The sequence below is a fragment of the Polypterus senegalus genome, chromosome 9 (assembly GCF_016835505.1).
Source record: "Polypterus senegalus isolate Bchr_013 chromosome 9, ASM1683550v1, whole genome shotgun sequence".
NCBI lineage: Eukaryota > Metazoa > Chordata > Cladistia > Polypteriformes > Polypteridae > Polypterus > Polypterus senegalus.
Genome location: NC_053162.1, coordinates 181,868,397 through 181,940,485, shown reverse-complemented (window position 1 = coordinate 181,940,485; position 72,089 = coordinate 181,868,397). Strand labels below are relative to the sequence as shown.

The following is a 72,089-nucleotide window of genomic DNA, read 5'->3' as shown; positions in this document are numbered from 1 at the left end:
GAAAATGACTTAATTAGCAACAAAAACTGGCCACTAATTAAGAAAAGGGTTGGAGTGAAAACCTGCAGCCACAGCAGTGCTCCAGGACTGGAGCTGGCGAGCCCTGGTCCAGATGGATGGATGCCTAAGGGTCCCGTCTCACCTTATCTGGATGATGACTGAAGATCGTGGGTAGCCGTTTGTTTCCTCCACACTTCTGAAAAAAAGCACAAGCTGGCAAGTTTGGACTTTGACTCAGCGCTTATCTGTCACTGTGCTTATGAAATATACATTGCATTTTATTAAATTGTCTGCTGTCAAAATGGGCCCAAAGTTTATTGCTTTTACTCTCCTGGAGAAGACCGAGCCCGCAGCCGGGTAATTTCATTACATCTGCAAGTGCAATAAATCTAATTTTGTTATACAGAGGATCGATCGAGGGAGACGTGAAAAATACACACGCTGGTGTACAGAGCGCACACACAGGGACTTGGGGGTGTGGTGGTGGGGAGGGGGGGCACAGTGGGGGTGTTTTAGAATCACAGAGACTGACATGAGAAATAAACAAACAAGGCATACGACAGGACGAGATGACAACGCCGACACGTGACCACCGGCCACTCCACCATTCAGTAAAACGGACAAAAACAAAAGGAGAAGCGAGCAGATTTAGCAGGGGGATCATGGAAAAGGGCACAAGGGGAAGAGGCTGGCCAACAGGGTCCGGGGACAAGGGGGGCATTCAAAGGGGATTGGAAGGAACGTCTTGGAAGGATGGTCATCCCATTCTTGGTGTTTGATGCTAAGGTGTGACATCTGTTATATTTGATGAGAACATATATACTGACATTGAGTGACCAGAGACGGCTGTTAATCGGGGTCCCTGTAGGTGGAATTTAAGTTTCTGGTCCCGGTTCCATTGGTCGCGATATTCTTATCATCATTTTTAGAAGGAACTACTAAGAGTATTATTAGGGGCATTGGTACTAGCAGATGAGGGAGTCTCATTGGTGTCCATGACTTCTGGCAGACACTAATCCAATTGACAAGAGAAGGTCAACACCCAAAAAATGCAATGTGTGTATTTTGGGAAAAAAGAGACCTGTTAGGATCGAGTGCACTCGGAAAAGCCTCCAAAACACCCACAAAAACAGCCCAGAGTCTTCAATGGCCTCACCAATGACACACCTCACCCCAGGTAGCCTGACCCCAATCGTGTTATGAATGAAGTTTTATTTAAATTTAAATCCTGGAGATTGTCTTGTGATCACTTACACACCTACCAGTGACCAAATCAATCTGGTTTTACACCTAAGATGTCTACCATCAACTGTATTCTGGCACTGAGGGTTCTCTTGTTGTGCAAACACACTTTGCAGCCTTTGTTGATTTTCATAAGGTGTTTGATGCAGTTGATCGAGCTGCCCTGTGGGACATCCTGAGACTTTGTGGGATAGATAGATAGATAGATAGATAGATAGATAGATAGATAGATAGATAGATAGATAGATAGATAGATAGAGTGAAAGGCACTATATAATAGATAGATAGATAGATAAAAGGCACTATATAATAATAGATAGATAGATAGATAGATCGAAAGGCACTATATAATAGATAGATAGATAGATAGAGTGAAAGGCACTATATAATAGATAGATAGATAGATAGATAGATAGATAGAGTGAAAGGCACTATATGATAGATAGATAGATAGATAGATAGATAGATAGATAGATAGATAGATAGATAGATAGATCGAAAGGCACTATATAATAGATAGATAGATAGATAGATAGATAGATAGATAGATAGATAGATATTGAAAGGTGCTATATGATAGATAGATAGATAGATAGATAGATAGATAGATAGATAGATAGATAGATAGATAGATAGTGAAAGCACTATATGATAGATAGATAGATAGATAGATAGATAGATAGATAGATAGATAGATAGATAGATAGATACTTTATTAATCCCAAGGGGAAATTCACAAGGTTGCTGGATATCATGGCCGGCCTGTACACTGGGACTGTGAGTGCTGTGCAGATGGAGGCAGGACCTCTGTGTTTTTCCCAGTTGATTCAGGGGTCCTTCAGGGGTCTGTTCTGCTCCTAATCTGGTCAATGCTTGAATGGACTGGGTGTTGTAACCTCCAATTCCTGACCTTCCTTTTCTTTCTCCAAGCAACCAATCACCACACAATCAGCTCTGTAATAGACGTTAAGCCATCTGTAAGCTGAGAACAACGATTCTTCAAAACTTTTAAGGAACATTGAAAAATCTTCATAGAATGTGTTTAATTATTCTGTCCATCTGTCCTTCCAGTGTCGTGCCAGTCCCATCAAGAATACAGCGCGAGGCAGGAACAATCCGTGAACGGTGCGCCAGCATGTCCTCACATGTTTAATTATTAACAATATAGATTATTTAAATGAAGTTGAAGTTTTATTTGTATAATATAATAAACATATTTTGCTGCATTTCATCTTAAAATGATATTGTCGTCATATTTAAATATGCGCTTTATAAAGTGGCTCAGGTTGTGTAATATTATAGCTGTAGTGTAAGTTTACAGTGAGGTTATTCTACTTATAAGTCCTAACAGGTCTACGAGGAGCAATTGATGGACTGATGGAGTGCGTTTAGAGTTCTGTTTGTTAACCGCGAGGTCCGTACAGGAGATCCTTTGAAGCGTTTGCCGTATGGGAGCAGTTCAAATAGACAGCATGGCTGAGGCAGCGTGTGCTTGATGCTGTATCCTGATAATCCTCTTTCTGATCAGCTGCTGTAGAGCTGTGATTCACACTCAGATACAGTGATTTAAATACTCCGAATGGCGCCGTGAGAGTAATATGGAAAAAGATGATCCGCTGTGGCAACCTCTAATGGGAGCAGCAGAAAGAAGAAGAAGAAGATGGTGCAGTGAGAGTAACAACGTTAAAGCAGCTATGGTATTTGGAACCCTATGGCTATTCTGTGGACCATTATATTGTTACAAGTTAATTACAATCAGATGCATCACACTAATAAACAATATGCAGTTAATTTCAGTGTTTTTATAAAGCCACGGCAGGGATGTGGATCTAAAAAAGAAAAGGTAACCACACAGGAACAGCAGCACTGCTTTGACGCTGTGTGCCGCCAGTCTGCAAAACCGAGCAGAGAACTTGCGTACGCCAGGCTATGAGCTACCATGAAAATGTGCGTGGCTTTACAGCAAGTTTAGATTTTATACATCGCGATTTGAACGTGGAAGCAGGAGTACGCAACATTTTTGTGCGTACGCACCGTTTATACTTGAGGCTCCTGGTCAGGTTCAGGGTCACCCATTTTTCTTCATACTTCTGGCCTGCAGGATGCTTGAATCAAAGCAGTTCTCCAGGCTGTGTGTGAGGGTCATTTTCTTGCGATGATTTTTGATTCACATTTTGGTATTGCTTTGGTAATTCAGTTTGTTAGTTTCCCAATCTTTTACCTACAGCTTGTTTATAACGGATTTTTACTTTGACCTTTCACCTCCTTGTCTTACCAAATCATTTTTGCTGTCTGACCACCTCATGGCAGTTCACCCCAGCAGAGGGGACGCCTCTCTAAACAGTGGAAGTTCATGATGTCCACTACCTCTAAAAAGGAGATGGCAGTTGACCATAAGTGAGAGCAGCGTGTCACTAGGGGGCACCGCCTGACCACACTTCATCTCAAATGAGCCGGCAGACTCCGCTTTCACACAGAGCTCATCTCTAACTGTGGTCATCCATTAGACATAAACCAGCCAGTGCTGACGGTGGCACTGCATGCCTGAAGCCCGCAAAGATTCAGAGCAGATGCCTGCCATCTGTGTTGGAATTTCCCAGACCCAGGCCTGGAGATCCCCTCCGGCTGATGATTTCTATCCCACCCAGTTTTCTAATCAGTCATTCACTTTGTCCATTTTGTTGATTTCTTTGATTCATTAGTGATTTTTTTTTAATTCTTCTCTTATTCTGCATAAGTGAAAACTTGTGAGATTTACATTCAACATTTAAAAACCGCCCCATTTTAGCTACTTCACTCTGTTTGTCGTTTTCCTGTTAATCACCTTCTTCTAAGGAGTTTTCTTTCTTAATTGTATCCTAACAATGACAATTCAATTACTAGTGGAAGTGACATGGATTGCTGAAATGCTCAGTGCCGAGCCTTTAGAGCTGGGGGTCTGCAAAGTCAGCCCTGGAAGGCCGAAAAGGCTGCAAGGTCTTTATATCAACCCAGTTATTGGTGTCTGAGGGGACGATGATGGTGTGGATCAGCTCCATGCTCCCTCTTCGATCTTGGGAGCGTCTTGAACCCCCACACCGTTGATAGTCATGACTGGGTTTTGCTGAGCAGATGAAGACAAACCCACCAAGTAAGGGGATGGTGTGATACAGTGCGTTTATTAAAACAATCCAACAAATAAAAATCCAAAAAAACGCAGTATACAATAGTCGATAAATCTTTCTCTAACTATCTACACACACACACACACAGCCATTATCTAACCTGCTATATCCTAACACAGGGTCACGGGGTCTGCTGGAGCCAATCCCAGAGCACAAAGCAGGAAACAAACCCCGGGCAGGGCATGCGCACACACACACACGCACCCCCCAAGCACACACTAGGGACAATTTAGAATCACCAATGCACCCAACCTGCATGTCTTTGGACTGTGGGAGGAAACCCACGCAGACACGGGGAGAACATGCAAACTCCACACTGGGAAGACCCAGGAAGCGAACCCGGGTCTCCTAACTGCGAGGCAGCGGCGCTACTCATTGTGCCTATATAAAATAAATCATGGGACGAGACGGGACTTTTTCCAAAGAGATCATTTTCAAGTGGAGACGAGACTTTGTGCCAAAGCAGGAAATAGACAAAGTGGAACATCGTAAAAAGTTCAAAAACGTTGGCGCGATACACATGCAGAGCAGGTTAGAGATAATGGAAGAACGAACATCTCAAAAAAGTGATAATAAAGATTACATTAGCTCAAACAACCGGAAATTACTCGGGGAAATAACAGAACAGCAAAAAGAGATCGGATATATTGTTCAGATATAAACTTTAAGTCGGAGACTTGTAGATCTAATTTGTGTTGCAATCAGGAAAAAGTAGTGTTCCTTCCCAATGAAGAGGCGTATCCGCGAGAATTAAAAGATTTGCTGTTTAGTGAAAGTGAAATCCACATACGCCAGCGATAGAGACGTGAAGTGGCTGGTGCACAGCGCCCGCCCAGGGATTGGCAAACGAAACGAGCACGGGGCAGAGCCATCTATAATATATGTATAAAATCCAACGTCTGTCTGTCTGCTTCTCACGAGAGAATTACTTAAGGATTTAGATTGGTTCCCCCCGCCCTCTATAATTTGCTTGAACATTCCGGTTCTCTCATCGCGCGAAGTATCTTTGTTCGCTTGAGGCACCAATTTATTTGCGCAAATCTGCCCTCCTCACTCAGATACCCGTTTATTCAGCAGACATTATCTTAAGGAGTAACGTTTGACGTTTTTGAGAGAGAGAGAGAGAGCGCTCTATGTGCGTTTTAGTGGGCATCTGCTGATTGGCAGAGATATCAGAGCCACGTGCTTTTCTCCCACACTGGTGACGCTCTCCCGCCAGAACTGAACACGATCAAATACCGTACCAAAGTTTAATGTTGGCGTATTCTTACGTTCTGCTTGACCAGAGGTACTTTGCCAAAAATGTAAAAAGCTGGCAAAGAGATCACAGCTACATTCTCGCCCCTGATAGCAAAACCAAAAATATTGTAGTTGACGAGGCCCTTGGATACGAAAACTATCAATATAAATTATTACTTAAAAAAAAAATGTGGTGGGCTGGCGTCCTGCCCAGGATTTGTTCCTGCCTCGCAGTTAGTAGACCTGGGTCGAGTTTGCATGTTCTCCCCGTGTCTGCGTGGGTTTCCTCGCACAGTCCAAAGACATGCAGGTTAGGTGCATTGGCGATCCTAAATGGACCCTAGTGTGTGCTTGGTGTGTGTGTGTGCCCTGCGGTGGGCTGGCGCCCTGCCCGGGGTTTGTTTCCTGCCTTGCGCTCTGTGCTGGCTGGGACTGGCTCCAGCAGACCCCCGTGACCCTGTGTTAGGCTATAGCGGGTTGGACAATGATTGACTGAAAAACAAAAAATATATATTATATACGTTTTTAAAAAGTTTGTCCTGTTTCACCACTACATAGGCGGAGCCGCGGGGGGCAGCTAGTAAAAGAAGTCTCTGTGGAGGTTAAAATGAAAATAAATATTCCTTTAAAAACGAGGTTAAAGCACAGGAAGTGATCTTGCGGTGTAGTCCTTTTATCCCTGGCCGTCTCCTTGACTTAACCCAGAGAGGGTCCTTGTAACCGAGGAAGCACCTCAGCTCACCCCCAGTGCTGCTCTAAGCTCTGGCACCAGGCAAGGCATCCAGTCTATCCTCCGACTCCTGCTGCCAGGTTTGTATCCCAGTGGTCCATGGTACCACCCGCTAAATGCCTCTCTGCGGAGAGCTACTACAACCGAGCGGCGGCGAGTGGCCATCAGCCCCCAAGCGCCGTTCACGCACACTCCAAGGTACTTCCTCACGCCTCTCTGCCTTCTCCACCTTCCCTCTCTCCATCTTTTAACCTCCTTTCGTTTTCTCTCGATTGGACTTTTTTTTGTTTCCCCTTCTCTCCTGATTCTTGAGCCGGCTCCTTCTTATCAAGCCTCCGTGGGCGCAGCGTCTCAATCGCCGATGCAGCAATTGAGAAAGACCGCACCTTGACGTGCAGCTGCGTCTCACCCCAATTATTCTACCAACTCCCGGCGCCCCCGCGGAGAATGAGCCGGCCAGTTCGACTTATTAAAATGGCCACTTTCTCCTGAGCCGCGGACCTGGGGTGGGCAAATGCAGTGGCTGCAGGTTTTTGTTTCAACCCATTTGCTTAATAAGAAGCCATTGTTGCTCAAGTTAACACTCCTGCTTCATTTTCATGCTCTCCCTTGTTAAGGTTTTGAACCCTTATTGCTTATTTTAGTGTTAAACAGCTGCACTCTCGCTTTTTAATGGCTCCTTATTAGCAATAAGATGCAAATGACAAAAGAAACCAACATTTCTCCATTTTGCTTGTTTCCATTTACACCAGTGTGTGTTGACCATGCACTAACTGGTTTAATTAAATACTTGGAAGGAAAGTGAAGAGAAAAGAAGTGCAGTTTGAACACATCAGAGTGGTTATTCCTCCCTGACAGACATCACCATCCCACTGTGCCAGCTGACTGGGTCAGACCTCCAATCTTTGGAGTTCACAGAGTGTAACCCCCGCCAGTCGTCCCAGTTGTCCAGCTGTGTCTCCATCATGTCACTGCTGTGAAGTGAGTGATCTGACCAGTTCAGGCTCAGCACTGTACTTTGTTTTTTTTTTTTTTTTTCTTGTCGTTTCTTATATCAACGTAAACCTCTGAGACCGCCGATGGCTTTCTCGTAGTGAGGTGTCCTTTTCAAATCTCCTCTTCCTAATCCCCTCTCGTCCGCACTGGTCACCTGTGCCCGGCCCACTCCCACTAATGCTCAGTGGAATGGCCTTGGTGACAGAGGACACAGGTGTTTCACTTTGGCAGCCTTCGATCCCCGGGTCTCTGTAAGAAGAATGCAGCTGACCTGGCGCAGGTGTGCAGCAGCACTAAGCCCGTCTGAACCGTTATCAGGTTACTGCCAGCGAGACACAAACACTTGCAGGGCCGAGAAAACCCCGACTGCGTAACCAGCGAGGAGGAGATGATTAACTCTCAGCCATCTTTGCCAGATTCCTTTGCTGAGTGGCATCAATGTCTATGGGTTACCCAAGAGAGAGTAGGTGGGCCCTGGGCAACTCACAATGGCAAGTTTTAATGTCTGAAATGAGTGTACAGATGAACCGGAGGAGAACAAGCAACGCAAGAAAGAGCAGAGAAACTCATTGTGACCCCACCGCAGCTTCGGTCCCAACGTTCCATTGACATTTATTCAATTAGCAGACACTTTTATCCAAAGTGAATTACAAAACAAGTCAATGTCAGTCTGGAGGACAGTTTGAGAACAAGTGTGACAGGATAAGGTGACAAAATTTGAGTGAAGAGCTCAGAACCAAACAGAACACCCCCAGACAGGTTACGAGTCTGTGAAGGCCGTTGTCAGCTAGAAGAGAGAAGAATCCACCTTAATACAAGGATTAGTGTCTGTGTTTGTCTGAGTGTCCGTCTGGTTTCTACATCTCTGTTATTGCGACATGTGGCACATCACAAGCATTTGATTTATTAAATTGTATTGCATTTGTCATTCCAACAGATGGCACATCACAAACATTAACACTGATTTCACAAATCCCATACCAAACGGCATATAAACAACATCTACATTGCATGGTGCACTGCAAACATTAATGCTGAGGTAGGTCTATGTTGATTAGTCAGAATTCAACCCATCTTAGACCAGTAGAGCAGCAAGTCCACCTTAATACAAGGATTAGTGTCTGTTTTTGTCCGAGTGTCCGTCTGGTTTCTACATCTCTGTTAAATTACAAGCATTTGTAGTAATAAAGCTCATTGGATTTTTCATTCCAACAGATGGCACATCACAAACATTAACATTGTTTTCACGAATCCCATACCAAATGGCATATAGCAGAGGTCTCTGCATTGCATCTTGCACTGTAAATGGTAAAGCTGAAGTCTGCGTTGATTTTGATTTCAACTCATGTTAAATGTGAAGCACAGCCAGTCCACCTTAATGCAAGTATGAATACAATAATAATAAATACAAAATGTAGTCTGTGTGTCTGCCTGATCTTGTTAGGTGCCTAATAGCTGCCATGCTATCACCCTGGAAGTCCTGACTTTGTCCCTCTGTGATATCAGGTGCTCAGACCCCTCTCTAGCCTAATCACGTACAGTTTTGACCCCTGGCTTTACTTTCTCGTACCCTCTTTTTGTCGGATGTCTCATAGCTGTAATTTGATCACCTTTGGGGGTCTCCCTCTCTGCTCTTCTGTGATATCAAGTGGTCTAACCTCTTTGTACCCTGACCTTGTCAGACACAGCATTGCTGCCCTGTACTTTCATATCATTAGATTACAGTTTTGACCCCCAGCTTTTCTTTCGTGTACCCCGACTGTGTCAGATGTCTCCCTAGGGGCCTGACTCTGTTCCTCTGTAATAGTTCGCAGACCCCCTTTTTATTCTTATTTTGCCTGATCTTGTTAAACCCCGTGAAGCAGCATCCCCAGTGCCCGGTAGTTTTTTATTGCCAGATCACAATTTTGGTCAGTTTTATTTTCTTGTGTCACGCACGTGTGCCTTGGTGGCAACTTGAAAGCCCTGGCGGTGGTAATTCCTCGCCAATCCACAGGGTGGCGCTATTTTCTAATGGCTCTTCTCTTCCTCCCTCTGCAGACCTAATGACTGACAGCTTCACTACCCCTGATGTAACTTGCGGTGCATACCCCCCCCCGCCCCGGACCCACCTCTTCTTCCCTGGCTGGCATTTAACCAGAGGTGTCACCATCTTGAACAATCTGATCAGAAAACTTGTGACCTTAGTGACGTTTCTTCTTGCTGAAGAGCTGCATTCCTTTTGCTTTACAAAATACGGGGTCACTGCGTCACCCCAACTCTTTAACTTTGTCTTGTCCTCTTTGACACTTGTACCCTGTCCTAGCCAGACCTGTCGTCATAGAGGTGACTTTGTCACCTTGGAGATCTGACTCTGTCCCTCGGTGATGCCGAGTGTTCCTAACTGTTTTATCACCTGATCTTTTGATAATCGTACGGTTTTGCTTCTGCGAAGACCTCCTCCTTGTCACTCAGACTCCTCACAGCTGCAGCTCTACGCCACCCCCGGACCCTGACTCAGGCCCACTTATGATATTGAGCTGTCTGTAACACCCCCCCCTCCCCCATAGTTTGCTCAGGTGGGGGTCCGCAAAGCTGCAGCTGGAGCCCCCCAGAGTCTGATCACGTCAGATTTCATCCTGCATCCTGTTCTTCTTTTTTACAATCAGGTCTTGTCAGATTTCACCGCGCTGAGGCTCTCGCCTTCTTGAACTGAGCTCAGCAAAAGGCCGACATGGCGGTCCAAAGCCCCTAATGAACAATACAGATGCTTCTGGAGTGAGGCTGACTCTGCACATTCAACTCCCTGCACAGGAGTTTATGGCTGCCTTCACTCGGAAGGGTGGGAGACGCACAGCGCAGAGGTCACAGTGAATGAGAAAAGGAAGCAGGCGAGACCCCGGTGGACTGGCCATCAGGGATATGCCAAAGCAATCAGCTGGCACGTGCAACCCTTTTGTTCTCCACCGAGGCATTCTGAGCAGTTAAATGCGTTGTAATATAAAAGCCAGCAGCTCGTCTCCAAGCCGGCCATTAAAACACGCAGCAGAATCACCAGGATGAAGTCATTTTATTTGATTCCCCTCAGCGAGTCACAACGAGTGGGCACAGGTGAGTGACTTCTTGAAGCCTTCCTAACGATTTGACGTAAGGACTGACAATTTCCCAGAATGCACTGGGGGTCCTTCTCACTCACTCATGCCACAGGCCGGGAGTTGTTTCTTGGTTCCCATGGTAACACATACATGTGTCCTTTGATTATTAAAGATGTGGGTAGAAGCCAGTGAACCCATTGGGCAACAGGAGCTCACAGATTACCCACCCAGGTGCCAGGGGCAATCTGTGGGGGGTGTAACTCCCCTTGTGCCCCCTTCTCTAATCTATGTTATAATGACCACATATGACTGTTGTCAGAAATCTGTGAGGGTCCTGCATCTTGTGCCCACCCATGGACACCAAATAAATGTAGGAAAATGAGGGAGAGATACTTCTTTTGTGCTTAATTACTTCTCTAAATTTACCGCAGTTATGAATCTGTAAATGGTGTTCAGTACAGTAAGGAGCTATATATAAAGATGACCATAAACAAGTTGTGTCCCAATTACTCCAAATATTAAACAGTGAGACCAGCAGGGGGCGCTGCAGCACCTCAAACTTCAAACACAGACACAAGGTTTAAAGAACTGATTCATTCTCAACAATCCTCTTCAAGCACACACAATTCCTCTTTAATTTCTATTCCCGTCCTCCTTCCTCCCGACTCCAACTCACCTGGATGTGGACGGGCAGTTCCTTTTATCTTGGACCCGGGCGTACTTTTGGTGGCAGGGCATAGCCTGATGGAAGAACTTCCAGGTCCATCAGAAGTCCTCAAATCCACAGAACACAGCTCTTTTGGTGGAATGGAGAGAACCCAACAGGGCTGTTCTATGGCACTACAATTCCCAGCATGCCCTGTGGGTGTCCACTGGTGTTCCACCTAGCAGTTTGGGGAGCACCTAATTTAAATAATTCCCTGCCCCTTCTTTCACTCAAGCTGGCCTTCATGTAATGGATCAGAATCCACCCTGACCGGGACGCCTGCACATGTTAGCTGTCCATCACATCAGATATAAATCTCTAAGGTACCTTGAGATGGTATTTACTACAGAAAGGCACTATATAATGATCGTTATGGAATGACTATTGCTAGGTTGTTTAATTATTTCTATGAACGCATATGAATCTTTAAAATGTTTCAGGATGGCATTCATTGCAGAAAGACGCTATTTAAAAGAGATGACTCTATGATAGGCGACACAGTGGCGCAGTGGGTAGGAGACCTGGGTTTGCTTCCTGGGTCCTCCCTGCGTGTAGTTTGCATGTTCTCCCCATGTCTGCATGGGTTTCCTCCGGGTGCTCTGGTTTTCTCCCACAGTCCAAAAACATGCAGGTTAGGTGCATTGGCGATTCTAAATTGTGCTTGGTGTGTGTGTGCCCTGCGGTGGACTGGCGCTCTACCCGGGGTTGGTTTGTTTCCTGCCTTGCACCCTATGTTGGCTGGGATTGGCTCCGGCAGACCCCCCCACCCCCGACCCTGTAGTTAGCATATAGCGGGTTGGATAATGGATGGATGGATGGATGACTCTATGACTGTAAACCAATGACCTTACCATTACTCTAAGATGTGCAATACATGTGCCACGCATGCGTGGGCTCAAACGAGATGTGTGATAACCCACCAGGGCGAGAAGGGGCGCCGTCACTTATGTTCTCTTCTCTTTTTCTTCCCGCAGCACTTAGGAACCGCCCAGTAAGGTCGCTTAGCCCCGCCCCTTCTGGTTTGTTGCAGTATAAGAAGCTCGGCTGCCCAGAAGCAGTGAGGTCACTTAGCTCCACCCCTTCTGGTTTGTGCAGTATAAGAAGCCCGGCTGCCCAGAAGCAGTGAGGTCACTTAGCTCCACCCCTTCTGGTTTGTGCAGTATAAGAAGCCCGGCTGCCCAGAAGCAGTGCGGTCACTTAGCTATGGCGTTATTTCAGTGCCACTATTCTGAGCACACGTAAAAAAATATTGAGTGCACGTAAAAAAAGATTGCAAGTGCAAGTGTTGCATTTTGAAGAGAAATTTATTTTGAGCGTACAAAAGCTGAATTTGAGTGAACAAAATTCATTGCTGCGTGCAAAAAATTTATTTCAGTGTTTGCACTTATCCATATACACACACACAATAGCACCCCCTCTCGCTCAGTTTTTTCATTTGCGCTTGCTCGCAATGTGTTGCTTGCGCTCACAACATTCTCTGCTGCAAGCGCTCAACTCTCTGTACACCGTTATAAGTGTGCCACAAAACCAACCAATCACAGACTTGGTTTCAAAAATTCTGATTGGCTCTTACGGTCTCCAATCAGCTCGCTAGCTGCTGCATTCCGGAAACAGTCCGAAATGTAGCTAAATCCAGCTAAACTCAATTAAACCCCAATTTTAAAATAAAATAATTAAAGATATTATCCGCAAATTGGGGTAGAGTCTCTGAAGGTCTTCCTGATATCTTAACTTGGATGAGGGACCACCACCTATGGCTAAACCTGGTGAAGCTCCTTGTGATCCCGGCCTGCCAGTCTGTTCGACTCCTCATCGCTATACAGCTTGGCTCACTGTCTCCAACACCTGCCAGGTCAGTACGGCACCTCAAGGTGGTGACTGATAAGCAGTTCCCTTTTTCTGGCCACATTTCTACTGTTTCTCGTTCATGCTGGTTCACGCTGAATGACATCCGCAAGATCAGACCTTATCTGACAGAGTATGCAGCACAGTGTCTGGTCCAGGCTTTGCTTTTTGTGACATCCAGACTACTGCAACTCACTTCTGGCAGGAGTACCCGAATGTGCTGTCAAGCCGCTGCAGGTGGTCCAGAAAGGCAGGGGACCCATCTTGTATTTAACCAGCCGAGACGGGCACACATCACTCCTCTCTTCCAGTAGCAGCACACATTAAGTTCAAATCCCTGATGCCGGCCTACAGAGTAATCAGTGGGTCAACAGCTGAGTGTATGGCGACCCAGTTGAGGAGCTGTGCTCTTTCTTGCCCACTCAGGTCTGCCAGGGAGCAGCATCTGGTGATGCCACCTCTGTGTGGCATCAAGTCTCAGTCTAGACTCGCTCAGAATAGTGGCACTGAAATAACGCCATACTTAGCTCCACCCCTTCTGGTTTGTGCAGTATAAGAAGCCCGGCTGCCCATCTCATTTCCATTAAGAGTGGCCTGCCAGATGGAGCTTCAGTGAATGACCCTTATTTTGAATGCCAACAGCCTGTCACTTTATTTTTGTGTCCGAGTGGCTATTTACTTTATCGCCAAGACGTGTGATTTTCTTTTGGACTGGATGATCCGGCTGGTGTCCTAGCTTTTCCTTTGTGCCATGACTGCCCATTCCTGCAGCCAGTGCTTTGGGGTGGCATTCGCTACAAAAAGGCGCTATATACAAAGGGTCAGTGGCTGACCGTAACAAGCTGCTTCACTACTGAATCTGGGAGGAGCCTTAGTTTGTTATTCCCTATGGACGGGCGCTATAACAAATGAAATTTACTTTGTGACCCTCGATCAAGTTACTTCACTTCTGCTCTAAATGGGCATCCATATATGAGGGGATTTAAGATGGCAATCGCCACGCAGAGACAATCTTTGAAATAAAAGCAGCTTGTTGTGATGGCTGACCAGATGAGTAAGCCACTTCATTCCTTGGCTGGCACCCAGACAGGTGCTCGAGTCCCGGACAGTTTAAGGCAGCCAGCTGAAAAGATGGCCGCACATTAAACAAACATGAGAGGACCCTCAGACTGAGGCGTTGTTCTTTTGTGAGCGCAGGTTATGACGGTGGACTGCATTCCAGGAATCCCAGAAAGTTCAGGCTTTGTGAAGACACGGGCCCGGGGAGAGGGGCTGCCCACCACATTCTTCTGCCTGCCAATGTGTCTGCGACTCAAACAAATGCATCCCTTGTGTGTTTTTTTTTTTTTGAAAATGTTTGCAGGTGCAACCATCTGAAAGGGGCAATCGGCTGAGAATGAGTGACTTGAATGGCTGACACACAGCTGGCCAAGGTTTATTGTGGCACAAGGAGTGGCCTGATTGACAAGAGGTGGCACTGGGAGGGCAGCGACATGGGCCACTAAGGGGCACTAATGCATGCACTTGAAGGGCATTAGGCAGGAGATGACCTTACAGCCGGGGTTGAAGAGCACAATGCCCTCCTGGGACATTAGAGGGCGGCACCCTGACACAGAGAGAAACCGGGGAGGACACACCATAGTTAGCAAGACATCCAGACTGCTGGTGGGCACACTGTCCCTGATGTCTGGGTTGTAATGAAGGCGGGCAGGGGGCTTGGTGGGGGGATAAGATGAAAAGCTGCTTTGGAAGCTCTGTCCTTTAAGGGGCAGGGGTACCAGGACACTGAAGGATATTAGGAGGAGGTCAAGCTAAGAGCAGGTCACCTCACCACAAGCCATTTGAGTGAAGGGATAGGAAAGCTCAGTGTCTGAGAGAAAAAGGACAGAGAGAGAGAAAGAGAGAAAGAAAGAGAGAGAGAGAGATGGAGGATGAGAAGGAAGGGGGCTGTATCTGGTCCTCTGGTGGCAAGACCCTACTAGTGTAACAGGGGTTCAAAAGTCATTAAGAGGGGCTCAGATGTTGTTTTCTATTTATTTTGTCCCGTGGTTGTGTTTTTTTTTTCTTTCATAAATATAAACTTCTTGTGGCCTGTAGGGGGCGTCTCACATGCCAAAGCAGACACACAACTGACCAGTGCACTGGTTTTTGTTCTTAAAAGAAAAAGACCCTTTTGTTGGCACTGACCTATTGTGCACATTAAAGTATTTTATAGAAGATGCCCACTCATACCCCAGCAATGCCCAATTATGCTTCCTTCTAATGTCCTCCACACCCGACTCTGACTCCCCTGGCTCTTTTTCAACCTTTGCTTTGCGCAGATCAGTGCTACCTGCACCCCTGTCTCAGTGCTGTGTCCAAAAAAGCAAATCCGGGTCAGGCGGCACCTCCACATGACAATGGGCTCATATGGTTTGTGCCAGTCTTCTTGCCCTTTTGCGTATTTTTGTTCTCCTGTGTTCCTGGTATTTTATGTTTGGCCACCCAGGGGGCGGAGTCACTAATACATCACTGTTTGAGGACCGCCCCCAGCCGTATAAAATCAGACTGAGGAGTTTGGTCCCTCAGAAGGTCTTTGTAGTGCTGTGGAGTCGAGATCGTCATAGTGAGTACTGCTTGGATTTTCCGTTTTTTGTTTGCCAACAGTCTTTGCCTTGAATTGCGGATTGGATTTGTTTGCTTTGGGTTGCCTTTTCAGGAACATTCTTTATGTGTCAGTTTTGCATTTTTGCCTTGCCTTGCCTTTTTTGCGGATGGTATTTTGTGCTTTTTAATCTATTTGTTTAATATTTAAATAAATTGTTTTGTTTTTGACTTTCACCCCAGGGGGTTTACGGTAATCCTCTTCCTTTTTAAAAATATTTTTGAGCATCTTCAGCCTTTAAAAGCCTGAGCCCCGTTCTCGGCTTGTACAGGCCTTGTGTTATGATCTGTGCTTGGTTTTAATAATTTACATTTGCATTTATTTGCTTAGCAGACACTTTTATCCAATGCAACTTACAAAAGAGGTAAACAATCGAGTAACATCAGGCGAGGGCCTCTTTGCTCAGCAAGTGTAATGGGACGGGTAACAGAAATTGATTGCCATAAGTGAAAAGATGTAATAACTCATACTGTTACAATTATAGATTATAATCAATAAAGCAATTAAACTTAAACAAAGTAACTAAGAATGTAAAAATATCAACGAGCAAAGTTATTTTTCATCAATTCGACAGATAGTCACACAACAGATGGGTCTTCAATTGCTTCTTGAATATAAGGAGGGAGTCCGCAGTACAGATGGAGGTGGGCACCTCGTTCCACTAACTAGGAGATGTACAGGAAAAGAGTCTAGACTGAGACTTGATGCCACACAGAGGTGGCATCACCAGATGCTGCTCCCTGGCAGACCTGAGTGGGCAAGAAAGAGCACAGCTCCTCAACTGGGTCGCCATACACTCAGCTGTTGACCCACTGATTACTCTGTAGGCCGGCATCAGGGATTTGAACTTAATGTGTGCTGCTACTGGAAGAGAGGAGTGATGTGTGCCCGTCTCGGCTGGTTAAATACAAGATGGGTCCCCTGCCTTTCTGGACCACCTGCAGTGGCTTGACAGCACATTCGGGTACTCCTGCCAGAAGTGAGTTGCAGTAGTCTGGATGTCACAAAAAGCAAAGCCTGGACCAGACACTGTGCTGCATACTCTGTCAGATAAGGTCTGATCTTTCGGATGTCGTTCAGCGTGAACCAGCATGAACGAGAAACAGTAGAAATGTGGCCAGAAAAAGGGAACTGCTTATCAGTCACCACCTTCAGGTACCGTACTGACTTGGCAGGTGTTGGAGACAGTGAGCCAAGCTGTATAGCGATGAGGAGTCGAACAGACTGGCAGGCCGGGATCACAAGGAGCTTCACCAGGTTTAGCCATAGGTGGTGGTCCCTCATCCAAGTTGAGATATCAGGAAGACCTTCAGAGACTCTAGCAATTACTGTATTGTCCTCCGGAGGAAACAACGGGTACAGCTGTGTATCGTTGGCATAGCAGTCATAAGAGAACCAGTGGGATTGGTTGATGGAGCCCAGTGAGGTGTTGTAGAGAGAGAAGAGTAAAGGACCCAGCACCAGTCCTTGGGGTACACCTGTGCATGTCTGGTGGGCCGTTGACAACTCTCCTCGCTAGGACACGCTGTAGGATGTGCCTGAGATGTTGGATGTGCATGCAGGGCAAATGGAACATCTCTCTATATATATAAACTCCAACATCTGTCTGTCTGTCTACTTTTCATGAGAGAACTACGTAACGGATTTAGATCGGGCTTTTTTCTCGAATTTGCTTGAACATTCTGGTTAATTTTGCGACTTCTCTCATCGCACTAAGTATCAGAGTTCGCCTGTGGTACTGATTTATTTGCACGAATCCGAGAGACACGCAGCAGGCCGAGGGGAAGGGGCCGGGGCCCTCCTCACTCCACTGCCAGCCTCAGGGCGTATCTTACCTCTGTTTAGCTAGCGAACGAGAGAACTACTTAACGGATTTAGAATCCGTTCTGATCTAGAATTTGCTTGAACATTCCGGTTGATTTTGCGACTTCTCTCATCGCGTTAAGTATCAGAGTTCGCTTGCAGGAGTGATCTTTTTGCGCTAATCTGAGACATAGGCTGTGGGCCGAGGGGAAGGGGAAGCGTGACATCAGGAGTGGGGACCCCTGTGGGGCCTCAGGAGCAGGGAGGACGGGACTTCGGGAGTGGGGAGCCGGGCAGGGCCTCAGGAGTGGGGAGGCGTGACCTCAGGAGTGGGGAGCCGGGCAGGGCCGGGCCTGAACCACCCCACTAATGTGACAGTCTCCATTCAAGTCAGTCTACCTCTGCATTTTGGAGTGTATCTTGCCTCCGCTTAGCAAGCCATACCTGTTTGTTTATTGATTTTTAAAGTTTGTCCTGTTTCAATTCTACACAGGTGGAGCCATGGGGGACGGCTAGTTAATCATAATTACAAGATGGGAGATGCTGAGCTACAGGGGGCAACCTCTGAACCGGACTTAGTGGTCTATGTCGATGCAACCCCCTCATCACCATCAACAAATAAAATGTTAGGTCACATCGTTAAAACTGTTCAATATAAATCAGGGGACATTATGCTCAGACTATGTGACGTACTCGTGAGACCACCTCCGGGGTCCTGCGTCCAGTTCAGATCACCACAATATAGGAAAGACATAACAGCACCTGAAGCTGTGATGAGGAGAGCAACCAAGTGCATCATGGGACTGAAGGACGTGTCCTACTGTGACAGACTCAGAGAGTTAAGCCTGTTTAGTCTGAGACTCCATGTGGACCTCATCAGGGTCTTCAAAATCCTCAAAGGCATTGAGAAAGGAGATCCAGCAGAAGAAGATTCAGCTTAACGGTGAAAGGCGTCATGGAGGACACCTGTAGAGACTAAGAGCATTTACGACTGAAGCACTTCTTCATTCCAAGAGTTGTGGGAATCTGAAACCACTGACCGGGGCATGGAGGTGAAGCAGAAACCTTGAGAACCTTAAAGAAGGATCTGGAGGAGATGTTGGAGCAGCTGGGTCACAAACTGGACTGAGTTGTCGGATTTCTTACGTTCCTAAATACTTGTTATGTCCATTTGTCTTGTTTAGTAGCTGTCCTTTCAGACCTTCATGGGGCAGTAGTGATCCCACTAGAGGGCAACGAACTGCTGCTTCACAGATCCAGCTTCCTGAATTCTAAGTCCAATCCTTGTCATTGAAACCTGCGGAGTTCTTCCTTTTTTTTAAGGTCAACTTTTTATTAAATTAAAGACAAAAAGACAGGAGATAGAAAAGAACCCCAACCCACCTTCTCCCACCCAGCACCTTCTCACATTTCCATAGAGTTTCATTGGTGATTTCAAACTGGCCCCATCAATTAGAGTCCGGCCCCATGTTGGACTGGCACCTGGTGCCCAGTGCTGCCAATCCACAACCCTGAACCAGATTGATCCGGTTTCACAGGTCACTGGTGCCGACTTCTGTCTCAAATTCGGGACGTTTCCACATAAGGCGGCCCACCTGGACGTGGCCCCTTGACTTTCATGAATCCCCTTCCTTGTTTATCGCAATGAGTAGCAGCCGAGTGAACAGGGAGATCGGGATGGCGAGACGTCTGCTAAGATCTCTTCGGGTTTGCCCAATAAATTAAGTCAAACTGTTGAAATAGCAGTGTGTGCTACCAAGGGCATTGGCACGACATGTGAGGGCGCCATCCGAGTGAACGCTGGCACCCACTGAAGGGACTACACAGCTTGGCAGCCCCCTCTGGACCCCAGACGAGAGCTCTGCTTAGCGGAGCAGAGATCAAAACGGTGGAGTGCGGCCGCGTTTCACCTGGGGCTCCCTCATTGATAAGTCTGTCATCCCGGCTCATATTGGAGCGGTAATGGCAGATGATGATTACACCACTCCTGGACTATTAACTGCATTACTTCTCCTTTTTAGCAGAGCGTTGGAAGCCCAGCTGGGGAACAAAGGCGGCCTTTATGGGGCCACAGCACAAAACGTCAGGCCCGGCATTCACCCGACCTGAAAGACGGAGCTGTTAGGCTTTGTGCCGGCTTCAGAAGCCCGGGGACGAGATAAATGTCAAAGGTCACGGCACGGTGTTATCTGAAATGAAGGCGCTCCGAGTGACTGAGGCGCTGACAGACGCCTGCAGTGAAATTACACAAAATTGCCTGTTTTGTCAACATTTCATCGGCAGATTTACAGAAAACCGACTCCGGCCCTGGCCCGTCTCTCGCAGACAGTTAAAGGATTGAGTCGGTTAGGAGGGACTGACAAACAAATCTCTTCTTTCGCTCCCTCGGCCCTTCGAAACGGGATATTTAATATCATCTCTTTTTAATGATTCTTAAGTGGCTGAAATTACATCTGCAAAGAAACGTGTTTCACAGGACACACAGAGATGGCTGGGGGTGGGGAATGGTGGGGGGGCCGTAAATCATTAGAAAGAAAGCTCGGATAAAAAATAATTTGTCGCTCCTGATTCTCCCCTCCGATTAGGAGGCTTTCTGCCACTCACCTTCTGCAATGAGTCGGATGTGTGCTGCAGATGGACGGGGGACAGTGGCGGGTTTACAGGTCACGGGGCGCTCGGCGTGGACATTGGCGGGACCCTAAAAAAAAATGATTTTAGCAGGCTGGATAAGGACATTGAAACTTTACATGTCAAACGCTAAGTGCAGTTCATGTTACTACACGATGATCAAATCCACCGTAATTTAAGGACGAGCGTCTGCGTATCAGTATCTATCTATCTATCTATCTATCTATCTATCTATCTATCTATCTATCTATCTATCTATCTATCTATCTATCTATCTATCTATCTATCTATCTATCTATCTATCATATAGTGCCTTTCACTATTATCTATCTATCTATCTATCTATCTATCTATCTATCTATCTATCTATCTATCTATCTATCTATCATATAGTGCCTCTATCTATCTATCTATCTATCTATCTATCTATCTATCTATCTATCTATCTATCTATATATTATATAGTGCCTTTCATATCTATCTATCTATCTATCTATCTATCTATCTATCTATCTATCTATCTATCTATCTATCTATCTATCTGTGTGTCCATCCAATGGCTGGGTTTCTGTTATATGCCATTTGGTACAAGATTTGTAAAAGCAGCACCAATATTGTGCCATCTGTTGGAATGACAAATGCAATACATATGTTTCTGTTAGATGCCATTTGGCATATTTAAAAAAGCAGTGTTAACGTTTGTGATGTGACATTTCTGGGAATGACAAATGTAATACATTTTATTACTACAAATGTTTGTGAGGCACCATCTATTGGAGTGACAAATGTCTGTGTTATAAGCCATCTAGTATGGCATTCATAAAAGCAGTGCTAATGTTTGTGATGCGCCATCTGTTGGAATGACAAATGCAATATATATGTCTCTATATGCTATTTGGCAATGGATTTTTAAAAGCAGTGTTAATATTTGTGATGTTCCATCTGCTGGAATGACAACTGAATGCATTTTATTACTACAAATATTCGTGATGCGTCATCTGTTGGAATGGAAAATGAAATGCATTTTATTACTACATGCATTACAACATACAACATACATACAGACTCCGATTTTAACTTGTCTTGCATAGCGAGTTTTATCATAATCCAACAGCTAAATAACCATCAGCCAATCATTCAGCTGTTAAAAAGTGTTCAGAATTACAGATGACTGCTCTGTTCCCCTGAGAATAAATGAATGCATTGAACAATTCAAACTGTGTCATCATTACCATGAGACTGATTTACAGTGCACTCAGAAAGTATTGAGACCCCTTCATCTTCTGCAGCCTTAATTGAGCTATAAGTTAATTGGATAAATTTGCCACGACTCTACGCTCATTAACCCATGATGACAAAATGAGAACATATTTTCAGAAAAGTCTGCAAAATGCAAATGCTTTAAAAATCCATCCATCCATCTATTATCCAAGCCACTAAATCCTAACTACAGGGTCACAGGGGTCTGCTGGAGCCAATCCCAGCCAACACAGGGCGCAAGGCAGGAAACAAACCCCGGGCAGGGTGCCAGCCCACCGCTTTAATAATCAAAAACTGGAATTTCTCCCTCCTAGATGTTTTTCGGACTCTTTGCTGTGTCACTCCACATTGTGCTCAGGTGCCTCCTGTTTGCTTTAATTCTTCTTGTGATGTGTCAAGAGCTCAATTGGAGTCCAGCTGTGGGAAACTGGACTGACTGGACTTCATTTAGAAAGGCTCACCTGTCTCTGTGGATAGAAGGGTCCCACAATTCACCCTGCACGTCAGGACCAAAAAACAAGCCATGAAGTCCAAAGAACTCTCTGTGGTGGTGAATTCCATGGAGGGGTTCAAACCTTTTGTAAAGCTATGAGTGAGTACAGTCGCCTCACAAACTGTGAAATAGAAGATGCTTGGCACCAATGGCCATGCCGAGTAATCGGGCAAGAAAGGCTTTGGTCAGAGATGTGACAGACAAGCCACCGGTCACACAAAGAGTCTCAGAATTCCACTGCAGAGACGGGAGAACATTTTAAAAGGGTGACAATCTCAGCATCCTACTGCTTGATGGAGGTCACTCTTGAGTAAAAGACATTTAAAGGACCCTGACAGTACGAGAAAACGATTCTCTGGTGTGATGAGAACTCTTTGGGCAGACTTCCAAGCACTGGTGGTGTCTGGTGAGGACCAATCTCTGGCCATCACCTGCCTAATATGACCCCTGCGGTGAAGAATGGTGGTGTCAGCATCGTGTTATGGGAGTGCAGGGGCAGGGAGAGCGGCCAGAATTGAGGAAAGGACGAATGAAGCAAATCATAGAGGGGTCCTTGAAGAAAATCTGCTCTAGTGTACACAACACCTCAGACTGCACTGATGGGTCAGTGACCTGCAGCATCACTGGAGTGGCTTCTGAGGGTCACTGACTTACCCAACCAAAGCCCAGACTGGGTGGTGACACTTGGCAGCTCACAGACGCTTCCCATCCAGTCTAATGGAGCTCGAGAGGATCTGCTAGGAAGAATGACGCAAACTGTCCAAATCCAGGTGTGCAAAGCTTGTGGAGATTCAAAGCTGGAATTGCTGCCAGAGGAGCTTCTATGAAGTACTTAACAAAAGGTCAGAACACTTCTATGAGTGAGGGATGTCAGTTTTTGGTAAATTTGCAAACCTTTCTGAAAACATGTCGTCACTTTGTCATCAGGGGTTATTGAGTGTTGATTGATGGGCAAAAGTATGAAATTTCTCCATTTAAAATGATACCTGCAGCACAATGAAGTGTTGAAAGTGAAGGGGTCTGAATACTTTCTGAATCCACGGAAGTTGCAGATTGCAGGGGGGGGTCTTTGACAAAACGAACGGCCATCGCTGGCCGCATGTCACATGTTTTGAGCATTGATGCCTCCGAAGTGCAGGGTGTGACACCCCATAGAGCTCAGCCACCATGAAGCAGAATGAAGTGCGCATGTCGAGCTGTTGTTCAGAATATCATGGAAAAAGAGCGCTTGTGGCATTTAAGATCCCAAAATTCAACACAAATATTTTATTTGGATTTTGAGGGGTCTCAAAATCAGAGAAACTGATTCCTCAGCTCAGGCAAAAATGAAGCGCTTACTATATAATTAGTAACTTTCACTGGACATTTACTCCGGTCCATTGTTTGATCGGGCAGCTCTAATTTTAGACCCCCATGCCAAAGCAGGGTCGGGAGTTGTGATCATTTTAAATCAACTTTGAATTAATCTGCCCCGATTACTGGGATTCTGTGCAAAAGTACTTTTGAAGCTACAAAAATGAATGAGGGCGGCGGTGAAATGCCGTGAATTTAGGTAAAATAGCCAGAAGACATGGGAAACACTAAAGGATCCAAATTAAATAACGAAAACACATGTCAAGAATTTGGATGAGAGCATCTGAGAAACGAAGTGTGCGTTGGATTAGATTTTTTGAGCCCGTGGATAACGGTGGCGGTGTTAAATTAGATATCGCACATACCTCAGAAATACAACAGGATTAAAAAAAAAGAGTAGAAGTGATACGCTTTGGGATTTAGATTAGGTGAGGAGAACACGGGTGTAACCGGAGAGGACGTGCGAAAAAAAAATAAAGATTTGGATCAGAAAGCAGCAGCACACCGCGAGAAATAAAAGGAGAGAAGGAGACAGCGGCTTTGAATGAGGCAGCGAATGATTGGCTGAAGGGAAAACGCGCAGAGGATCGCGAGATGATGCGTTACGTGGTGAACGAGAGGAAAAGTCGAGAAGTCAGCCAGAGCGCTAAAACACACACTCTCGAACTTTACGAGCAGCAAGAAGTTTATTCAAAACGCCGGGGGAAAACTGGACTGATTTTTAAAAACGATGTTAACGAACAAATACTCAGAAGTAGATCATCTTTGTGCGCACACAGTAACCAAGTTTAAAAAAGTAGGCAGGTGCCATCACCTGCCATTAACACTGGAAAGCATTAAGGTGCTGCCGTGTCTAGAAAACATGAAACGTACAGGAAAGAAATTTTAAAAAGTCTATCGGAGTAAATAGATTAACGTAAATACTCTAAATAAGCTTTGCGCAGAAAATAACTCGTGTGTTGTCAGCTTTCTGCTATCGAGCAGAATTTAAATGCCGGCTTTACAGCGAAGGGCTGCCGTTTCAAGTGACTTGGACATGTTTTAACTTTAGAAAAAATAAGCAATGGCAGTAGCGGAAATACGTGTGCTGGGCGAGGAAGCTAAAGAGCAGCACATTCATTGTGTACATCAGTGGTCTGCAGGTTTTTATCTATCTATCTATCTATCTATCTATCTATCTATCTATCTATCTATCTATCTATCTATCTATCTATCTAGTGCCTTTCACTCTATCTATCTATCTATCTATCTATCTATCTATCTATCTATCTATCTATCTATCTATCTATCATATAGCGCCTTCCATATGTTTATCTTCTATAACGTCTTTCATGTGGTTTATCAATCTTTTTTTCAATTTTTTATGGAACTAGTTACAGATCTATTGTAAATAAATAATGGTTCGTTCTGGGACTTTCATGGTTCTTTCGGGTATTAAAATGTTTCCCCTATAGCATATATCTGAAGAACTACTGTGGTACTTTCGTTTTTAAGGTTGTGTAGTGATCTACTGGATTTATTTTCTTTTTCTTCTGTATTAATTTATGGAGCAGTTTCGTGAAATATTAAAATTCAGTCGTTTAACGTATGTTACTCTTTCATTCTATGTATTGTTCATCACATATGCAATTACAATTTTCTTCTTCTTCTTCTTAGTTGAATTTAAAGGAACTGCATTGTCTTTTTCTTCTAAAGTCTTTCTTTCATTTTTTTATGGTTTGCAGCACCAGTAAATAGTTACAGTAATCGGATTTGCAAAGTTGCAGTCTTACTTGCAGAAAGGCTAATAATGAGTCTCGTATCTCTGCAGCCAGGAGCTCCAAGTATGTGGAGTTCACTTACTGGACAGTCGTCATTATTTGAAGTTAATCAGCGTCAACCCCACTTACTTAGAGCTGCACAATTAACTGTAAACTTGCTTATAATTAAGTACCAGTTACCGTGTTGCATCGGTGGGAAGGAGAGGTTTTGTGATGTCGGGTGTCCGATAATTGTGCCAAATAAATCAACTTCCACAAGAACCAAACAAAACCTGCAGCAGTTTGGGAAAATATAATTTTGCCAACCATCTTTAACTTTATTCCCACTGTACAAGGGTACTGGGCACAGCATCATCCATCAGCAGCATAGACCCGCTCAGAGGGCGTTCCTTTATGCAAATCAGCCAATTTAATGCAAATGTCTCTTCGTCCAAGCAGCTTCCAGTTGTTGGTTTAAGTTATTTGAATACGTCACCACCACGTGATCATATTCACTTGCTTCTGAGCAGGTTGTTCCATTTTGGCTGACGCTATAAAATCACAATTTAAGTGCAAGCATTAAAATGTTAAAATGAATCATTGACTCTGCTTTAGTGCATTTAGGGGGTGCTTATCCTGTGCTGCGTCTTTTATTGTAATCCTAAATTTATATACAGAAATATAACTTAAAAATCAATCAATCAATTCTGAACGGATTTAAATACGTAATCGTTTTTTCTTTCACTTCATATTGCGCATTTTAGTGTAATCTTCAAATTATTTGAATGGATAACTCTTTCTTTCTTTCTTTCTTTCTTTCTTCCTTTGACATAATGGAATCCTTGTAATCTTGAAATTATGTTTATAGGGAATATCATCTTTATAGAAATCAATTTCTTTCACTCGAGACAATGTATTTTTATGAAACCTTAAATTAATTTGCATCGGTAATTTATCTTTCTTTTATTCTTTTATATTGTTTTTTTATTATAAATAATTTTAAATGAGGTAATAAATCTTTTTTAACTTCATATATTGACTTTTATTGTAATCTTGAATTAGTTTGAATAGATGATAAATGCTTATTACTAATTCTTTTCTTTCTTTCTTTCTTTCACATTATAAGCACAAATAAAATAATAATTATATAGAGTGTGCTTTTGAATTGATTTGCATTGATAAATCTTTCTTTAATTAACTTTATATAGCGTCTTTTATTGTAATGTGAAACTGATCTGCATAGATAGTAAATCTTTACATTAATGCCTTTCTTTCTTTAAGACGCCATAATTTCTTTCTTTCTTTCTTTTTAGGGTGAGTTGAGGTTTTCTTTGTTTGCTTTACGATATTGATATTGTAAATACTATTCAATTGAAAAAAAATTCTTTCTGTCTTTCTTTCACATTATAAGAACAAATGAAATAATTATATAGAGTTATTCCTTGGGGTTTTTGAATTGATTTGCATAGGTTATAAATCTTTCTTTCATTCACTTTATATATCGTATTTTATTGTAATGTGAAATTGATTTGCATAGATAGTAAATCTTTACAGTAATGCATTTCCTTCTTTCACATTATGAGAAAATAATAAATAATAATTACAGTAGTGTCTTTCTGTGTAATGTTGAATTGATGTTCATATAGGTAATAAATCTTTCCTTTACTTTATATAGCAACTTTCTGTAATCTTATATAGATTTGAAGCAAGTAAATCTAAATAATAATAATGTCTTTCTTTCCGTCACTTTATATAGCGCCTTTTTATCATAATGTTGAATTGATTTTTGCACAGATAGTAAATGTTTACAGTAATTCTTTCTTTCTTTCTTTTTTTCTTTCTCTGTAATCACAGCTTTAAGTGCAGCGGGACTCGGCGCGGGTGTTTAAAACATAAAACAGATTTACCTTTAGGAAGCTAATTATTTGCAGCTGTCCTCTTGCGCGACTTTAACGAGGGTCAGACATTCCCCTGACCCAAACCTTCTTAAGGGGTTAAGCAAATAAGAAAAAAGCGGCCCCGTACTCTGTCAAGTATGTAAGCAAACTGTTATTACACCCCGGGAAGATAAAACAAGGCTGCCACCGGCGTGTTTTCCCGGCTAAGCCTCTAATCGGACTTGTTCTGAAGTTCCCTCGCGCCGTCCCCGTTTTCCCTGAGCGTCATCGCTGAGTTTTCTTTTTTCTTTCTTATTCTTTTTTTTTTTTTTTTTGCGCTTTTTGCCTTTTGCTTTTACAAACATCTGAGCAGAGCCTCGTCATTCCAGCAGCTTTGCATCCCGGCTTCTGGCTCCTTTCCTGCCTGGATTAACAAGTCAAGCCCGGCTATTTGTTTAACTCTGCGCCGTCCTCCGCGCTCTCCGATCTTCAGGCGATTTTCCCAGACGCTGTTTATCCTCCCAAAGCCGGTCGGGCGCTGATGAACTGACCGTCTGCTTCGAGATGTCCACCCTAAAGGACGAGTCTCTGTGTAGTTAGAAATGTTTTGAGGGTCGTCAGTATCTCGCCATCCGTAACTCACTGCAGCGCTTTGGTGAAGTGAGCACTTGAATGCCAATTCAGTGATAAATTATTGATGTTCGATCATTTAATTACTCCGAAATAATCCATCAATTCATTGTTGAAATGAGTTTGATTGTTACATCAAGTAAAATACAATTTGATGGTGGACATCTACAGCTTATTCCTTGGACTTGGCCCCGTACCCTGTTAGCCATTATGGATGCAATGAGAAATGAAGCCAATTGAACAGAATACAATAGTAAACCTTTGAGGCAACTCAGGCCCCTTCTTCATAAGTCTGTAATCGAATTAAAAAAAAAAAGAAATTAAAAGAATTACAAACTCAAAAAAATGCATATTTCAGTAGGCGTGGCTTGGCACACCTCATAGGAGATGCCAAAGGGGCATCCTTAATATATGCTTGGGCACCTTAACTGGAATGTGTCGATCCAAGCTGGGGTTCAACGCCTGTACTGCTGAGTTCTTCACTCTCTTCACTACTTTTTCATGAGCTCTGTGTTTTTCGTTCTTCTGGGTCACCTTTTAGATTGACTGACTTCTAGTTGAGATGGTTATCTTTTGTTTTTTTTTTTTAATTGCAGCAGTATGTCTTTAAACTTGGTGAGCCAAGCCACTGCTTTCTTCAAGCTTTGCCATTCTGAGAAGTATTGGTGACCAGTCACCTCCTCTATTCTTGTCATGTTAACTGCACAGATTTTAATGTCTGGGTCATCTTCAGAAAGTAAATCATTCAGTTGATCTTCTCCTTTTCGGCCACTCATGTTCTGGCTCTAGTAAGAAACTTGGACCCTGTGGCCATGTGGGGCTTCTGATGAAGCTTTCTATGCTTAGCACTCTGGATGCTTGATCTGCTGGATTCAGGGCAGACCTGACACAACTTCACTGTGAAGGTCGTGAATGATCTCTGACCACTGAGAATCTGTTGGCAACACAGGTCTTGAATCGAGTGCTTTCATCCGAAACGTATTTGAGCGCTGAGGTGCTGTCAGTCCAAACTGTGGACTCTTGCATTTGGAGTTCACCTTTTAGCATTTTGTCCATTTTGACTGCCACAGCGGCGGCCATCTGCTCCAATCTGGGAATTGTGACCTGCTTCAATGGTGCGACTCGTGACTTACCCAGCAAGAATGAACTGTGTTTTGTGCCTTCTTTGTTAGACAAGAGAAGATCAAATCAATTCAAGATTACAGTAAGAGGTGCTATATAAAGTGACGGAATGGAAGACATTATTATTTAGGTTTACTGTCTATTCAAATCAATTTAAGATTACAAAACGCTGCTATATAAAGTAAAAGAAAGATTTTTTACCTATGAAAATTAATTCAGCATTACAAAGAAAATCTCTGCTGTGTATAATTATTATTTCTTATTTTCTCATAAAGTGAAAGAAAGAAAAGCATTGCTCTAAAGATTTGCTCTATGCAAATCAATTTCAGATTACAATAAAAGGTGCTATAAAAAGTGAATGAAAGAAAGATTTACTACCTATGGAAATCAAGTCAACATTACACAGAAAGTCTCTACTTTATGTAATTATTTCTTATTTTCTCATAAAAGGAAAGAAAGAGAATTTATTATAAGCATTTATCATCTATTCAAATCAATTCAAGATTACAATAAAAGTCACTATATAAAAAAATCATGACCACATTCAGAACTATTCAAAAATGCAAAAAAGACTATATATAAAAGAAAGAAAGAAAGAAAGATGATCAAATTTAAAGGCACTATATCAAAGAAGACAAGACGTTTCTAATGGAACTGCATGATCTGTAGAGTGCTGCAAAGAAAGAAAGAGAAAGAAAGAAAGATGGAAAGAAAGAAAGAGAAAGAAAGAAAGATGATCAACCTTAAAGGTACTATATCAAAGAAGAGAAATTTCTAATGGAACTGCATGATCTGTAGAGTGCTGCAAAGAAAGAAAGAAAGAAAGAAAAAGAGAGAAAGAAAGAAAGAAAGAGAAAGAAAGAAAGAAAGAAAGAAAGAAAGAAAGAAAGAAAGAAAGAAAGAAAGAAAGAAAAATTAATCAAACCAAATCACCTGGCAACTGTAATAGTGGGTAGCTCCTATATAGAGGCCTACTGGGCATCATGGCACAAAAGGCACTAAATAGCCAAAGAAAGACAATGAAGGATGTTGGTCATTATTCACATAAGCCACTTCAGAAAGAAAGAAAGAGAAAAAGAAAGAAAGAAAGAAAGAAAGAAAGAAAGAAAGAAAGATGATCAACCTTAAAGGTACTATATCAAAGAAGAGAAGAAGTTTCTAATGGAACTGCATGATCTGTATAGTGCTGCAAAGAAAGAAAGAAAGAAAGAAAGAAAGAAAATATGGTATCTGGAAAATAAAATGGCAAAAATGAAGAAAAGAAAGAGCATTATAAATATAGTTCAAACAAATAAATATCACCAAAATAAGTAATAAAATAAAACCTTTACAAAATGTATCTTTCAATTTAAGGTTTAATGGGAAATATGACAAAGTAATAACACAGAAAGAAAGAAAGAAAGAAAGAAAGAAAGAAAGAAAGAAAGAAAGAAAGAAAATGTATTATAAGCATTTATCATCTATTCAAATCAATTCGAGATTACAATAAAAGTCATAATATGAAGTTAAAAAAATATTTATTGCCTCATTCAGCACTATTCAAAATTACAAAAAGGACATTATATATAAAATAACGAAAGAAAGATAAATTACCATTGCAAATTAATTTAAGGTTTCATAAAGTACACTGTCCTAAGTGAAAGTGAGAAACTGATTTCTGTAAAGATTATATTCCTTATACACTACGGCCATGTGGTGCGATTACCCGAGGATGATCCGGCCTGCAGGACCCAGGACCCGAGTGGCTGGACCAGGCCAAGGGGATGCCCACGTAACACCTGGCTGTGGCAGATACACGGTAATTTCCGAAGGGTGGGACTGGACCACATGTCTGCCCAGATGGTTGCCAACTGGGATCCTGAGCTGTTTTTTTGTGTGATGAGTGTGACAGCGTGCTGTACCAGTCACTGCATTTTCCCCAACCTGACCTGATCTGCCTGGACCTGAAATGACATTTAAAATGACACTTTAACTGCTTACACAAAGACGTCCATAAAGAGGTTGAGGACCGCGACATTCTGAAACACACAAACCTACCAAAGAAAGCAAGACATCAGGGTATGGTGGGCAACCAATATTTACTTCATGTCTGCAGAAAGCTGCTATCAGTTCACCTCCATTCAGTGCTCAAGGTGGCACCAAATTCCTGGAGGTACTCTGTCTATGAAGACACAGTAACACTCGATTGAAGACAGGGATGTGGTCCCCATGAAACTTCAAGCATAACATTTGATTGTCAAGGAGTGGGGTGGGAGGTTCCCCTTGAAACTTCAAGCTAACCAGCGTCGCCAGTACTCGAGGTGGATACTGAAGAAGGTGGCACTACCGGCCCCCTTCAACCATGGCCCCCATCGTTTAAACTCAAAAAGACAGAAAGTGTGCAGGAACGGTCATTTACGTCCAGCGGACTGTGAGAATTGCCCACACTATGGAGACCCCTGTGTCATGACACAATGGCTTCGGCTTCATCCTTCTTGTGGTGATTCCAGTGATTCCAGAAATTCTCCCACTTTTATTACCTTTGTAAAGACCAGAACTGTGTGGCCCATGGAGTCTCAGAAAAATGCAGCCTGCCATGGACTTCCTGTGAAAGAGCGCAATTCCAGTGGAATTTCCGCAACAGGAAACAAACATCTCCTGGTGAGTTGATCTGAATCAACATGCACTTCGTTTGACTCTCCGTGTCACAAGAAAAGACATAGATCAACGCGGAGAAGGAAAGATGTGGAAATGAAAAAGAACCAAATGAGTCAAAAAGCCGGCATCTCAACCTACGGCTCAAGAGATTAAAGTACAGAGTGAGATTTTGAGGACGTGAAAGAAACACTGAAGAGCAGACATTCGGAAAAGAGACTGGGGAAGGACGCCAGAGTGGGAGGCACACCGAAAGACGTCCGACTGTGGCCTAAAAAAGCCCTTTGGCAAATGTCTCGCAACGAGCCTGGCACTGCAGTTTTCATTTAAATGGGGGATTTCTGCATGCCGGTGGTACGGTGGTAAGTGCTGATGCCCAGGCAGGCCTGGGTTCAACTCCCAGTCACAACCTACGTAGAGCATTCTCATTGTCTCCGCCATTTATATGGATTTCTGTCCTGGTTCTCCTTTTCTGGAAGAATTTTGATGAGATCAAACTACTTGGTAAAACAAGCCAGACAATTCTATTCACCAAAATGAAATAAAGTAGGCGCTTGAGGGCCCCCAACGTTCTACCGTCTATCACACTGCTGGGTCACTTATATCATGTCACTGTGGTTCATTGTGGGTGAAAAACCATTCTAACATTCGGCCTTAACCAATGTCCTTGCGTTGCATGTTCAGTCTTTGAAAGTATCAGCCACTGAACAAAGTCCCTTCGGAATCCTCGTCACCTCGTAATCTCCATTTGCTCAAGTTGAAAAGGCTCAGCTCCTTCAGTGGTGCCTTCTCAGCCGCTGTCCATGGTGCTGAATCAGTCAAGTCACTCAGCTTTGGACTTTCTCTAGCACTGCTATGTCTTATTTATTTATTTATGTACTAAGGGGCTTCCCACCCTGCTCACTTTACTCGCCAATCCCCCCGGCCTGCGCTACGCACCAACCACTTCACGTCTCTGCCTCTCACGTAAGTGGATTTCACTTTCACCAAACAACAAATCTTTTAATTGTCGCAGATAGGCCTCTTCTTTGAGAAGAAACACTACTTTTCCTTGATGGCAACACGAATTACAGTCTCCAACTTATATCTACATACTTCCGTCATATCACCCATGTCCATATATTCAATCCCTTTTCGCTTTTATCTTTTCATCAAGATCGCATTGAATTTTGATTCTGTGTTTGGAATTCCGTCATAACAGCACAACATATAACTGCCCATGACTGAATATCGTTTCTTTCTCTCTAATAAATAAACTGACTTTTTTGAATGTTTGTCCCTGTGTTTCATACCAAAAGCTATTCTACCAGGAAACTGTAAATGCTTTAATATTAATTGCATATCAAGATCTCCTTTGGTGTCTCATGTTATCCCTAGCAGATGTCCTACATTACCTTTCTTGTTGCCTGTTAAAATTTTACATGTCAGAATTGTTCGACCAATTTTTAATGCAACTCATCTTGTCCCATTGTTATATGACCATGGTTGTAAGTCGAGTGTGACTTGAAAGAATGTTATGGCAAAAGTCACCTTCTCCCAGGACTTCAAAAAGTCACGTCTCGTCCCAAGATTTTTTTTTTTTATTATAATAGAGAGATACAATTTGTGATGAAAAATAAACTGCCAATTATGAAATAAACTAGCAAAATACCCGCGCTTCGCAGCCGAGAAGTAGTGTGTTAAAGAAGTTATGAAAAAGAAAAGGAAACATTTTAATAATAACGTAACATAACTGTCAATGTAATTGTTTTGTGACTGTCATGAGTGTTGCTGTCATCAAGGATTTGATTCTCATTATTTCTTTCAATCAGGTTCGTATTTGGAGGACGTGTTTGTCAACCGTTGTAAAGATAACAGGTTTCATTCATCGAAGTGCTCACTACCCAAATCGCTACTCGTGAATTTAAGATGTCTAACAGGCATTCCCGGTATTAAGTTATGGATTTGCCTGCGAATATTTAGTGACAGCGTGTCTATTAACTTGTGGATTTTTCTGCAAGTATTTAGCGACCGTGTCACGAAGTTGTTTCCGTCTAGCTGCATCAGAAAATGTACCGCGACGTCTGACACACCTCTCTTTTTACTGTTTTCTCACAGCTTGGATTGCTGCTGACGGAAGGCCTTATATGGGCAGGCAGTCAATTACGTGGGAGGCGTGGTGATGGGGGACACGGCGACCGAGCTGCAGGCTATAGACGTATATATGTACGTAAGTAGGATTCAGTTATGACCATTATGCATAGAATTTTGAAATGAAACCTGCCCAACTTTTGTAAGTAAGCTGTAAGGAATGAGCCTGTCAAATGTCAGCCTTCTACCTACACGGGAAGTTGGAGAATTAGTGACGTTGGAAAGTTTAATATGGCGGCCAACAGTGGCGTCATACCACCGAAATAAGTACGTACATCGGTTTCGGTTAGTGCAGGGAAGCCACCTACCAAATTTCGTGAAGATGGGGTCAGCCTTCTACCTACACGGGAAGTTGGAAAATTAGTGATGAGTCAGTGAGTGAGTGAGTGAGTGAGTGAGTGAGTGAGTCAGTGAGGGCTTTGCCTTTTATTAGTATAGATATACATGTGAAAAATAAAGTGATATACAGTATATACACTCACCTAAAGGATTATTAGGAACACCTGTTCAATGTCTCATTAATGTAATTATCTAATCAACCAATCACATGGCAGTTGCTTCAATGCATTTAGGGGTGTGGTCCTGGTCAAGACAATCTCCTGAACTCCAAACTGAATGTCAGAATGGCAAAGAAAGGTGATTTAAGCAATTTTGAGCTTGGCATGGTTGTTGGTGCCAGACGGGCCGGTCTGAGTATTTCACAATCTGCTCAGTTACTGGGATTTTCACGCACAACCATTTCTAGGGTTTACAAAGAATGGTGAGAAAAGGGAAAAACATCCAGTATGCGGCAGTCCTGTGGGCGAAAATGCCTTGTTGACGCTAGAGGTCAGAGGAGAATGGGCCGACTGATTCAAGCTGATAGAAGAGCAACTTTGACTGAAATAACCACTCGTTACAACTGAGGTACGCAGCAAAGCATTTGTGAAGCCACAACACGCACCACCTTGAGGCGGATGGGCTACAACAGCAGAAGACCCCACCGGGTACCACTCATCTCCACTACAAATAGGAAAAAGAGGCTACAATTTGCACAAGCTCACTAAAATTGAACAGTTGAAGACTGGAAAAATGTCGCCTGGTCTGATGAGTCTCGATTTCTGTTGAGACATTCAAATGGTAGAGTCAGAATTTGGCGTAAACACAATGAGAACATGGATCCATCATGCCTTGTTACCACTGTGCAGGCTGATGGTGGTGGTGTAATGGTGTGGGGGATGTTTTCTTGGCACACTTTAGGCCCCTTAGTGCCAATTGGGCATCGTTTAAATGCCACGGGCTACCTGAGCATTGTTTCTGACCATGTCCATCCCTTCATGACCACCATGTACCCATCCTCTGATGGCTACTTCCAGCAGGATAATGCACCATGTCACAAAGCTCGAATCATTTCAAACTGGTTTCTTGAACATGACAATGAGTTCACTGTACTAAAATGGCCCCCACAGTCACCAGATCTCAACCCAATAGAGCATCTTTGGGATGTGGTGGAACGGGAGCTTCGTGCCCTGGATGTGCATCCCACAAATCTCCATCAACTGCAAGATGCTATCCTATCAATATGGGCCAACATTTCTAAAGAATGCTTTCAGCACCTTGTTGAATCAATGCCACGTAGAATTAAGGCAGTTCTGAAGGCGAAAGGGGGTCAAACACCGTATTAGTATGGTGGTCCTAATAGTCCTTTAGGTGAGTGTATATATAATAATGGCGTACTGCATAATAGCGTGCAGTGAATCCTCTTGACTTGACCATTCCTTGTCTTCATCCTCTTTCTCTGTACGTTTACCATTCGTTTGCTCAGAGGTTGATGCGCTTGCTCCTTCCTGAGCAGATCTTCTTTTCTCCACCCTAGCGGCCCGCTGCTTCTCTTCTTTTGTCGGCATCTTTTCGCATTTAAACTGATTAAGTCAGTGTTTGTGTTGCGATTACTTTGTACGTTTTCTTTAATTTTTCACTTAAGCTGCCACTTAAGTCTTCAATCTGCCTCAAGAATGATTTAAGATATAAAGACGTAGAGAAGGTGATGGCAAAGGTGGTAGGGAATGAGAACGGCGCCCACATGCATGCACTGTATGGCCACCCTGCTGCACACTGCTGAGAGTTGATTCTACAATAAAATAAAATAAAATACAAATTAAAATAGGAATAAAACTCATCACCCCATAAGCGGATAGTAATGTAATGTATGTGTACGACATTTCAGGTCAATAGTTCAGTTTGCGAGCGACAGGTAATTTAAAATCCTGGACAGACAAACAGACAGCCACGGTAGCGTATTATATAGAGATATATATATATATATATATATATATATATATATTTATATATATAGTGGTAATTCTTTCAAGTAAATAATTCTTCACACGAACAAAACAAAGTTTTGGGGACCATCCCCATATATTGTCGTGCAGACAATGATGAAAAAAAAGCGATTCAGAGTCTTTAGAAGTACAATGAATGTTTTACTGGGAACAAAATGGCGGTTTTATAGCAAGGATGAATCATATGACAGGAAATGGTTGGCAGGAAATGACGTTGCAGCAGGAACCGGAAACAATGTCATCATGATGGGCCGGAAGTGAGGTGATTAGTGGGAGCCGGAAGTGACGTCATTGAGGTTGGCCAGAGGTGACGTCATCGCGGCCATTTTTGAAACCGGAAGTTGCAGGATTGTTTCTCTTCAGGATTTCTGTTGATGAAAAGATGTTCAGGTAAGTACCACGTGATGACCCGCCATCTTGCGATATTTCACTCACCTTTAGGCTCTTTGGCTGCCTCCTAATCGCACATGTGTGACAATATATATAGATATACACACACAGTCCCCGGGTTACGTACGAGACAGGGACTGTAGGTTTGTACTTAAGTTGAATTTGTATGTAAGTCGGAACAGGTCCATTATTTTAGTAAATGCTATTGTTGACCGACTGTAATGAAGTGCTCTGCCAATGAATGATGGAGTTTCACCTCTCTCTGACCTTTCTATTATTTCTACTTTATTTTCAATGGTGATGGTTTGTCTCTTCTTTACTGTATCACCAGCACTTGCATCAGATTTGTTGTTTCAGAGACATTCTTGAAGGGTGAAGACAAGAGATTAAGGCGAGCTCTTCTGCACAGCACTGTCCACACTATCACAGCAGGAAGGCACCCGTCGTCAACACGTCAGATTTACTGAATGAGAGACAACTTTCTGCTATGTATGTAACAATACAAGCAGGCTTGCTATTGAGAATGAATGGGGGCGGCGAGGGGGGGGTTCACCACCCGCCCACCTCACAGTCACCTCCACTACAGTATGCTGCCTGCGGCGTCCGCCCACCGAGAACGAACACGATGCGGCCAAAGGCATATAGTGCATCGCCCAACACCGCTCCCATTCAACAGGCAGCCACCCTACAATGCTACCCCCCTGCTGCCCTGTTCACCCTCAATGGCCTCCGTTCAGCCACCTCTTGCAGCATGACCAGCCGCCCACCAAAAACGAACGGGGCAGCCATGTGTGGTGGGTGGGCAGTGAAACACCCCCCTCTGCTCCATCCAGCCTGCGTCCAGTCAGGAGCAGTAGCTGCGACGTTGTAGTGGGCGGGCAGCGAACTGCCCCATCAAGCCTCCGTCCTGCTCACGAGCAACAGCTGTGACAATATCTTTCTGTATAATACGCTCCCGTGGCTGTCTGTTTGTCTGTCCAGGATTTTAAATCACCTGTAGCTTGCAAACCCTTTGACCGATTATGGAGTGACGAGAGATTTTTCCAACTCTTTTTTTTTTTTTTGCTTATTTTTCTAAAGGTGCGCCTTCATCTTCCAGTCAGAATTAAAGCGCTTCCCGGCCTTTCATTGCCAGACGGCCCCCTCGATCCTCTTGTTATTTCCTGCCTTGTTATTCCAACCCCAAGCTGTCTGGCTGGCCTTCCTCTCAGAAGTCATTGGTTGTTTGGTTTTTTTTTTTTCCGTGTGTCCATTTTGAAAAGGACCTCACTGAACTGGCCTGATGTGAGGAAGATGATGGCTGCCATGTATGAGGTCTGCACAGGTAGACTGGACATGTGCGGTTCTGGGGGCTCTCAAAACTCTGAATGTGGAAAAGCCCCTCGTGTACGAGGACTCAACTACAAATTCAGTCGGGCCTGACCTTCTCAGCAGCAGGGAATGACACAAATGAACGGATTGACAAACAAGTGACGTTTATTCATTGGGCACATCAAAAAGTGCATAAGAAAGCAATAAAACGATAGAACTGGATAGAATCGGCGGTAGTAGCAATACGTGTTTTTCCACTTTTGAAATAAAAACTTAATTATTTTGCTCCCATCTGACCCCGGCACATCTCAAAGTGCATACAAGTCAAAAAGAGTGCCCACTATTAGCAAGAACATTGGTGTCCCTTTTGAAACATGAGAGTCCCCCCAATTTAAAGGGGTGGTCACAACAGGCAAAGGATTTTTTTATTTATAGAACTTAAACTATTTCATTCTGACGGTTTTTAATCCCTCATATGACGGAGGCTCAATTCGAGTTCCACAAATTTTGGAATTTTTTTTTTTTTCCGCCAGAAAAAGCTACCTGAGTAAATGTTTAAGAGCAAAGCCCCTCATATGGCGTGAGAGTGGATTGGTACATTTATTTTAAAATGTCTTTGTACAGAGTCCTTGGGTGTCAAGTAACAAATCATTAATTATGATTATTGCTTTTATTATTTTTTACCTAAATCATTTTCCTTGTTTCTTTTTGTTGGTGAGACCCTGCTGAAGAATTTATTGTCGACATAACTTACAGCGCGCATAAGTCACAACTAACCCAGGTAAAAATAAAATAAACTTAATTGAACTAAAACTATACTTTGATATCAGAAAGTACATTTCTAACACATTATTGTTTTTGTGTGCTAAAAATAAGTGAAAAGAAAATATAAAACAAATGTAATTAAAAATACATTGCGTACGTCATCTAAATATGCTTATATTGATATTAAGTGTACTCAGACAAAGTGTACTACCCTAAAAGTATATAAAAATGTCTTATTAGTGCATTACTTAATAATGTGCAATGCGTGCTTTAAATATAAGTTCAATTTTAGGGGTGCTTTCATATAGTATTATTATTAAGTTCATTTTAAGTGTATTTTACTGCACTTCTGGGATATAATATACAAAAAGTAGGCTATATTTGAGTTGTAAATGCATTTGAAATATATCACAAATATGTTCCTCTCATTTTGATTGAAATATAAATATATTTCCTATATAAACTGTTCAGAAAAATTAAAGGCACACTTTGAAAACACATCAGATCTCAATGGGAAAAAGAAATCCTCCTGGATATCTATACTGATATAGACTGGGTAATGTGTTAGGAACGAAAGGATGCCACATCGTTTGATGGAAATGAAAATGATCAACCTACAGAGCCCTGAATTCAAAGACGCCCCAAAAATCAGAGTGAAAAAAGGATGTGGCAGGCTAGTCCATTTTGCCAAAATTGAATTGCAGCAACTCAAATTGTCCGCAGCACTTTGTATGGCCCCTGTGTTCTTGTATACATGCCTGACAACATCGGTGCATGCTTCTAATGAGATGACAGATGGTGTTGTGGGGGATCTCCTCCCAGATCTGGACCAGGGCATCACTGGGCTCCTGGACAGTCTGAGGTGCAACCTGGTGGCATTGGATGGACCAAAACATAATGTCCCAGAGGTGTTCTATTGGATTTAGGTCAGGAAAGTGTGGTGGCCAGTCAATGGTATCAATTCCTTCATCCTCCAGGAACTGCCTGCATACTCTCACCACATGAGGCCAGGAATTGTCGTGCACCAGGAGCCACTGTACCAGCATAGGGTCTGACAATGGGTCCAAGGATTTCATCCTGATACCTAATGGCAGCCAAGGTGCCTTTGTCAAGCCTGTAGCGGTCTGTGTGACCCTCCATGGATATGCCTCCCCAGACAATCATTAACCCACCACCAAACTGCTCATGCTGAATGATGTTACAGGCAGCATAATGTTCTCCATGGCTTCTCCAGACCCTTTCACTTCTGTCACGTGCTCAGGGTGAACCTGCTCTCATCTGTAAAAGCACAGGGCACCAGTGGTGCATCTGCCAATTCTGGTATTCTATGGTGAATGCCAATCGAGCTGCATGCTGCTGGGCAGTGAGCTCAGGGCCCATTAGAGGACATGGGGCCCTTGGGTCACCCTCATGAAGTCTTTCTGGTTGTTTGGTCAGAGACATTCACACCAGTGGCCTGCTGGAGGTCATTTTGTAGGGCTCTGGCAGTGCTCATCCTGTTCCTCCTTGCCCAAAGGAGCAGATACTGGTCCTGCTGATGGGTTATGGACCTTCTATGGCCCTCTCCAGCTCTCCTAGAGTAACTGCTTGTCTCCTAGAATCTCCTCCATGCCCTTGAGACTGTGCAGGGAGACACAGCAAACCTTCTGGCAATGACACGTATTGATGTGCCATCCTGGAGAAGTTGGACTACCTGTGCAACCTCTGTAGGGTCCAGGTATCGCCTCATGCTACCAGTAGTGACACTGACTGTAGCCAAATGCAAAACTAGTGAAGAAACAGTCAGAAAAGATGAGGAGGGAAAAATGTCAGTGGCCTCCACCTGTTAAACCATTCCTGTTTTGGGGGTCATCTCATTGTTGCCCCTCTAGTGCATCTGTTGTTAATTTCATTAACGCCACAGCAGCTGAAACTGATTAACAACCCCCTCTGCTACTTAACTGACCAGATTAACATCCCATAAGTTTCATTGACTTTATGCTATACTCTGATTAAAAAGTGTTCATTTAATTCTTTTGAGCAGTATATGTTAAGTGTATTAACAAGTCTCAAAAATGTCGATTCAAATTAAACTATAGAACTAATAAAAAAATGTGTACTTAAGCATATTTAAGCTTAATCTTAATGGTGCCTCAAAATAGCACATTCAAGTACACTTAGTTGTATTTAAGTATATATTTAGTTACACTAATGATATTACATTAGCACAATTAGTACAAAATTAGGGCTTGAAAAAAGCACACTTTTAACACAATATGTGCACTTAAATTAAATGTATTTTAGTGCTCTTTTTTTTTAAACCTGGGAACAACGGAGCATTTTCGATACCATTTTAACAAAGTTTACTGTCCCCCGTCAATCACAGAGCAGCCCGGTTAAGCGACAGTAATACACCTGCAGCCTTAAAACGCAGACTTCATGACATCGCTGTGCGTGACGAGGCAGCGGACAGGCGACTGTTACTGACGGACAAAGCGGCCTTTTACATGGAGCTTGCGTTAAATCAAAAGAGAAACGACAGGCAAAGATACACAAACACAAGGAGATCGGTGACGTGACGATCACACCTTAGTGGGCCTGCGTAAAATCAGAAGGGACAACTGAATTACACGGGGCACCGAAATCTTCATAACAGGGGGTCCTATAACATTTCAAATGTTTTGTAACCCTAACTTTGGTTTTGATGACGTCATATTCAGCCTTTCGTTTATTATTCTAACACAAGCGCAGCCTCTCCTTGAAATTCGCGGCGGTCTCCTCACCAGGGGCGTGTATTTAGAACAGGAGTGCCCACACTTTTTCGGCTTGAGAGCTACTTTTAAAATGGCCAGGTCAAAATTATATATATACTCAGCAAAAAAAGAAACGTCCCTTTTTCAGGACTGTGTATTTCAACAATAATGTTTTTAAAAATCCAAATAACTTGACAGATCTTCATTGTAAAGGGTTTGTTTTCCATGCATGTTCAATTAACCATAATCAATTAATTAACATGCACCTGTGGAATGGTCGTTAAGACCTTAACAGCTTACAGAAAGTAGGCATTTAAGGTCACAGTTCTAAAAACGCAGGACACTGAAGAGACTTGTCTACCGACTGTGAAAGATGCCCAGGGTCCCTGCTCATCTGCGTGAACGTGCATTAGGCCTGCTGCAGGGAGGCATGAGGACTGCTGAATAAATTGCCATGTCCGCACTGTGAGACGCCTAAGACAGCGCTACAGGGAGACAGGAAGGACAGCTGATCATCCTCACAGTGGAAGACCACGTGTAACAACACCTGCACAGGATCGGTACATCCGAATATCACACCTGCATGACAGGTACAGGATGGCCACAACAACTGCCCGAGTCACACCAGGAACACACAATCCCTCCATCAGTGCTCAGACTGTCCGCAATAGGCTGAGAGAGGCTGGACTGAGGGCTTGTAGGCCTGTTGTAAGGCAGCTCCTTACCAGACATCACCAGCAACAACGCCGCCTATGGGCACAAACCCACCTTCGCTGGACCAGACAGGAGTGGCAAAAAGTGCTCTTCACTGATGAGTCACGGTTTTGTCTCACCAGGGGTGATGGACGGATTTGTGTTTATCGTCGAAGGAATGAGCACGTCTGGGACCTGTTGGATCGCAGGATGAGGGCTAGGGCCATTCCCCCCAGAAATGTCCAGGAACTTGCAGGTGCCTTGGTGGAAGAGTGGGGTAACATCTCACAGCAAGAACTGACAAATCTGGTCCAGTCCATGAGGAGGAGATGCACTGCAGTACTTCAAGCAGCTGGTGGCCACACCAGAGACTGACTGGTACTTTTGATTTTGAGCCTCCCTTCATTCAGGGACACATTGTGAAACATTTTTAGTTTATGTCTTATGGTGTTGACTCTTTTAGTGTTCATACAAATATTTACACATTAAGTTTACTGAAAGTAAAAACAGTTGAAAGTCAGAGGACGTTTCTTTTTTTGCTGAGTATATATAATTTAATATAATTATATAATATAATAATATAATATATTATATAATATATTATTATATTAATATAATATATTAATATATTATATAATGTCTATATATATAATTCACTAAGGCAAGACACCCATGGAAAGCCTGTGTGGACTCACTAAACCGCCGACAAGTAAGACACCTATGGCGCACGCAGGAAGGACCCACGCCCACCAACTCGGACGGGACAACACAGAAAAAAGCCGTCATTTATATTCGTCTGTCGTAGAGGCCACGTTGACTGTTCATAGAGGCGTGTTTCTCGCGGAGGTGAGTCGCCATATGCAGTGTGTAATACTGTTTGCGAGGGGTATCCCATGGGATCCTCAAAACAATCCTTTGCAACTGAGGTTAAAACACAATGAAGTAAGCAGTCTTTAAAAAACGAGTTTTCGGTTACGACGCACGATTGCGTGCACCATAGCCAACTGTTTTACACGCTACATACAGCGATTCGCATCTGCGACAAACATGCGTCTTCTTAGAAAGTCTACGTGAGTCACAGGTGCATCTGGACTGCGCCAAGACGACAACAACTCGAGTGACGAGTTGGAGGTGGGCACATGAGTGATGGCGGTCCGCCAGTTTTCAGTCACAGACGATTGTGTGTTGGTTCGTTCGGTGCATTGTTACAATGTTGCTTTTCTTGCTGATTTATTACATTACCGATTTTTCAAATGTTAATTTTCTCCCTGTGCTTAAAAATCATTAAAAAACCAGCCTGATTATGCGGCGTATGGTACGCCATGGGTTGGCTAATATAATATAATTATATATATATATATATATATATATATATATATATATTGTGAACGCTGGCCCCGGCACAGACAGACGGACATCATATTTTTGCCCAACACACTGTTTATTTACACTATTTACAAGTCACAAAAGTCTCGTGCACTCACAACCCCAGCGCCCTTGGCACTGAATCCCCCAAAGTCCAGGGCCCACAGTCTCTGTGCCTTTGTCCTGGCCGCCTCCCGTCCTCGCTCTCCAGCTCAGTCCTTCTGCCTCCCGACTTCCACCAATGACTGGAGGGAGGCGGCCCTAAATAAGGCTCCCGGATGAGCCCCAGGTGCTTCCGCCATCTGTTCCTTGGCCACGCCCAGCGTGGCGGAAGTGTCGGCTGCCTTCCTGGCAGCTCTCCGGTGCCACACAAAGTCTTCCCCGGCACTTCCTGGTGTGGCGGAAGTGCGGGCTCCGGGATAATTAGGCACGGGCGCCGCCTGGCGGTGGCCATGGGTCCCTACAGGGCTGGGCTTCAAAGCCCTGTACCCGAGGCCCTGCCTAACCAGGACGGACGCCCCACTCTGTCTGGAGGAGGCACTCGCCCTCCTCCGGTCCTCAAGCGTCCCGGCGGGCTCCTGCCCGACCGGCAACCGCGGGGATAAACCGGCATCGGGCGCCACGGGCCCCTACAGGGAAGGGCTTCCATGCCCTCAACCCGTGGCCCCAACAGAACCAGGATAGACGCCCCTCGCGGTCTGGAGGAGGCACAAGCCCTCCTCACGTCCTCCTACGCCCCGGCCGGGCTCCAGCCCGGCCGGGGCCTATATATATATATATATATATATATATATATATATATATATATATATATATATATACTGTATATATAACCCCTTGGGATTAATAAAAAATATGTCTATTATATATATATTATATATGTATATATTCTGAGTATCAGAGGTGGGAAGTATCGAGTTACATTTACTCCTTTACATTTACTTGAGTAACTTTATTAAAAAAAAATTGCACTGAGTAGTTTTACTGCACCATACTTTTTACTTTTACTTGAGTACATTTGTGAAGAAGAAACTCCGCTACTTTGGGCAACACTCGACTCGTTACTTTTCTCCATTTGATAAAGTCTGACAGATAATTTTCAATCCGCTCTGTGTTGCGTATGCTGTCAAGTTGCACACACACCATTCCATTACGTCTCAACTGCGATTTTAGTTCCCTCTTATTTCTCTTTCTCAGATCGCTTTTCGGAAGGAAGTCAATTTCGTAGTTTTTATGAACAGTTTGAAAGTGCCTTTCCACATTTTCCTTCTTTGGAATAGCAATGATAGATTGACAGATCAGACAAACGCACTTTGATTGTGACACTGTGTGAGAAAAAAAATCCTCTTCCAATTCCACATCCAGCCTATAAGCAACATTTTTTTTAAATCCCTTCTTTAGTCGATATAAATTGGAAGGCTAACTAGATCACTTAGATAGCCAGAGTTTTGCAGTAAGTCGCGCGTTTGATTGTGTGTGCAGCATGACCAGCGTGTTAGAAGAAAAGAGATCTCAGACTGGCCACCCTGTATGTCAATCAAGTGGCAAATGCCATAGGGAGGATATATGATAGACTAACGTTTAAAAAAAAAAAGAAAATTTGAATGCAACGTGTATACCTGAACTCCCTTTCCGATCTACCGGTCGATCGCGATCGACGCATTGGGCACCCCTGACTTAGAAATATTTTCCACTGCGCGTCTCCACCTCTGACGTCATTTTCGCCACGACCATAGACATATACAGTATAGGTAGACGCCGCATTCGCTGTGTTGCCCAGTCGACACGACACGTCAGCGTGTCCGCCATATTGCGAGTGGCAAAAGTGCCATTTAAACTAATACAGGTAGACGTGGAAACCGGGTTTTCTGATGAAAAAGCAATAACGTTTAAAACAGTATCGTTTAGATTTTGGCGAATCGTTTAAATGCAATTATTTATATCCATTTATACACTAATAATGGCAATTATGGGCGGCACGGTGGCGCTGCTGCCTCGAAGTTAGGAGACCTGGGTTCGCTTCCCGGGTCCTCCCTGCGTGGAGTTTGCATGTTCTCTCCGTGTCTGTGGGTTTCCTCCGGGTGCTCCGATTTCCTCCCACAGTTCAAAGACATGCAGGTTAGGTGGATTGGCGATTCTACATTGTCCCTACTGTGTGCTTGGTGTGTTTGTGTGTGTCCTGCGGTGGGTTGACACCCTGCCCGGGATCGGTTCCTGCCTTGTGCCCTGTGTTAGCTGGGATTGGCTCCAGCAGATCCCCGTGACCCTGCGTTCGGATTCAGTGGGTTGGACAATGGATAGATATTGATAGATAATGGCAATTATTAAATAACTAGCAACTTGGCGCGCGCTACGCTGCACGTTGGATGACCACAGTTGAAGGACTCAAACGTAAGGACCTCTCGACGGGTGTCTCATTGGCACGCTTTTGCCTCTTTCTTTCGCGATCACGGCGTAATCTGTCTTCTCTCTCTGTAGGGGTTTCAGTTGCCTTTCGTTGTGCGGCAGAGCCGCGTCGTTGAGCTAATCTGTGTGAATGCTGAGTATCTGTTTCTTGCCAGCGACTGTCACACCTTTGCCACTTTGCTTTGTGATCACGCTGTAATGTGTCATCTCTCGCAGCAGCAGGTTTAGTTGCGTTTCGTTTCGTTTCGGCATTGTTCTGTAAGTGCACATGGGTAGCTGAAGACGGAAAGGCATAGTGGGCATAGTGAAACACACAAATTGGCGACCAGGGGAACCATCCGACTCAGATGCGGGGCTCGAAATACTCAAGTGCACAAGTTATTTATAATTAAATTTTTTTTGTTATGAACTTCCCCAAAAGAGTTGATCCCTGTAAATAGTTAATAGTATATGAACAATATAATCTGTTGTAGTACGGGCACACCTCATAACCTGCATACACCACGTGTTTGGCTGTAACGCCAGAAGCGCGGTGGACGCTGTAAGGATAGGTTGTGGTTTCTGTTTCTTTCGTGATTTTTTTATTTCATTTTATTGATTTTTTATTAGGCAGAGGGGAGAAGAGGTTAATGTGACGCTTTTTCAATTTCTTTACTTTTGTTTTGAAAAGATTTTCGGGAACAGGAAAAATAAAAGCAAAGGGGAAAGAACGGAGGGGGGTAAGCAGGAATTCTGAGAGGGGACGGACTGGGGCTTTTCTACGGGGCGGCTATACAGCCAAAAGGAATGCGGTCCTGGACACGGACACCGCGCTGGGCTTTTCTTATAGATATTATTATTATTATTATTATTATTATTATTAAATAATTCCTCCCATATAAGTAACATTTCTCATCTCCGAACCATTTCTAGACTTCGTCCTGTTCTTACACAGCTAAGTACTGAAGTATCAGTTAATGCCCGAGTCACCTCACGTATAGATTACTGTAATGCTGTTCTATCTGACATCCCACAAAAACGTATCCATCGCTTACAACTTCTTCAAAATTCTGCTGCCTGGATAATAACCTGCTTTTCTAAATCCACTGAGCACATCACACCGATTCTCTCTCAGCTTCACTGGCTCCCTGTTCACTACAGAATACGACACACAATCCCGCTCTGAACATTTAAAGCTCTCCACACCTCACTGATCTCCTCCAGGCTGGCACTCCTCTCCTCACTCAGATCCTCCTCTGCAGCTCGACTTTCTGTGCCACACGTCAGACTCAGTGCTATGGGAGCTCGAGCGTCAGTCCTGGTGCTCCTCAACTCGGGAATTCTCTTCCCTCTCATTTCTGTCAGCTCGGTCCAATGACACATTTTAAAACTGCCTTCAAAACTTATCTTTTCAAAATGGCATACCAATTATGAATTTTGCACGGTTACTGCCTGTTATCTTTGTTTGTTTGCTAATTATTGCTTTTTGATTTATAATTCTGTTGTTTTACTTTCACTAATGTTTAATTTTATTGTAAGGTGACCTTGAGTGCTAAGAAAGGCACCTATTAAATAAACTGTATTATTATTATTATTATTGAGATGAAAACTTGACCAAGAGTGGCACGGTGGCGCAGTGGGTATCGCTGCTGCCTCGGAGACCTGGGTTCATTTCACTTGGTGATTCTAATTTGTCCCTAGTGTGTGTGTGTGTGCCCTGTGGTGGGCTGGCACCCTGCGTGGGGTTTGTTTCCTGCCTTGCGCTCCGTTTTGGCTGGGATTGACTCCAGAAGACCCCCGTGACCCTGTAGTTAGGATATAGCGGGTTGGATACTGGATGGATGGATAGAAACTTGACCAATGTCTTAAAGCCAAAATAGAAACTGGCAGTCTGGTCTTTCTTATAGCAGTGAAATGATCCACTCAATGACAAAAAGAGACAATTTTATTATATACAAATTGGCTCGATAATTTCTGAAAGCATTTCACTCATTCCCCTCTCAGTCTCTCTCTCTCTCTCTCTCACGCACACACAACGTGGTTACTTAAATATATACAGGATAGGCTCTAAAATCCTTGAAACAGGACTGTCTTCCATAGCTTTTTCTCGTGAGTTGCCACTCTGTAATTTGAGAGTATTCAGACTGGCAATGTGGCGCAGACTTAGTTTGTGGAAGACAGACACAACTAAAGACGTGAATATAAAATGATGGTTGTCAATTTCAAATTGTGTTTCCTCAATGTCTGAACCAATCTCAGCCCGAACAAACTGATTGATCAAAGATCCGCTGACACCTTGCCCTCATGTCGACTGTCAGATCACACGCTCAGTTACTTTGACCACCTCGACTGGACCCTCAGAAGGAATCATCAAACCTCCTTTGTTTTTTAATGTGAGCGAGTGGTAGCTTTGACCATATGATGCTGGTACAGCGTCAGTTACCAAACTAGCACGGCGAACGGCACACGGCACACGGCACACGGCACAGGACAGCTTTCTCAAAATGTCGTCTAAGGGCTACCTGACCTCCCACTGCTTCCTGAGGTGGATTTCTTTGAGAAACCTTCAAAGTTTGAGAAATGTTAACAGCTAACAACAATCTACATAGTCAGTGACTAAATACGTTTAGCTAATACGTTGTTTGGAGGCTCACTTGAGCACATGAATACATAGCTTTGCTAGCTTAGCCTGGCGTAGCTAATGGGATTTTCTAATGGCCAAATATAACTAAAACGATTGTTCAGCCTTACCTATGGAATGTAATCCCTGTGATCTGGTTTGGAGCGTACAGCGGTTTGCACAATCCCAAGCAGCACATGTGTGAGGCATCATCTTTATCCAATACTTCACTCCACAGCAGTGCCACTCGCAATATGGCGGCGACGTTGACATACGATGCTGCTGGTCATGCACCGTCTAGTAATTCTACGTCTATGGCCGCGACTCCCTCGCACCCAGCGCAGGATACAAACCCGCCTTTATGTGGCTCAGGGATGTGCAAGGAGAGCCCGTGCCGACACAAATGTTAACGGCACATCTGCTTAACAATTCAAGAAATGGCCTTTTGCATCTGCTACAATACAATAGCTTAAAGTTTCAATGATTTCATTCGCCACTGGCGACCTAAGGAGAAATGATAATCGCCAAAGCCTATTTTTTAGTTCCAGTCTGGAGCCCTGGCTGGACCGCGCGGAGGCTGCTTCTGGGCCGCGATTTCAACAGGCCCGCACTCAACTCTAGTGATGTCTACAATCAAGAATCAGCCAAGTCCCAAACGTGAGAAGCAGGCCCCCAAAATGCAGTCAAGAATGAAGAAATCATTAACACGTCATACTGGGAATGGGGAACCATGGCAATGTTACAAAGCTCAAGAGAGTTTCAAAGTGCCACACAGAAAAACATTCCCATTAGAGGGGGAAATCCTGTCAAAATCTAGTAAACCAGAGGGCAACCTAATATCTTTATAAATCAAAGTCCCAGTGAGGCATTATACAGGTGTATTGGTGTTAGTGTGAAAGACCCCCTCCCAGTATCATCTGCTGAATGTCCTCAGAGTCACAGAGAGGATGTGCAGCTTTGTTCATATCAGTTTTGTCTGAATTCTGTCCTTCGCTAGGACCTCCAGGGATGCCAGAGTGTGTTCCATCACTGAGCCTACCTTGTTAATATGGTGATCCTTTCTTGAAGTGGCGTCACCAGCCCAGCACACCACACTGATTATCACAGAGTTGTAGAAGGTGTGAAGGACGTCACTGCCCACATTAAAGGAGTGCAAAATCTCCTAGCCCTGCAGAAAACAAAAAATAACTGTCGTAACACAACCTCCACGCTCTTATCCGAGATCATCTCTTTCCATTGGCAAACTGCATAGAGAAGAAAGGAAAAGAAGAGCAGCGCCATCTGCTGAGCATGAAGCAAATTGCAGAAACCAAATCAACGACACGAAAAAGAAAAAACGACAGCTCGGCATCCTCTGAGCATCAAGCACATTCCATGTGGTAACCTGCTGGTACTTATGAACTACTGAGGCTGCAAGCTCGATCTCGGGAGGGCCAGAAGTCCGCATGTTTCTAATTTAAAAAAACAAAATCATCACAAAAGGAGGCATTGCACTGGCATTACAAGTGCTGTTCGGAAAAGTCACATTGTGAAATAAAAATGATCTTTCAAAATAAGGCAATTCTGAAAGAAAACCTACAATAATAAAATACTGAAATTGTATTTCGCAATTATTAGATGACTTTTATTTAATTGTGTGCTTTTCTTCACAATTTATGAACTCATTTAGATATATTGATGTACTTTTGCTTATGACTGTCTGTTTCATGATGTTATTTTATTTACAGTATTTCACTTTGGCACAAATGGCATTCCATAGTTTATAGCAGAAATGAAAGTTGGAGGTCTGAGCTTCACAGAGTGGGCGGGACTAAATGAGTGTCTGGGAGCATACTGGGCGGGGCTAGCTGTTTGAGTGACAGCAGCCACATCCTCTAAAAAATACGCTGAGCAAAGTGTTATGGTTACAAAACGAGACACAACTCATAGGTCTGGTGAATGTGCTAGACGCAATTTAAAGTGAAAGAACGGACTCCTCATGGAGTTGCATGCACCTTAATAATCAAAATAGAAAATTAAATAATAATAATAATAACAACACATTTTATTTATATGGTGACTTTCCCCTGCTCATACCCTATAAAATTTCATAATCAACCTGATGAATTTGCTAAACATAATTTAACTCGAAAGAGAGGATTTTTTTTGGGGGGGGGGGTCCCTCATGGTGTTACGTGCACCTTAATAATAATAATCCACCCATTATCCTAACTACAGGGTCACGGGGGTCTGCTGGAGCCAGTCCCAGCCAACACAGGGTGTAAGGCAGAAACAAACCCCGGGCAGGGAGCCATCCACTGCAGGGCACACACACACACGCTCATACACCAAGCACACACTAGGGATATTTTAGGATCGCCAATGCACCTGACCTGCATGTTTTTGGGCTGTGCTAAGAAACTGGAGCACCCGGAGAAAACCCATGCAGACACGGGGAGAGCATGCAAACTCCACGCGGGGAGGACCCAGGAGGTGAACCCGAGTCTCCTAACTGTGAGTCAGCAGCGCTACCCACTGCACCACCGTGCCGCCCTAATAATAATAATACATTTTATTTACAGGATGCCTTTCCCCTGAAACCTTGTAAAAGTTCACATTAATCTGGTGGATGTGCTGGTCAGAATTTAAATCGAAAGAGTGGACTCAGTGGGGTCTCTCATGGAGTTATGTGCACCTTTATAATAATAATATTAATAATAATAATAATAAAACATTTTATTTATATGATACCTTTCCCCTGCTCATAACTTGTAAAATTTCATAATTAATCTGGTGAATTTTCTAAACGCAATTTCATTTGAAAGAGAGGACTTGGCGGGGTGGGGGTCCCTCATGGAGTTACGTGCACCTTTATAATAATAATTATAATAATAATAATAATAATAGTACATTTTATTTATATGGTGCCTTTCACCTGCTCAAACTTTTTGAAAGTTCACATGAAATCCTTCGGTCGGGATTGTCCTTTCGTCCCGTGAGTGCTACGCAGGTGCGGAGTTTCACACACGCCCCATCCATTTTGCAATGCACGATGGGATTTGTAGTTTCGATTTTCCAGGTAAAAGATGATTTTCTACTCCAGACTGTGCGATATCTTCTTCTTCTTTCTTACTATATAAAAGCGGTCGGGACTGTCGTTCCGTCCCGTGAGTGGAAAGCGTAGCAGTAATCAGCTTATCACAGACTCACTACTTGCAGCTTGCGGTACGAAGCGACATGATGTGAGCAGAGTTCTGGTGCTCCCATCGTTCCCTTGCTTTTGTGCGCGATGCGCTGGAAAAATAGACAAAATGATGTCTCTGGAAATAATTAATGTTGATGGAGTACAAATGCCTCACCGCGTAGTAAATATCAGGGGGGTTCAAAAGGGCGACCTCAATATGGAAAAAAAAGTTTAAATTTCATCACAAAAATAACAGAAACTACGAGTATTAAAGTAATACCGCTTAAATGCAATATGACCAAATTAGATAGATAGATAGATAGATAGATAGACAGATAGATAGATAGATAGATACTTTATTAATCCCAAGGGGAAATTCACATAATGAGTTTGACTAAAATCTCAAATTGATCTACATATTGAATTGCCTTAAGAAGTGGTCAACTTAAAAGTCGGTCGCCTTAAAAGGCGGGTCAGCCTAGTTGAATAAAAACAGGTGCTGGAAAAAAGGGCTTCCCCTTCCAGCAAGCTAAAAATAGAACAAACATATAGGAATTCTGTTAAATTTCCGGGATGCGACAGATAAAACGGGATGCCAAAAAAACAGGACGTCCTGAAAGAAGAAGGCTTCAAGAATGAGAATTTCTAAGGACATCAAAAGATCAGAACCTCGCACAGGAGTGGTGGTGTTGCTGTATTTAGTTGTCAATGTCGGGGCTACTAAGAGGACTTCATTTCCCAGCAGCCTATAGGAGTGCCCAGGGGGCTGATGGGAGGTCATTTTCAAAGTGAAATGAAACAGTCCAGCAGAAGCAGAGACAATCTCAGTTGTAGAAGCCAAAAAGGTAATGCTCTTGATTTATGAGTCGTTCTGTGTCCCCATTGTCACCTATGGTCAGTAGATCATGGGTAACAAGCAGCCGAAATGACTTTTCTCCACAGGGTGGTCGGGCCCTCCCTTAGCCAGAGGGTGAGAAGCACCGACCTGCAGAAGAGGAGAGGAGCCAAAAGAGGTGGTCTGAACCTTTGGTACCCCCTTGTGAAGGGTTTATGGGCACAACCAGCTGGGAGGAGACCCCGGGGAAGACCCTGGCAGTGCTGGAAGGATTACATCTCCCAGAAGGCCTTGGGATCCCACAATATGAGATGTCAGGAGTTGCTGGGGCAAGGGATGTATGGACTGCTCTGCTTGCCCCCTCATAAGTGCTAGAAAATGAATAAATGTGCTGAGATCTCCTCATTTTGTTCATTTTAGAACCACCAAATGACACCTTGACTGTAATTAAACACACTGAACACTTGTTCAGATTATTATAACTCGTGAATTGCTGCCTCAGTAACGCGGGGGGACTGGCAGATTGCGATCACCGAAACGTAAAAATTCAGCTTCCCATGCTGGGATGTTGACAGCTGTTTGCCATTAAGCGCACTTTCCAACTCGAAGACGAATGTTTAAGAGGCTGCACATGGTCTGAGTGGCCAATTTGTAAGGATCACGTCTTAGACCCCCAACCCCCCCACTCACCCCTCGTTATTTATATTCAATTTTAGATCGAAGGACGCACCGTGTGTTGACCTTTTATTATCCCAAGTCTTGATAAACTCGCCATTCGTTTCTCGATTTGAAGGGGGGATGGAGGTGGGCTGATTGGGTTGGTGGTTTAGTAAAGATGGGGTGGGGGGGGTTGGCATTGACAAAGTTGAAACTGTTCTTACTCTTTCGCAGGGCCCATGAATTATTTGTGCCTCGAGGATTTCAAATTTATAGCCCACACTGACCCTTACAGCTATGCTGGCTTTCCCAGGAGATGCCGACCGTCGGCTGCCTGCCAAGCGCTTTTAAAATTTAAAGAGGTGAGAGGGAGACTGTGCAGAAGACGGCGAGAAATACACGGGTGACACACCGATGACCCGGCCTTGTTTCCGATTTCTGCTTTTCCTCGGGATTCTCGGCAGATTGAAAGACAAGAAGAGGTCTCTGAGTCTGGTGTTCTACTGTATCTGAGTGTGGAGGTGGACTTGGGGAGGAATCGGGGTGGGAGTGCATGTGTGTGTTAGGGGTGGGGTGAGGTGGTGGTCTTACATTGCGGCTTAATGAGTGCCAGAAACTCCAGGTAACCACTGGCGAGTTCAGCCAGCAAAAGGAAATCGAAAATTTGTCACAGGCAGAAATCTGTAATGAAGTGTGAGTGGTGGGAGTGAGGGCTACAAAATGGCCTGAGAGGGACTGGGAGTGCGGCCACCGCTGAGAGTGGGCTGAGCATTTACTGAAACAGCGACAATACTAATAATGTCATGGCGCTGACAAGTTACATCAGTCAGAGATAAGACAGCCATAGTAGGAGCTGGCATTCCATCACACAAATGAGCAGCTTCAGAGCCAGCGGCAGGGGAGCCCAGAAAAACAACAAGTGGTCTCTCAACGGCCAGTGAGCCACCGAAAAGAGTCGCGTCAAGAGCGAAAGGGTCCGTGTCAGCACTCGGCGCTGGCGCTACAATAATAATCTGTCTATTTATTATTATATAGCGCCTTTCATATCTATCTATCTATCTATCTATCTATCTATCTATCTATCTATCTATCTATCTATCTATCTATCTATTATATAGTGCCTTTCATATCTATCTATCTATCTATCTATCTATCTATCTATCTATCTATCTATCATATAGTGCCTTTCACTCTATCTATCTATCTATCTATCTATCTATCTATCTATCTATCTATTATATAATGCCTTTCATATCTATCTATCGATCATATAGTGCCTTTCATATCTATCTATCTATCTATCTATCTATCTATCTATCTATCTATCTATCTATCTATCTATCTATCTATATATAATGCCTTTCATATCTATCTATCGATCATATAGTGCCTTTCATATCTATCTATCTATCTATCTATCATATAGTGCCTTTCATATCTATCTATCTATCTATCTATCTATCTATAAGAAAGGAAAGAGACACATTTCAATGGTGTAGCATTAATAATAATAATAATAATAATAATAATAATAAAAAACCCTTAGCACTCAATCGAGGGTTCATTAGTGCCTAGCACTTGATCCTGCCATGACCATGAATTCGACTTGAGAAAGTAATTCAGCAGGTTTGAGAAAGTAAATTAATAAAAATCAATTAATTGATCCTATTTGGATTTTAGCAGGTTTGAGAATGTTGTTTAATGAAAATCAATCAATCAGTCATTCCATAAATAATATTAGAGACAATGTTTCAGATTCAGAGACTTCATCATCATCGCCTGCTCTTGGCCACCACTCACTCAAGGGTTCATTAAGGCCCCCATGCCCGCTCCTGCCATGACCCTGAATTTGACTTTAGCAGGAGTGAGAATTTCAATTAATCAAAGTCAATCAATCATTCAGTCCCTTGGACTCTACCAGGTTTGAGAAGCTCCTCTTTTCAGGATGGGACTTTGGGTCTCTAAAGCAGCGGCAGGTACTAAGTAGTAGTCAGGGGGTCTTCACCTTCTGTATCTGGAGACACGTGTGAGGTCCTCTGCTCCTTCTCGTCTACTCAGGTCTGCTGATGAGTGATGCCACCTCTGCGTGACTTCAGATCTCGGTCCAGACTCTATTCATGGCTGGTGGAATGACCTGCCCACCTCCATTCAAAGTGCTGACTCCCCCAATGTGTTTGAAGACCCTCTTGTTTGGTGAACTTCTCTCTAACTGGTGTATCAGCCTATCATTTTGTTGTGAGCTCTCCACTTGTGGTGGTCAATTTTGTACCCTTGCCTTGTAGCACTTGTTCCCAAACAGTCCCTCCCATTCTGACGTTTAGTCCATTATGTTGCCCACTGCTAAGCAAACCAATGTGTCCTAACTGGGACTGGCCACCCGTAATGGTTTTGGCTGTGCTACTTTTTTCAAAGTGACCAGAAGTTTCAGGGACGTGCTGGACGTCTGTCCGCCTGCTGCAGCTCGACCCTTTGTTTTCCTGCTCTGACTGGAGGACCCCCATGGTGGTCCATTTATAACACTTTACCTCAGAGAACAGATTGGTCAACTGGCTCATTTAATTAGGACGCTGGCGCTTGGTTGGCTAAATGAGGTAAATATTAATAATGGGCCAGCGGCGGCTGATTTTATTACTGCTGCATTATTAATAAGCCTTGCTAGAGTGGGCACATCGACTTGCACTAGTGATGTATTAGTAACAGCTAAGTGGGCCATTGCTTATTGATTTGTGATAAATAAATGATATCAGCTGTGTGTTCGTGTTTTGCTTGGTTTATAAAAGTGTAATCCCATCACCATGGACTGGTCAGTAATGGGTGGACTGGTCTCTACAAACTCAGGCCTCTCCTCGTGTGCCCATGAATGAGCCTCTCAGGGTACTGGTGGGTGTGACAGGAGGACATGTTAGAAAGCCGAGACCACCACTGTTTATCCCTCCCTATTAATAGGGGTGTATTTATTTTAATCCGATCACCTGATCTCAGTTGGTACTCTGTGATGGCCTGGCGCCCCATCCAGGGATTGTTCCTGCCATTGCAACCAGTGTCTACTGGGATGGGCTTCGGCTTCGCCACAACCCCACTCAGGATAAGCAGCTTTGAAAATAGATGGACGGATGGATGGAATGACCTCCTCTTGTAACTGCAGCTCTTTTCTCACAAGGTGCATTCAAAACTTTGGCCAGGAAGCACTGAGACATGGAGTTGAAGCAAAAACCTGGAGAACCTTAAGGAGGGTCCTGGATGAGATACTGGGAATGGCGTAACTAGGAACTAAACAAGTGGGCTTGATGGACTGAATGGTCTCATCTCGTTTGTCACATTTCTTTTGTATTATTTCGTATTTTAAGGTTTCTGGCCTCTCTTACTGTGCTAAGTAGTCTATCCTTAGCTGTGTGACCACAAGGGGGCGCCTCTGAGCCCCAAACCCAAGACACAGTAACACCCAACCCATCATTGGAAAAAAATAAAAGATATTTATTTCTCCAATACACTTCACCACAATCACCTTTCCAGGAATCAGCCACAGTTATACCGTAAGCACACGATTCTTTCTCCTCTCGTCCTCTGCTTTCCGTCTCGCCAATGAGAGGAAGTGGGCTCCTTTTAAACCGGACTTGTGAATGTTTCCAGTGCCACTCTATACCTTCCGGGAAGCACTTCCAGACAAAAAGAAAGTAGCAGCAGCGCCCTCTATTGGTATGTAGGGACCCCAACGGGGCTGTATTACTGGACATCCATCTCCCATGCACCCCTGCAGATGTCCTGACTATGTTCTCATATGAGGACTACTGCCACCTGGTGTATGGAGGATGGAACAGCCTCTGTCAGCTCCACCTGGTACTGTATAACTCACCCCCTGGGCACAAAGTTATTTCTCCATCCTGCTGGCCAGTTTCCTTGCTGTTGCGCACTGGCCTCCCGCCAAATCATCATCCTCATCCTCCTGGGATTCCCATTCTCCTCCTACACCTGACAGGGATAGGTGGCCACTCTGTTCTTCTCACACCATTTGTTCATCAAGGTGGTGTAGTTGCAAAGGAACTGCCAGTTTTCTATCCTGGTTTTCCTTTAAACCAGTCTGTGGATCATGTGACCGGACGTGCCACCCGGTCTTTTGAAGACTTTAGAGGGCGTGACTTCTCCAGTTCCACTTCTAGCAGCCTTCTTGGGCGGAGCTTCTTTCTGTCAGCAATCTGAATAAATTGTAAGGCCAGAGTTTGCCTAGGGGGTCTCCCTGCGCTCCCATCTTGGACCTTATGAATAAAGAGATGGGTCTGATGCTGTAATGATTTTCTGTGATAAACAGAATACACTTTACTGCACCTCTGGGGAACAGGACTTTCTTCTTCTTCTTTTGGCTGCTCCCATTAGGGGTTGCCACAGCGAATCATCATTTTGCAAGTAAAAATGTACTTTTATGGTGACACGGACTGGCACTCTGTCTGCGGCTGATTCTTACCTCCCTAATGAGAAGAATTCAGGAGGCATGGATGTAAGAATTCGGGCTATCAGATTGAATAGCCACATTTAATAAATAAATAAATAAATAAATAAATAAATAAATAAATAAAAAGCCAACTTGACTGAGCAACACAAATAATATGAAGTGACGCAGTGAGGCAGAGATTGGATCAAAAGAACGTTACTTAGAGCTCCGTGTTCAGCTGTAGCGGGTCCAAATAGCGACGACCTCCCTCTGTAGGTTGTCTGGTTAAATACGGCTGAGTCTGAAAGGGGCGGGGTTTGGATGCCAAGTTGGGGGCGGAGCTAAGCCTCATAACCTGTGCTTTGGTTGGAGGTTTGGTTAGCCTATCAGCTGAGGTTTTTGTTCTGTTTCGATTAAATGGGGCCGCCCAGATGTTACTTACACCCTCTATGGACCTCCATCAGGGGGGGTGAAAAATGACAAATTTCTGTTACAATCGAGAATGTTTAGACTTTAAACATTTACAATTAAGTGTGCATTTTAATATTATAAATAGTTGATGCTGCTCTTCTTGTTTATTATGATGAATGGAATCATGATATTCCTTATGATCGCCCCGAATTAGGGGGGCTTATGCTAATTCAGACCTTATCTCTTTTGTTTTTACCATTAGGAGGAGCTGCCCCAACTCTTCATCCTTGTCCCGTTTGTTGCTCTCAGAAGGCTTGTGAGCCAGCAGCTCATCATCAGGCCACGTGGACCACCTGACCGGAGCTTCGGTGCGGGTCCTGCACTGCCGTGACAATTACACCTTAATGTCGTCTTTTATGAACAGATTGAAATTCTGTAAGGACACATCTGCATCTGAAACACGTGTGTCTAAAGCCTTGGAGATCAGCGAATGGCAGGGGTACCCACTATGTGTCATCAAGTCGCTGCAGACAATTCAGAACACAATGGCATGTCTTGTGTCCAATCAGCCAAGATGGGCACATGCCAGTAGTCCTCTTGACAGGTGAGTACTTTGGTAACAGCAGGCATGAATTTCAAATCCTTGATGCTCACCTGTGTATATGGAGGCACGTGTGAGGTCCTCTGCTTCTTCTCATCCCCTCAGGTCTGCTGATGATCGGCGTCTGGTGACATCAAACCCCAGTCCAGACTCTGCACAGGTGTAGCTTCTAGTTGGTGGAACGAGCTGCCCACCTCCATTCAAGTGTTTAAGAAACATCTGAAGACCCTCTTGTTTGGTGAACTTCTGTCGAAGTGATAAGAGCTGTCAGGTTACAATCACACCTGAGTGCCGTCATTGATGAACAGATTGAAATTCAGGGAGAGAACACCTGTGCCTAAAGTCCTGGGGCCTCATGTATAAACGGTGCGTACGCACAGAAATGTTGCGTAAGAACCTTTCCACGTTCAAATCGCGATGTATAAAACCTACACTTGGCGTAAAGCCACGCACTTTTCCACGGTACCTCATGCCTTGTCGTGCACAAGTTCTCCACTCGGTTTTGCAAACTGGCGGCAACCAGCGTCAAAGCAGTGCTACTGTTCTTGTGTGATTACTCATTATTTTCCTGACGCGGCTTTATAAATACACAGAAACTAACCGCATATTGTTTATTAGTGTAACGCATCTGATTGTAATTAACTTGTAACAATATAATGGTCCAGGGAACAGCCATAGTATTCCAAATACCATAACTGCTTTAGCGTTGTTACTCTCACTTCTTCTTCTTCTTCTTCTTCTTCTTCTTTCAGCTCCTCCCGTTAGGAGTTGCCACAGCGGATCATCTTTTTCCATATTTCTCTCACTGCATGACTCAGAGTATTTATATCACTGTATCTGAGTGTGAATCACAGCAGCAGCTGATCGGAAAGAGAATTATCGATATACAGCATTAAGGACACGCTGTCTCAGCCACTGCAAAACGTTTCAAAGCCTTTCCTGTACGGACCTCGCGGTTCAGAAACAGTTTCATCCCAAGAACTTTAAATGCACTCAATCAATTGCACCTTGTAGAACTGTTTGTACTTATAAGTACAATCACCCCACTGTAAACTTGCACTACAGTTATAATATCTCACAACCTGAGCCACTTTATAAAGCGCGTATTTACATATGATGACGATATCATTTTAAGGTGAAATGCAGCAAAATATGTTTATTAAATTATACAGATAAAACTTTAACTTCATTTAAATAATCTATATTCTTCACTGGGAGTGTCGTGAAGGATAGAATAATTAAACATGTACTACGAAGATATTTCAATGTTCTTTAAACGTTTTGAAGAATCGGCGCTAAGCTTACAGATGGCTTAACGTCTATTACAGAGCTGATTGTGTGGCGATCGGTTACTTGGGGAAAGAAAAGCAAGGACTGCTTGGGGCGCCACACCAATATATATTGAATATAAAACAGAAAGAGAAAATAACAACACAGCTAAAAACGCAGCGACAAATTTCGGCAAAAGTTAAATGCTTGTGTCATGAGCACGAGGCGGCTATGCAGTGTCTGCAATGGACGAGGCCATCCACCGTGATAAGCTACCTTACTGACGGGCGGGCGAAGGAGCCACCGATTCTTCCTCTGCCCAGTGCCACCACAAGCCTAGAGCCGCCCCTGAGTACTGCTGCAATAAATTATTTCATCGAAGTGAAACTCATGTTTAATAACGTGCTTTAACTCCTATCATCATGAAAATGACATCACGTATACATCTCAGTATTTTAGTTATTCAGAGAGCTGTAATATCACGAATGTAATGGACTCTGTGTCCAGTTGGAGGAAGAGAGCCGGTTTAAGAAGCAAGTAGTGATTCACACACACAGAGCACATAGAAGATCAAATACAAAACAAAGCATTTAACGTGCTACTTTAATTACGATGTGATTTGAGAAACTGGTTAATTAAACGATTTTAAGATGAAGTTTATGATGTTCTACTTTAATGACAAAATAAACTACGTGATTAAAGTGGAAATGTCGAGATTGAAGTTGACATTTCGTGCTTTTTCCCACCGTGTGCCTTTTTTCTCTGTACCCTAATAAACTTTCATATGACACTCAGACAGTGGGCTTACAACTCGGCTTTCCACGGCGACTTTGATATGTGACTTCTTTTTTATTTCCGGCACTGTGCGATTTTGTGAATGTGAGCTTTCAAGTTTCTCCAACACGCTATGTCACTCGATCAACTTCCTTTTGTTGATTATACCACGGTTTATTTGAACAAATAGTATGTTTTTCCTTTGCCTCCACTTGGTATTCGCTGAAATTCTTATATTTTCCCTGTGCTTTTCCCATTGTCTTTTCACAGAAGGCTGCACTTAAGGGCGATTTATGTTGATTTGCATATTCAAATAGGCGTAATTCTGGGAGGAGTTGGGCGTTACATAAAGCGCGTGCACGAGCGTTAGTTTTCACGCTGATCGGGATTTATGTAGCGGAAGAACGTGGAAGTTGGAGTACACACAGATTCCTGCATCTGGATTTTTCTGTGCGTAAGCACATTTCGGCTTTTGTGCTTACGCCATGTTATAGTGCGAGTTCTACGCACGGCGTTATACATGAGGCCCCAGGATCAGAAAGGACAGCCTCGTGATGTGACACACGACCTCAAGTGTCTTTACGGTTTACCCTTTGCCAAAAACTGTCACCTTCGTAGGCCTCACTATGTGTCACACAAAGTGTCACAATGCTGTCACTTCTATTTTTTTGTTGTTGAGAGACAGCACGTCGGTGTGTATTGAGAGTCATCTACTTTAGTTGGTTATGCATATCCTAACTGATAAGATTGCTGTGCTCAGCCGATGGATTGCGTTGGGCAAACTGGGTTCAAATAATGGACGGTTGGCTGTATTCCTCTTGAATTATGAAGTGTGTGATTCATGTATTCATTTTCGGTGCTGATGTTGCTACTTACATGGTCTCACAATGGTACGGGTAAAGTCTGCCCATCAGCTTTGGGTGCAAGACATGAACTTACAAATGATGAGCACAAAAAAGGTACTGTAAAATGTGACAATAAATAAATAAATAAGAAGAACATGGAATGTAAATATCCAACTTAAAAAACAAATGACTGTCATGTGTATGCCTCCTGTTGCTTTGTCTCTGTCATTCCAACAGATGGCACATTACCACCTTAATAAATGGATAAGCGTCTGTGTGTCTGTGTGTCGTGTGTCCTTCCTGTTGCTTTGTCTCTGCCATTCCAACAGATGGTGCATCACAGACATTCATAGTAATAAAATGCATTGTAATGTTCATTCCAACAGATGGCGCATCACAAACATTTGTACTAAATAAATGTATTACTGCAAATGTTTGACATGCTCCATCTGTTGGAATGACATATGCATTGCATGAGTCCCTGTTGTGTGCCATTTCCAATTATATAATGGCAGGGGCAAAGTCTGCCCTGCAGCTTTGGGTGCAAGATATGAACTAACCCTTGTGACAGATAGGGGGCGCTCTCACTCCCTTGAACCCCTGACCACGACTCCAGACACCAGGTAAAAGTCCAAGATTCGACTTTATTTAATCTCCACAGTGCACAAAGCACACTCTCCACCACAATAACTACAATAAACAATTCCTCCACTCCCAGACGTGTTGCCACCCTTCCACCCAGCTCAGCTCTCCGTCTGGGAGCTCCCGTAGTCCTTTTATATATCCTGACCCGGAAGTGTTCCAGATCCCCAGTCCATGTGACTCTCAATCCCTTCCGGGTCAGGTACAAGTCCTTTTCTTCACCCCGGAAGCCTGTCATTCCCCTTGTCCACGTGTGCTTCCGGGGAAAAAGGGAAAATACCCGTTATTCCTCCCTGCAGCGTCTCCTAGCGGCCCCCATGGCATCCAGCAGGGCTGCGTATAAAAACTACAATGTCCATGATGCCCTGCTGGTCTTCTGGGGACCTCCATACTGCAAGGAGGCCTCCACCTGGTGGCTTTGGGGTATTGGCTGGGATAAACGGCCGGCCATTCACCACACCCTGGATGAGTAAAAAAATTAAATCACTGTGAAATGTGACAATAAATGAATAATAACAAAATGGAATGTGAGTATCCACCTTAATAAATGGATAAGTGTCCGTGTGTCTGTGTATCTGTGTGTCCTTCCTGTGGCTTTGTCTCTGCCATTCCAACAGATGGTGCATCACAGACATTCAATGTAATAAAATGCATTGTAACGTTCATTCCAACAGATGGTGCATCACAAACATTTGTACTAATTAAATGTATTACTATTGTGGAGCCGACCCGGACACAGAAAGGCGGACATGTTGTTAAAATACCAAAACACGTTTATTTACACAAATATATACAAGTATGGTCACTCAGACCCAGTCCAAAAGTGCACAAACAAACCCCAAACACAGTCCCGGCCACAAATGCCTTCTTCTCGGGCCGCCTCCACCCTCCTCTCTTGCCTCGTCCTTCTTCCACCCGACTCTAGCCTTGAATGAAGGGAGACAGCCCCTTTTAAACAGTCCCCGGATGAGCCCCAGGTGTTCCCGGCATTCCTCCTCTAGCCACGCCCCAGCGTGGCAGAAGTGCCGGCTGACCTTCCTGCAGCTCTCCGGGCGCCGTCCTAATTCTTCCCCCCAGCACTTCCTGGTGTGGCGGAAGTGCTGGGGTAACAGGTCCCCAAGGCATTGGGGCGCCTCCTGGCGGTGACCACGGGCCCCTACAGGGTGGAGCTTCCTTGCCCTGTACCCGTGGCCCCCAAAGCAAACAGGAAGGCGACCCCCACGTGATTCAGGGTGGGCGCAGACCAACATCCGGTCCCTCATGGTGTCCCAGCTGGGTCATGGCCCCTGGCATCCCTGACACTATGTATGAGTCTCGGTTGTGTGCCATTTCTAATTATATAATGGCAGGGACAAAGTCTGCCCTGCAGCTTTGGGTGTACGGGATGAACTAACCATGGATGAGGTGCCAGTTCAGGACATGTTCACAGAGCACATCCATATGGATTTAAAGAAGGGACCCTGGAGACATGAAGTGGCATTGCCATCCATCATGATAGCAGGGTGCCCTATAATACTTAGGTTCAGAGCAAACTGGGTACATCCCTGGCACTGTGAAATTCATTACTAAGTGACAGAGGCAGTGACATAATGTTTGACGTCAACTCATTTTTTCCTTTGTTACAGTTTAGTAGTGCAATGTTGGGCAAGACAGAGGCACTATACAGAATGAAGCTCCAATCTTTGTTTTCTTACTTGTTCATTTTATAATGACTACCAGATATCGGGCAGCGTTGCATTTTCCACAAGGTCCATCTTGTTTTTATTAGCACTTTTAAGAACAAAACTTAGAGGGAAAGTTTACACAAATATTTGGAGTCCGTCAGGTCGCTTTAACTGTTTAATTCAATTTACAGCGGCTTTTGGGGTCAAAGGTAAGGCAGAGCTGCGTGTTTATCCAAGGAGCCAAGAATAACGAAGTCGCGCTCGACGGCCGTTTGATGACGTCGGACGCTCAGGGAAGATTTTCACTCTCCCACGGGACAATAAAAAGCTGCTTTATCGAAATTTGGGAATGAACAAGTAAAAAGGGAAGATTTTTTTAAACCCAGTGTTTAGAACCCAAGTCATTAAATCAAATATTTCACTGAGCAAACTGTTGCCATGTGAAGGAATAATTTAAATAAATATGCACAAAAATAAAAGTACTGTTAAATGTGACACAAAGCAAATAATAACAACATGAAATGGGAGTATCCACCTTAATAAAAGGATAAGAGTCTGTGTGTCCTTCCTGTTGCTTTGTTTCTGTCATTCCAACAGATGGTGCATCACAAACATTTGAAGTAATAAAATACATTACTACAAATGTTTGTGATGCTCCATCTGCTAGAACATCTCTGTTGCATGCCATTTCCATTTGATATATTTGTAGTAATGAAATGTATTGCATTTGTCATTCCAACAGATGGCGCATCACAAACATCTTTAGCAACACATTTTACAACAGTCTGCCATTTAGGATCACAAGACTGCAGCCTGGATAATCCACTGAGCAGTCAGCCAGGCAATTTTGATGTCATATTTATGGGATAAAATAAAAGATCATTTCCAGTTAGGGTAAAGACCAAAACGTATCCCAATTATTCACAAAGTCTGTGCTTTGATTGGCACAATGGGTTTTTAACAAACAGTGAAGGGAATGCACTCTGTTATAAACCACATACCTTCTTGTAATCTGAGGAAGGGCTTTGGTGCCTAAGAATATGAAGTTCCTCTTCAGTACCTGAGATTGCTACTTAGTGATATACCTGGTGTAACCAGTAGGGGGTGCCACCGAGACCCAAATCCATTAATACTCAACACAGCCACTGCTTCAGATAATGGATTTTTTTTTCAAAATTCCACCAAGCACCTTGCCCGGCGCACACAGCCAATAATCATACTAAAGCAATGACAACCCGTCCCTCTCCTTCCTCCTCAAGTGGAGCGTCACCCGCTGCCTCCTGCTTCTCTCTTTCTGAAGTAAGGCAGTGGGCTCCCTTTATATAAAACCCAGAAAGGCTTCTGGTGACCCAACATGATTTGTTGGGAGCACTTCTGGGTTGTTTTGGACCCAAGACAGTCCTCCCCTAACAGCTCCCCCTAGCAGCACCTAATAGGGCTGCACTTCTGAACTCCATTTCCCATAAACCCCTGCGAGTGCCCATACTGAGAAACCATGAAGCGGACCACTGCCACCAAATGTATGGGGGATGGAATTGCTCCTGGACTCTGGCTTGTGCCCGTCCATCCACTGGCACCTTCCATCTTGGCCCGGATTCCCGTTGGCCTTCTATGACATTCGCACTGGCCAGGAAGTCCAATTTTTACTAAAGTCGCATTACTAAACTTTTGTTTAAAAATATGGAAGTTAGTCTTTGTTTAGCCTTTCATCCACACCACCCAGCATTTCTATCCCCTGAAAACGCAGTCTTTTGAAAAAGCTGTCCAGAGGCAAAACACAAAATTGAAAACGCATTTATTCATTCTGTGGTGGAGGCTGTAATGGATGGCAGGCAGGGGCTGGCACTCCTGCCAGAATTGGTTCCTTTCCATACCTGGCCAGGAGGCCCAGGTGGCAAATAGGCATCAAAAGAGGCAGGAGGTTCCCTGCCTAAACAAGAATCAGGGCATAGGAGGCCGTCTGAAGAGTGGGTACGCTGGCATCCTGGCAGGAAGAAATGGGGGAACATTGCCCCACCAGGAGACCAGCTTGAAGGAAGGACAGGGGGAGCGGACTTGTTCAAGCTACATGCTACACTAAGCTGCTAGGTGGCAGCAACCCTGGATTTAGGCACACCAGTGGACACCTGCAGGGCATGCTGGGAGTTGTAGTGCCATAGAGCAGCCCTGTTGGGGTCCCTGGGTGCCACCAGAGGATGCTACTAGGAGCTGTGCTCCTTGGTTCTAGGATTGAAGTTCTTCCATCTGGTTATGCCCTGGCGCTGGAAGTACTCTTGGGTCTAAAAAAAGGAGGCACTTGACTTCATCCAAGGAGAACAAAACTCATCTGGAGGTGTGAAGGAGAGGAAAAAGAGAAACAAAGAGGAATTGTGTGCATTGAAAGAAGCCATCTTAGGATATTAATGTTAATAAATGACTTACTTGTATTTGGGTGATGGTGTCTGAGGTTTGGGGTGCTGCAGCGCCCCCTGCTGGTCAGAAGGCGTGACATCCCGTCAAGGAGGACATTTACACGTGTGCCAGCATGCCCAATTGGACGTGAACTGCCACGTCCTGCACGTTTCCACTCATTTGAGTCAGGATGGAGATACTTTCAAGTAAACATTGTGAAACCATTAATGTGGATGGAGTTCATTCTCATTTAGAAAACCCTGAAAACAGAGACTTTGAAATCGCTCTCCAGAGACGTACTTTTGTGAAAATGCCAGCCGGGTACTGCCTTGTGGATGGGTGTTTTGAAAAGGCAGACTATTGCCACAAATCCTGTGCCGGACGCATAACTGGCCCTTCAAGGAGGACACTTCCTTTTCTTGTTTATGCACAGGAGGGTCTGCCCAGTGTAGGCGAGAGACTATGTCCTGTGCGTTTTCATTCGTTTTACGTAGGGTGGAGATGCTTCCATAAATGATGTGAAAACCCTAGTGTGGACGTGGATCACTTTTGCTCAAAACCACCATTTTTAGCCACGGAAACTAAAGAACCTTGAAGACGTTCAGCGGTGCTGCTCATTTCTGAAAATGGTGACTTCCTTCTGCTGCGATCAGACATCTCCGCCTCCTCCTGAATGCAGTGGCTTGTCTGGTGTTCCTCGCTTCACTCCCACAACTCCGCTGCCCTTCCATTGCTGCAAAGATCCAGTTCAAAATGCCCGCCTTGAACGCCAGTCCTCTGAATGGAGAGACAGTCGATCCATTAGATGGTCACCCAGGGTGCCATCATCTGAGGGGGTGCCATTTATGAAAGTCATGTGCTCTTATCACCGATGGAACCCAGTAGGGTCACAGAAGTTAGATAATAATGTCCATTGTGTGTCCTGTCACGTACATGTGCTTGGGAGGCAGCTTAAGGACTCTGGCAGGCCCGCCGCCACGGGGGGACAAACGGGACTCTGGTGCGGGACCCTAACGGAAGGGGGCCACTTCACGCTTGATTTATTTGGCATGTGGGGACCCGGGGGGAAGGTAGAGGGGCCCACACGTACCCAGTTGTCTGGGGCCCAAATATTTCTGGTGATGGTACAGGCCGTTCTTGGGCATAGTAGGCGACCGCCTAGGGCGCCCACTGCCAAAGGGCCCCACCCAACCTTTCTTTTTTTATATATATATTTTAGTTGTAACCAATGTTCCCTCTAAGGAGTAGCATATAGTGAGCAAAAAACATTGTTTGTGAGCGACATTTTCTTTAAGCCAAAAATTTATGAGCACCAATTTTCACGATAAGTACGAGCGACGCCGTCGGAATGAGCGATCGTGCGGGAAGTATGAGCGACGCTCTGAATTCGTGTGAGTGATCGCTCACGCGCTCAGCTTAGAGGGAACATTGGGTAACCAAATACAACTTAAAGGTCCATATAGATAGATGGCTGTTCAAACTCTTCTTTATTCAGCCTCCAGTTAATCCAAAATGCGGCTGTAAGAATTATTACAAGAACAAGAAAATACGAACACATAACTGCAGTTCTTAAATCCTTACACTGGCGCCCGGTTAAGTTTAGGGCAGATTTCAAAATCCTCCTTTTAACATATAAAGCATTATATGGCGGAGGTCCGGCTTACTTGTCTGAACTTATCATGGCTTACAAACCAGAGCGCACATTAAGATCTCAACATGAAAGTCTGCTTGTGATTCCAAGGGTTAATAAAATAACAGTGGAAGGTCAAGCTTTTAGTTACAGGGCCCCTAAATTGTGGAGTGGTCTTCCTGCTTCTATAAGAGATGCCCCCTCGGTCACATCCTTTAAATCCCGGCTGAAGACTCACAACTTCAGTTTAGCACACCCTGCCTAGAGCTGCTGATTAACTGCGCAGACTGCATCTCTGTTGTCAGTCATTAGCACTAAAACATAAGTAACATGATAGTTAGAATTGAATACTAACCCTCACCTGTTCTGTTTCTCTTCTCGGTACTCAAATGTGGCACTCGGTGCCACGGCCCACCTGCCAAGTTGGTTTGCCTGCCTAAGGTAAAGTCATCCCTGATGGAGGATCACAGAAATCATGGGGTACAGGGGTCCTTTCACCAGATTAGTGCTTTTTTAGCTGTGGAATGGCCAAAATGGGGGAGGCAGCTTGATGGATGAGGTCTCCAGGACTCCAAATCTTATTATGTGATGTCATCCACTGTTAAATTCTGCTCCGTGCTTCTAAAATGTTTATTTTTATACTGTATTGAGGATTTGTTCTGTGTATTGTATTTTATTGTATTGTATTGTATTGATCCCCTTATTTTTGACACCCACTGCACACCCATTCTACCTGGAAAGGGGTCTCTCTTTGAACTGCCTTTCCCGAGGTTTCTTCCATTTTTCCCTACAAGGTTTTTTTGGGAGTTTTTCCTTGTCTTCTCAGAGAGTCAAGGCTGGGGGGCTGTCAAGAGGCAGAGGGCCTGTTAAAGCCCATTGCGGCACTTCCTGTGTGATTTTGGGCTATATAGAAATAAATTGTATTCTATGTAATAGATAGATAGATAGATAGATAGATAGATAGATAGATAGATAGATAGATAGATAGATAGATAGATAGATAGATAGATAGATAGATAGATAATTAATCCCAAGGGGAGATTCACATACTCCAGCAGCAGCATACTGATAATAACAATATTAAATTAAAGAGTGATAACAATACAGTATAACAGACAATAACTTTGTATAATGTTAACGTTTACCCCCCCAGGTGGAATTGAAGAGTCTCATAGTGTGGGGTCTCCTCAGTCTGTCAGTGGAGCAGGACGGTGACAGCAGTCTGTCACTGAAGCTGCTCCTCTGTCTGGAGATGATCCTGTTCAGTGGATGCAGTGGATTCTCCATGATTGACAGGAGTCTGCTCAGCGCCCATCGCTCTGCCACGGATGTCAAACTGTCCAGCTCCGTGCCTACAATACAGCCTGCCTTCCTCACCAGTTTGTCCAGGTGTGAGGCGTCCCTCTTCTTTATGCTGCCTCCCCAGCACACCACCGTGTAGAAGAGGGCGCTCACCATAACTGTCTGATAGAACATCTGCAGCATCTTATTGCAGATGTTGAAGGACGCCAACCTTCTAATGAAGTATAGTCAGGTCTATCCTCTCTTGCACAGAGCATCAGTATTGGCAGTCCAGTCCCGTTTATCATCCAGCTGCACTCCCAGGTATTTATAGGTCTGCACCCTCTGCACAGTCACCTCTGATGATCACGGGGTCCATGAGGGGTCTGGGCCTCCTAAAATCCACCACCAGCTCCTTGGTTTTGCTGGTGTTCAGGTGTAGGTGGTTTGAGTCGCACCATTTAACAAAGTCCTTGATTAGGTTCCTATACTCCTCCTCCTGCCCACACCCGATGCAGCCCATGGTAGCAGTGTCGTCAGCAAATATTTCATATATTCAGATGTACGCATTTTCTCCGGTGACGGAATTATTAGCAGAGAGGAAACAGTGACGACAGGCAGCGTCGACGGTGAGGGTGGGGCCTGGGGTAGTGGGCGGGGCCCCAGTGGGAGTGCAGATTCTGCTCCTCGCCTGACAGGGCGTCTGATCGATCATACTATAAATAGCGGAATGTGAGAGGATTAAACCATTTCACAAAGCAGCACGGCTGCGGGTGGTTTGCTCCGTCCATCTGCATTGCTACAATTGTAACTTACTGTGTTAGCGACTGTAACTGCTACGCTTCACTAAGTTTATAGTGAAAATGTTACTACTGATTGCATGTCACTCCCAAACTGTCTTCAGACCCCTTCCCACGTTGCCAAAAATGACATCCACTAATAAAAGTGTTTTTTACAAAAAATGATCCAGAGAAAATATGCAGCAAAAAAAAAATGTAATTAATACTTTATCTACAATCCCACAAACTCCCCGTACATAAACCGATTCCGAAAACCGCCCACCCTCTCCCAACATATACAGTAAACCAGGGGTCTCCAACACGTCGCTCGTGAGTCACAGGTAGCTCGTCACCCCTTTCCAAGTTGCTCACCAAAGAGTTAATGAATCCTACATAAATTTGAAAACTTGATTAGTCAAATTAGTGGTGGGCAACCTTTCCAAAAAATCATATCACGATCCACAATCTGAATTGCAATCTCTCTTTTCAATGTGGCATACAGTTAAGAGAATATCCGGACTCAAACTCATCAACGCCTAAGGAACACTTTATTTTAAATATCAAACAAAATTGAAATCAATTGTTCTCTCGTTCGCTAGCTAAGTGGAGTTAAGGCACACACACTGAAACGGACGAGTGAGGAAGCCCCCTCTCCTCGGCCCGCAGCGTATTTCTCGGATTCGCGCTAATAAATCGGTACGGCAAGCTAACCACGATACACAGCGAAATGAGAGAAGTCGCAAAATCAACCGGAATGTTCTAACAAATTCTAGAAAAAAAAAAAACAGATCTAAACCCGTTAAGTATTTCTCTCGTGAAAAGCGGACAGACATTGGATTTTATACGGTCTGGGCTGGGCTGGGAACCCCTCTTAATTCTTTGGATTTTTGTTTCTCATTGGCTGAGCTTTCAAAGTACCAACTTCCTTTTAATATCTGACATGCCTTATGGAAACAGTCAGATTTCAGCAGTGACATTAAGTTTATTGGATTAACAGAAAATATGCAATATGCATCATAACAAAATTAGACAGCTGCATAAATGTGGGCACCGCAACAGAGATATGACATCAATACTTAGTTGAGCCTCCTTTGCTCCTCCAGACGCTGTCCTCCTGTAGCCTCTGATGAGCATCTGGATTCTGGATGGAGGTATTTCTGACCATTCTTCATACAACATCTCTCCAGTTCAGTTCAATTTGATGGACAGCCTGCTTCAAATCATCCCATAGATTGTCGATGATATTCAAGTCAGGCGACTGTGACGCCATTCAGAACATTGGACTTCTCCCTCTGCATGAATGCCTTTGTAGATTTCCAACTGTGTTTTGGGTCATTGTCTTGTTGGAATATCCAACCCCTGCATAACTTCACCTTTGTGACTGATGCTTGAACATTATCCTGAAGAATTTGTTGATATTGGGTTGAATTCATCCGACCCTCGACTTTAACAAGGGCCCCAGTCCCTGAACTGGCCACACAGCCCCACAGCATGATGGACCCTCCACCACATGTGACAGGAGGTAGCAGGTGTTTTACTCGAATGTGGTGTTGTTCTTCCACCATGCAAAGTGCTTTTTGTTCTGACCAAATAACTCAATTTTTGTCTCATCAGTCCAAAGCACTTTGTTCCAAAATGAATCTGGCTTGTCTAAATGAGCATTTGATACAACAAGCGACTCTGTTTGTGACATGAGTGCAGAAAGGGCTTCTTTCTCATCACCCGCCATACAGATGTTCTGAATTGTAGAACGATGTGCAGATACACCATCAGCAGTGAGATGTTCTTGTAGGTCTTTGGAGGTGATCTGTGGTTGTCTGTCACCATTCTCCCAATCCTGCTCATGTGCCACTCCTGTATTTTTCTTGGCCTGCCAGACCTGCTGAGTTGGTTTAACAGCAACTGTGCCTGTGGCCTTCCATTTCCTGATTCCATTCCTTACAGTTGAAACTGACAGTTTAAACCTCTGAGATGGCTTTTTGTAGCCTTCCCCTAAACCAGGAGACTCAACAATCTTTGTTTTCAGATCTTTTGGGAGTTGCTTTGAGGCGACATAGCGACCATCAGAAAAGAGAGAGTCCCTGAGGTTTTGGTGCAGCCTGATGATGACCCTGACCCAGTGCACTTTGAGCTGCCAGAGACAGAATTGTGGCTCAATATTTTCAATGAAAAAGAAAAAAGTGGTTTCACACAAAAGTTAATTATTGTATCTTATGGACCTTCAGCCTGTAAAGGAGGAGAACGTAAATTAAGGATACGCTCACACATACTTATATACATATGGGAAAGCATTAAGAGAATTTTGTTACCAATTGTTTTTCTAGTATTTGTCTCTGCAACTTCCTTTTGGTTGTCCTCAGTTCATGAAGTTCCATGTCCTGCCGTATTTTTCTCATTTTTATTTTTCTGTATGTGATTTTCTGTTCAAGATATCTCTTGTATAGAGCCCTCACATTTTTCTGCAAATAAATACACAATTACAGATTCCTTTTTTCCTCTATATTGTATACACAGTATATCATTTTGTATAAAGTACAACAAATGGCTCAACCAACCTCACCATCTCCTTTTTTTGATGTGGACTTTGTTCCAAAAGGGACATGTGTGCTGGCTACAGGCTCCTGCAAAGCAGTTATATCACAGTTAGCACATGGGACCGATCAGAGTGGAGTTTGTTCAAACATTTGGAAAATGTACCCCTCCTCCTGACGAATAATCGGACACAGTGTCTTCATCAAATATTTGACCTTCGTCAATATCTCGGTGCTCAGACACGGGTTCTTGGGATATGACATTCCCTGCAAAAAAAAAAGAGGACTATATGGAA

At 43.9% G+C, this 72,089-nt stretch overlaps 1 long non-coding RNA gene across 1 annotated transcript; it reads right to left on the bottom strand.

Annotated features, from left to right (window-relative positions):
- Positions 1-71,688: 71,688 nt before the first annotated feature.
- LOC120535024 lies at positions 71,689-72,057 on the bottom strand. Its single transcript, XR_005634848.1, has 3 exons — positions 71,960-72,057; positions 71,818-71,883; positions 71,689-71,721 (listed from the first exon to the last, which is right to left on the bottom strand). It is a non-coding gene; the product is annotated as an uncharacterized LOC120535024 (long non-coding RNA).
- Positions 72,058-72,089: the final 32 nt, after the last annotated feature.